Here is a 72089-nt window from a genome sequence, read left to right on the forward strand (position 1 = left end):
TGTAGCCCATGTACTAAATATAATTCAGGCGATAGCTGGGGACAACCTAAGGCACCAAAATCAACACACGAACTTCATTGACACAGATTGGTTCATTTTCCTGGCATCAATCTCCAAATACCTACTACTATCTCTTTTCCTTTTTGGTTGGAGATTGGGTGCTCACACTGCATTTATCTTAGATTTACACAAAGAAATTTTGGAAACGTGTGTGCCTATAGCCCAATTCTGGATATTGCAAATTTGTGATTCATGGGTGGGCCCAGATTTGAATCTTTCTTATCAAACACCATATATTTCTTTGTTTCTTTTTATAGATAATAGTCTTCTTCTGATCATCAAAGTTTCAAATCCTACTACGTCAAGCCATGTTCCCAAAGCTAAACGCTGTGATTTCTGTGAAGTGTCCTCCCACCACCCACCACCCCAATTTGGAAAGACTCTCTTGGTCCTCTGAAATACCACAGTACTTGACAGAGTGTGAACATCTCTTACAGACCATATTTCTATGCAAATGCTCTCTTTTTCTCACTACGCTTTGTTCTAAGGAAAAGCTCTGGTGTGCTTTATCTTCACATTGTCTAAATCCTTTGGCAGTTTGAAGATACTAGATCATTATTTTATAGGACAAATTTAAGCCACAAAAGGCAATGGGTTGTTGACAAAAAATGTCTCAAACTGAGATTAATAATGTGGCATAGACTCAATTCATTTCAGTATACTGAGTAATAAATTAAGTACCCCTGAATTCCCAGTTTTGCTTATATTTCAGCCAGATGTCAACGAGAATGTTAGCTAGTCATCCCTCTCCTTTGAGAGGGCTACCTCATTTGGGTGAGGCAGTCTTCTATCTGTGTGGTCTCCCTCTGCACCTCTTCCCACCCAATTCCTTGAAAATGCAGTAAAAATTAACTATCTTTGCTACTGACTGATTTGGAAACCAAAAAGAGTCAAAAGACTTTACTTGAGGAAACTTAGACTATGTTCAGATAAGTATAGATGATTCCAAATTATGCCATCAGTCCCACCATGAAGTAGATGAAAAGCTGACAAGAGTCAGCAGGTCCACTGTAGGTACCTGGTTTCTGGACACTGATAATTTCCTCTTTCCATTAGAGCTATTGAAACAGTTGCAAGTTCTCAATCCCTGAGTCTTCAGCTTCTCCAGTCACGTGAGAATTAGAGTCCTCCTTGGAGGTAAGGCAATGCTCAGGACAATTGCTTCTTCTTAAACATTCTGAAAATAAAAGAAGTCAGTTATTGCTTCTGCTTATTCACTCTGTTTGTAGTCAGAAACATCTTTTCAACATGACTACCCTCAGATCTCTCCCTCCTGCCTTTGAATAACTGGTAACTTTGGGGAAGATTTTTCTACATTGATTGTGATAATTCAAGGCTTGTGGTGAAATGCACCATTTCCCGTGCAACTCTGTATTTGGAAAAGTTCCAATTTTAGAAACAATAATATTTATAAAATTATTTCCCCACCATCATATCATCTACTACAAGGTAAAATTATGGCATAGGGAAAAAGTTTGCATAAATATCCTACAGGAAGTCTTGGTGGAGGCACGGGGAAAGCTCCATGTCTTAGCAGTTGGGGTCCATCTGATCACCTGCCCCCACAGCTTGGGTGGTGTTGTGTCACTTGATGTACAGGAAAAGCTATTGCCAAGTTAGACTGGAAACTGATCTCGTGGCTTTGTGGTTCCAAAGAATGTTTGCTAATTCAACATGGGAAATTTATGGAATGTTCAAATAAGCTCATTCAAAACGTCTAAGCATAAATATATATTCTCTCTGTATTTTGACATAAAATAAATGAAATGTTCATGCATACACAAAAACACACAAAAATCACCCCTATCTGATTTTTAGTAATTAGCCTCTCCAAACTTATCTTTCCAAAAATACCATCACACTTTAAAAAATCAGAGTTATAGCATGTTATCTGTGCTTTAATAATATTTATTTTAATATAACCTTCAACATTTCACTTGAAGATAGAAAAATACTTCATTTTATTGAGCAAACAAATATTTTGAAGATGACAACAACATCATTTTGACTTCTTGGGAACCAACTTTAAGGATTGCCTCAATTTGTAAATGTTATGAAAATTTAAAAGAGTTGGGTGCAAAATCTTTATAAGAATCTTTTGGGTTCTAGTTACGTAACAAAACAATCTCCAGAAAACAAATAGGTGGAATACTCAGGGCATGTGCACGCTCTCTGGATATCCACAGGTTTTCTAAAACTGCTTCACATAAATTTGCCTCCAAAAAGTAAGCATGATTCAGTGTCAAGAGTTTTTCTCTTGTGGGGATAGCATTGTAGTAAACTGAGTATTTGTTTCCAGCTCTCTAAATTCATTTATTGAAATTCTAATCCCCAAGGTGATGATAGTGGTGTGGCCTTTGGGAAGGTATTTAGGTCACAAGATTGAGTTTTCATGAAAGGGTTTATTCCCGCCCCCTTTTATTGTCTGATTTTTATTAGTGCATGATATTGTGCATGACAATGAGATTTATTATGACATATTTTTACATGCACTTAACATAATTTGATTAATCTCATTCCCCACTACTTCCCTGTGCCTGTCCCCTCTTCCCTGGCTCCCTATCCCCTTCCTCTTCTCTATTCCATTAGTTTGCTTTAAATAAGAGACAGGAGAACCTGCTCTCTCATGGCTCTTTCCATGTGAGGATATGACAAGTTATCTATAAACCCACTAAGAACATGACAATGGTGGGACCCTCACTGACCTTGGGCTTTAAGTTTTCAGAACTGTGGCAAATAAACCTATGTTGCTTAAGCTACCCAGTCTGGACATTCTAAAATAACAACCCATTATTTTCTCTACTATGATCGCCCACCGCCCACGGGGACAATCACAACGCATACGCTCTTCTTGATCACAGGAACCAAAAGGACTTTATTCCACAAGTCTCAGACTTACATTGAGAACATCAGCCTATCAGAGAGTAGACTACCAGGAAAGTCAGCCTATCAAGGAACAGTCTCCAGGCAGATACCAGGATCGCCTCATGTACAACAGCCAACCAGAGTTACTTCCTAAAACTTGTATATGAGTGCAGCTAAGTCTGGCAAGCTGCCAGGCACCATCTTAGAGATCAGGCCATGGTGCGGCTCTGGGGCCCTCAGAGCCCGCCTCTGACACTGTACTACAGTGTTTCATTTTACATTGCTCACTGATGACAATTTGTTATATTTTAAATAATAAATAATTTAATTCAGGCATTAAATAAATGAATTGTGGCATTAACAAATCTCTAGATTCTTCTTCAGTTTTATACTTACCCAGTCTATCTAATTGGGAAGGTTCCTGTGCAACCTACTTCAAAAGAGGAGGGACAAGATGTAGGAAGGTAAGGGAGAGAAAGGTTTAACTTCCCAGGCATACTTTAAACCCGACACTGTTACTGAATGCACAAGGTATCTGAATACTCAATCTCTGCTAGAAATTTCCAACAGCACTTGTCTAGCGTTTCGATGGCTTTTTTCATTGCTGCAACCGAAAGACCTGACAAGAACAATTTTAGAGGAGGAAAAGTTTACTTGTGGCTAATGGTTTCAGAGGTCTCAATTCATATATGACCAAGTCTTTCCTTTGTGCTCAAGGGGAGAATAAGATTATGGTGGAATGGTGTGGTGAAGGAAATTGGCTTAGAACATGACAATTAGGAAGTAGAGAGAGAGAGCTGTTACTCATCAGGGACAAAATATGTATACACTAAAGGCGTGCCCTCAGTGACCCACACCTTACCTGCCTACAGTTACCACCAGGTAATCTCTATCAGGGGATTAAAGCACTGATTAAGTTAAGGCTCCCATAATCCAATCATTTCACATCTGAATGTTCTAGAATTACGTCACACATGAGCTTTGGGGGACAACCTCATATCTAAACCACAACACCTAGGATAGGTAATGTCATTTCCAGATCAACAATGGGCCTTCACTCTGTTTATACATTTGACATCTTACCTTAGCATGTTTCATGCATAGGTAACTCCACTTAGAACTATTATTTCATGGGGTTTATTTTACAATAACACTCACAACATGATCGTTTCACCTCTAAGCTTTCCTGCGTTGTCTCACGTATCAACTTTGGGGAGACAACTCACATTCAAGTCATAACAACAATATTTCTCATTCTTTTCCTAAAAGTAGTAATATCTAGAATGACTTATGTTAATCAATAATCAGTCCTCAAACTGACTTTTTTCAAATTCTGTTTTTATTGTCCTTGATACTTCCTTAATATTTGTTTTTACATTGGCCAATTCCTTTCTTCTGATTTGTTTTAGCCCTTGAAGGTTGGATTAGTCAAATACCTTAATACTCTTTCTCATTTAAATGAGAAATTATACTCCATTCTATATGATGTGTCAAAGTGCATTCTACTGTCATGTATAACTAATTAAAACAAATAAAAAATTTAAAAAAAGAATGCATCTTAAAATACAAATTCACTATAGAATATATTTAGAGGTATGGATTTTCCTTTTAACTCAGTTTGGGCTGTCCCCATAGATCTTGATTATATACATTATATTTTTTAATAAACTTTGAATATCTATTAAACCAACAAATGTTTATTAAATCACAGCTATCTATACAATGTCTATGGTTTTGTACTTGTACTAAAATTGTGAACAAATAAAATGTGATCCCCACATTCTTGGGGTAAACACAATGGGGGAACCACACAACACACAAAAATTTTTATAACTATGAGTTTTGAAAGAAACAACAAACAGAAACAAGAACAATACTGTGTTAGTTTACATCAACTATGTAGTACTTAATTTTAGTCAAGGTCCCTGAAAAAGAATCTGGGAGACAGCATTGCAGTGAATGCTTACAAAGGAGGGGGGCAGTGGTAGGTTCACTGTAGTATTTGTGCATTATTGAATTGCTGTATTTACTGGCTTAACCATTAACTTATTAGAAGATTATAAGTGGGGAGACTTGGGACTGCCAAAGAAATAACTATCACAGAATGTATGGCCTGAGAACTTTGAAAATAGTCAAGGAAAAACAAACTATAATAAATTGTCCAGAAACTTATTCTAAAGCAATCAACAGATTAGGATGAAGTAGATAAATATCTGGAATCTTATCTCACCCCAATTAGAATGGCGATTATCAAGAATACAAGCAACAACAGGTGTTGGCGAGGATGTGTGGAGAAAGGTACACTCATACATTGCTGGTGGGGTTGCAAATTAGTGCAGCTGCTCTGGAAAGCAGTGTGGAGATTCCTTAGAAAACTTGGAATGGAACCACCATTTGACCCAACTATACCACTCCTTGGCCTATACTCAAAGGACTTAAAATCAGCATACTACAGAGATACAGCCACAACAATGTTCATAGCTGCTCAATTCACAAAAGCCAGATTGTGGAACCAACATAGATGCCCTTCAATTGATGAATGGATAAAGAAACTGTGGTATATATATATATATACAATGGAATATTACTCAGCCATAAAGAATGATAAAATTATGGTATTTGGAGGCAAATGGATGAAATTGGAGAATATCATGCTAAGTGAGATAAGCCAATCTCAGAAAACCAAAGGACGAATGATCTCACTGATAAGTGGATGATGACACATAATGGGGGGTGGGAGGGGTTAGTGTTAGGGTTAGAGTTAGGGATAGGGAGCGGGGCAAGAATGGAGGAAGGAAGGACTGTGTAGAGGGAAAAGAGGGGTGGGAGGGGTGGGGGGAAGGGAAAAAAATAACAGAATGAATCAAACAACATTACCCTATATAAATTTATGATTACACAAATGGTATGCCTTTACTCTGTGTACAAACAGAGAAACAACATGTATCCATTTGTTTACAATAAAAAAAAGGCAAAAAAAAAATCTGGAATCTTTTGGTTATGCTGCAATATAAACTACTATATAAAATATAGTAGGGTACCCCCAAAAAACACACAAAACACACACAATATCACTTTCTGAATTCTTTTTGGAAATGGGAATTTTTCAAAACAATTTTCAAACCTACGTAACATCAAGATTACAGAGGACTTTTTATAATGTGTGTTCCTAGGTCCCACTTCTAGGTTTCTGATTCCATAGGTACAATCATTCACACACATACAGGTTTTACCAGTGCCTTTAAGGAAATTCTCAAAGTGTCCCTGAGATTCAGCCAGGCATTGAATAAAGTTCTGCTATTCCTCAGAGCTGCCATTGTTTGGAGCTCCTATATCTTTGACATGTGTTGTCCTCCAGGTAGTAATCCCCCCAAATCAGTTCATACACATAAAGCAAGTGAGTACCTGAGAACACATACCTTTTCTCTTCCTTTCTCTCCATTCAATTGGAATTAAGCATCAATTAGTAGCACAGTAGTTTTAGTGAAGGAATACAGAACGTATACTTTACAGCACAGATGGGAAAGAAAGTGGAATTAATTTCCAGTGAAATTAATTAGCAAAAATCACCACAAATACATGTTGTGTGTGTGCATGTCCACACACGTGTGTGCATGTATGGGAGCAGACCTTAAACCTCGTTGTGGAAAACTTGTTTTCCCATTCATAGGGTGTACTTAGATTGAAAATCCAATTTGAAAGTTTGTACTCATAAAAGAAGTTGGCTTCGTAATTCATTAATCTAAGTTTGAAATCTCAATTGAGCATTGAACTGTGACTTAGAGCAAAGAATTCACTCATGTTTATTTTCATTATAAGACCATCACGTTCTGAATTTTAAACTATGTACTTTTCCCATCAGTTACTGTTTTCATGTATCTCTTCCTTAATCAGCTGTATAGTATTGCCAAGTTCCTATTCAACTCAATATGACTTAAACTCTGTCACAAATTTGTCAAAATTCAAAAAAGAAAAAAAAATGCTCTTACTGTTTGACTGACTTTTAACTCGTATATTCTGTGACTGCAGCAGAGTTTTCAAATACTTTGGAAGACAGCCACTATGCATTACTACTTGAACAGATATATGTGGTATTTTATTTGCTGATGTTTATAAGCAGCTTTTTTTGATACGTTCTCTAAGGCCATACTTAGTAACTAAGTGATTGCCAGATTGGAGTTAGAATAGCATTGATGAAAAAGAAAAGAAAAAGCCAAACGACTTTAACTTGGTTCAAATAAATTCCAATAGAAAAAATCACTTAACAGCCTTTCATTTTATGCTGTCAAAGTGCTTCAAAGATCCTCTTCCCTCAAGAGGACAATCCTAAATTCCTGTAACAAGTTTATGTCTAGGAAGATACACAGGCATAAATATTCATAACAGACTGAAAGAAATATTCTCACTAAATGATCATGACTTCAGAACTAAATTCTGCTATAATTCTTCCAATGAGCAATACTGAGGCTTTACTAAAAGGAAAAAAGGGATTTGCATTTGTGACCAGCAGGATTAGTACAGAATGATTATACATAATTATATATATATGTATATATATATGGTATTTATTATTTATTGGATGTGTTGAATATACATTGGATATATTTTGATATATATATATATATATATATATATATATATATACACATATATATGTGCACCATAATCTAAACCACAGTTGAATGCTAAATGACTTTACACTTATTTAACTGTTCCACATTTAAAAATAAGCATATATAAGGAGTAGGTAAGTAAATAAAATGTAAGTTTAAAATGACATTTTCAAAGTACTTTAAGAATATTTCATTTGCCATATGTATAAAGTCATTTAATTTTTTTTCTTTTTCTTCTCTAATGTCATGTTGGCAAAAAACCCTATGTTGAATTACTTATTTTTGTACTGAGAAGAAATGACATAAGCTTGGGTAAGAGACTCACTTTTGATGTCTAGATGATATATTCTGTTTTTAAATTGTTACATGTTTCATTTACCTTGCTCTAAATATGTTACATATGACAGTAAAAGAATAACTGTTATTTCCTTATTCTCTAAAAAAAATAATTTCTTTTGCTAATATGTACAGCATCCTATTTCTATGTCTGTAACTCTATTTCTGCAGTATTTTGAATGTTGAACAATGTAAATATGTATGTTAAAATTGGATTTAATATGAAAACCTAAAATATTTTTATTTTCCTCTTTATTGGTATGTTGATACAAAAGTTATTTATCAACTGAAATTTCATAATCATTTAGATAGTTAACATGTCATGTTCAAGTGTTTATTTTGTGCGTCTTCATATCCCTGATCAATTGGACTGCCTTTCTTCTTATTATTTACATTTTTCTGATTTTATAAAATTAATTATGCACTTTGCTTTTTCAGTTAGCATTGCTTTCCATCTTACTTTTTAGAAATACATTTTAAATCATGAATATCTTATTTATTTTAATGAATGTAACTTTTCATTTATATATTTGGTCTTATTTTTGAAGAACCCTAGTGAGCAACAAAATGTCCTCATTATATACATTATATACATATATACATTGTATACATTATATATACATTATATACATTATATAAGTTAGAATTTTTAGAATTGCAAACTACACTAACTACTGTTCAATGGATATACCTCCTAGATGTACAAATTTATACTACCATGACATGTTTACGAGTTCCTGTTTTCTCCGATCTCTTCACAGTCTATGATGTTAACAGATAGCAGTAATTTTGCAAAAGGAAGGAGTAAAACAGATAAGTATACTGTAATTACTTAGTACTCTGCCTAGAATATGCTTCATTTAAAAAAATAACAAACAGCAAATGTTAAGTTCTAATGATCAATATGACCTGATTTTAGTGGAAATATGTAATAAACATATATAACAGTAACAAATTACAGAATCTAATCTGATGCACAAGCTAATGACTAGAATCACTTAGAATCACTCTCAGAAGTGAAAGAGGATTATACTTTTATTTTTGATTCTTTGTATTACTTAAATGGATAAATTGATAAATTGAAAACATCAATTATTTTAAGCATTGTCAGTTTTAGATCTTCAGTGACTTTGCCAATACAATTCTAATTTATGAAACAGTATGTCATGTATTTTAACTTACATTTGAATATTTATTAACACTGGCCTTACTCTGGGTAAAAATCATTAACTAACATTTAAAAATAAACATCGAGGGGGCTCTCAAAGGGTCTGGAAGCATCCAACACTCATCACTCTCTACAAAGGTGAAACGAAGCAACAGATAACAGCTTCCTATTGAGGTGAGTGACTATGGAAGAACACTGGAACTCAAAAGGAGGCAAAAATAAACCTTGTATAATCCAGAGACCCAGGACAAAAGCTTAGTAACAAAAACAAAGTGCCCTGTTAACTGTCACTCTGGCTCTGCAGCCCGTGGAGGGCAAGTCTCCCTCTGCAGGGGTCAAGGTGAAAGAGAGAGCCTCAGCAAACTCTATCCGTGTGAACACTGACAATCCTGGTTATTGGACGGCTTCACAATTTTTAGGGCTTGTAGCTTAAATACAAAACAAGCCTGAAATCTTCACAGTATTCTGGCATTTGAAAAGGAATTTGCATCATCTCCTAGCAAACAACAGGGGTGCTGTTGCCAGGGGCCATCTTGAGAAGGGGCCTATTGTCTTCATTTAGACTGTTCTAGGGTTCAGAAACCACTGTGTGTTCCCATCCCTCCAAACCACAGGCATTCCACTGCACTGGCTTAGCTGGTAAGAGCATCATGATCCAAACAGGGTTCAGGAGGCTGACTCTGATTCACATCTGATATGAGCTGTGCCCTGTAAGGAATGGGTGTTGTGACAGAAGGGCAATGTCACCTTTAGCCTGACTAACTGTATCAGTCTGTTTTACATCACTGTGACCAAATTACCTGACGAGTAGGAAAAGTTCGTGGTTTCAGAGATCTCAGTCTATGGATGACCATCCTCATTGCTCTGGATCCAAAGTAAGGCAGAACATGATGACAGGAGATCATGGTGGAGGAACGTTGCTCAGCTCATGAGATCCAGGAGCAAGCAGAAAGAGCACAAGAGAATGAGGAGCCAGGGACAGGTAGAGTCTAAGGGCATGCCCCTAGTGAACTACTTCCTCCAGCCATGTCCCACCAGCTTACACTGACCACCCAACAGTCCATTCAAATTATTAATCCCAAACGAATTAATTCACTGGTGAGGCTATGACTCTCATAAGCTGATCATTTCACCTTTAAACATTCTTGCATTGCCTAAAACATGACCTTTTTAGGGGACAATAAAGATCTAAACAGTAACATTCTACCCCTGATCCCCCTAGACCAACATCCATCTCACAATGTGAAATTCATTCAATCATTCTCCAGAAGTCACATAGTCTTTTTTTTTTTTTTTTTTTTGTGGTACTGGGGATCGAATTCAGGGTCTTGTGCTTGCAAGGCAAGCACTCTACCAGCTGAGCTATCTCCCCAGCCCACATAGTCTTAACATTTCTAACATTGCTCAAAGATTTTAGGTCCAAACTCTCCTTTAAGACTCAAAAGCTAAAATTGCTGGATCTTACAGGAATTTCCTTTTTAATTTTCTGAGGAACTGCTATACTATTTTTATAATTGCATCATCTTCAGTTTTTACCAACAGTGCATAAGGGCTTCAATTTCTCTGCATCCTTGTCAACACTGATTTTGTGTTTTTTCCTTTTTTGATTGTATATACCTAATGGGTATGAAATAACATCTCATAAAGGTTTTTATTTGCATTTCCTTGATGGTAGTGATAATGATGATAAACATTTTTTATGTTTGTTGGCCATTTGTATATCTTCTTTGGAGAACTGTCTATTAAAGTCTTTTGTCCATTAAAAAAAAAAAAAAAACTCAAGATCAACTCTGAGCGGTGAGACATTGTAAAAATCAGAAGTGAGATAACACACAACCAAAATAAAAGGATGCAGAGTAAACATTTATTTCCAAAAGGGAGAATATGGACATAGAAAGAGGTGTGGGACAAAAATGAGACTGAAGGCCAGCTTGTCAATCTTTAGGCCCAGTAGTCCACATGCAGCATCTGCATCACAAGAGACTGGATGTGACATCAAAGGACCTGGGCAGCCTCATGCCCATGTCCTAACTAGCTCCAACCCACTTGATCTCTCTTGGTCTGGCTCTGCTCCCTGCTTGCAGCTTTCTCAGCCAATGGTTCACATTCCTTCCATCTCTAGAATCCTGGGGTGTCCATTGCAGTTTAGGTTTCACTCACAGCTTCACACATCACCCTCTTCTGGGATTCTGATCCTGTTACACTCTGCATTAGTGAGCTTTTAGTCACCGAGAACCAAACACCTGACAAGAACAATTTAGAGGGAAGTTCATTTTGAGCTCATGTTATCAGAGCTCTCAGTTCATGGTCATTCAACTCCGTTGCTCTGGGCACAAGGTGATGCAGAATATCAGGGTGGAAGGGCATGGTGGAGGAAAGTTTCTCAGCTTATGACAGCCAGGAGGTAGAGAGAGGGAGGCCCATGAGGGAAGAGAGAGAGAGAGAGAGAGACAGAGAGACAGAGAGACAGAGAGAGAGACAGAGAGGATGGATGAGGAGTCAAGGACAGGTAGAGTCTAAGGGTAGATCCCCAGTGACCTACTTCCTCCAGTCATGACCACTTGTCTCAGTTACTACCCAGTAGTCCATTCAAATTATTAATCCATCAAATGAATTAATCCACTGATGAGGTTATAGTTCTCATAATCCAATAATTTTAGCTCTGAACATTCCTTCATTGCCTAACACACAAGCTTTCTGGTGAACATTAAGGATCCAAACCACAACAATAACCAAAATACAAAGGGAGAAGCTCTAAGTAAATAAAATTAGAGATGAAAGAGGAGATATTACACCCAATGCCACAAAAATATATTAGGAATTCTTTTGAAAAACTACATACCAACTAATTGGAAAATCTAAAATAAAAATCTAAAAAATCTGCACACACATTATGTACTAGAATTGAACAAAGAGGTTAAAAAAACTTGAACATACTAATAACAGTTAATGAGATTAAATCAGTAATAAAAAGTCTCCCAACAAAGAAAAGCCCAGGTATGGATGGATTCACTGCTGAATTTTGCCAAACTTTTAAATAAGAACTATCACTAAAGATTCTCAAACTACTCCATAGAATTGAAAGGGAGGGAACTCTTCCAAAGTCATTCTATGAGGCCAGAATTACTGTTACCAAAACCTGACAAAGACATAACAAAAGAAGAAAATTATAGACCCAGATTCTTGATGAACACAGATGCAAAATACTAACAAATGTGATTCAACAGAACACCAAAAAATTATAAGCCATAATCAAGTTGTTTTCATTCAGGGAATGAAAAGATGGTTCAACATAAGCAATAAAGAAATGTGTTACATCACATAAACAGAAAGAAGAATAAAATAAACATATTATCATCTCAATAGATGCAGAAAAAACTTTTGATAAAATTCAGCATCTTTTCATGGTAAAATTCCTGTGCAAATTAGATATAGAAGGTCACCACATGTCAACATAATAAAGGTCACATGTGAAAATATTCACAACTAGCATGATACTGAATTGAGAAAATAATAAAACTGCTTAAGATAGGGAATAAGTCCACTCTCCTAATCACTCTTATTCAGTATAGTATTAATCAGAAAATTTAGTCAAGAGAAATAAATAAAGGATGAAGTCAAATTGTCCCTGTTTGCAGATGATATGATTCTTACATAGGAACACAAGGAAATGCCACAAAAAGACTTGGAAGTGATAATGGAATTTAGTTTTAAGATCAGGATACAAAATCAACATTAAAAATGCAACAGCTTTTCTATACACCAATAATAAACTAATTGAGAAAGAAATCATGAAAGTGCTACCATTTACAATAACCACAATACAATAAGATAAAATGGCTAGGATTAAATCAAACTGAGAAGAGACCTCTACGATGAAAATAACAAAACACTGGTGAAATGGATTGAAGGCAAAAAAAATGAAAGACTTTCCATGTTGATGGATTAGAAGAATTAAAATTGTTATAATGCCTGTGCTACCCAATGCAATGTATAGGTTTAATGCAATCACCATCAAAATACCCAACAACATTCTTCACAAAACTAGGGAAAAAAATAAAATAAAACCTTAAAATTAATAAGAAAGCACAAGACACTGAATAGCCAAAGCAATCTTCAATGAAAACAGCAAAGTCGGCGGCATCACAGTGCCTGATTGTAAGACACACTATACAGCCACAGTGATCAAAGTAGCATGGTCGTACTGGCATCAAGGCAGGCTCAGAGAACAGTGGAACAGAACAGAAATCCCAGAAATAAACACATGCACCAGAGCCAATGGATTCTTGACAAAAGGAATAAAAAGATACATGGGGAAATGACAGCCTCTCTAGTACATGGTACTGGGGGAAAAATGGATAACTACATGTAGAGGACTGGAACTTGATATTCTCTATCCAAAAATCAACTACAAATAGATTGAAGACCCTAATGTAAGGCCTGAAACTCAGAAATTACTAGAGGAAAACATAGGCCGTAAACCCTTAAAGATATTGGTACAGGCGATGATTTTCTGAATAAGATCCCAAAATACAGGGAACAAAAGCGAAAGTTGGCTAATGGGATTATGTTAATATAAAAGTTTCTGAAGAGCAAACAAAGAGAGAAAAGAGACATTTAACAGAATGTGAATGATAGAATGATCAAAAATCTTTGCCAGCTAGTCTTCAGACAGATGACTAACATCCAGCATATATAAAAAGTTTAAAAATCTTGACAATAAAAAAATATGAAGTTCTATCAAAGTGTGGAAATGATCTGAGTACACCTTTCTCCTAAGAAGAAATGCATTAATATATTGCTCGATATCATTAGCCATCAGGTAAATACAAATCAAAACTAGAGCAAGATATCATTTCATTCTAGTTAGAATGGTTATTATCAATCATTCAAGCAATCATAAAAATTAGCAAATGTTGGTAAGAATATGGAGAAAAAGAAAGGTTTATACACTTTTGGTGGGGATGTAAATTAGTACAGTTGGTACAAAAAACAGTGTGGAGTCGCCTCAAAAAATTAAAAAGAGTATTACCATAGGACCTAGAAGTCTTGCTTGTAAGTATCTATTAAAAAAAAAAATCAAGTCAGTATATAAAGGGATACCTGCATGCCTATGTTTATTGTCACACTATAAAAGCTAAAATATGGAATCAACTTAGATGTCCATCACAGATGAATGGATGAAGAAAATATGGTACATATATATAATGGAGTATTATTTCTCCACACAGAACAATAAAATCCTGTCATCTGTCACATAACGGACTATAAGGCATCATGTTAAGCACATTTAAAAATCTTGACAATAAAAAAAAATGAAGTCCACAGAAAGGCAAGTACTGTATGTTCTAAGAGCCCACTTAGAACCAAAGAGAAAACAGCTATTCCCACAAACACTGTCACCATTGTCATTGCCACTATTTCTGCATTAACTAGTCCATCATAGCAGTGTGTGTATGTATTCAAAACATGATAATCAGTTTCACTGTTCATATAAGTTTTTCATGTTTAAAAGTTGTTAAAAAGGAGTTTAAATCTCTCTACTATCAATATTAACTACATGCATTATCCTTGCTAATAATTGGTAGTGGTTTTTAAATTCATTTAAACATGCTTTCAGAATTTTAAAGAAGTTTTCACTTTTCTTTAGGTGCTTAAAATATGTACTGTACAGTCCTACTGACGTGTATAATAACACCCATTCACATTACATTTAAGTGAAAAAAAATGAAGAATTTACTAGGAAAAATAAGTTTTCTTGCCTTGACTGAAAGAAATAACTTTTTCAGAGTAGAATGTGCAATAGAAGGAAGAATGGTGTTTGATAGTGAGAAAGAAAGTAGGGAAATAGTGATGTAGAACCTCATCTTATCAAAAAGAAGGGAGTAGGCCTTAAACTTGACATCAAGGGTTTGATATGATATGGAGAGGAAGCCAAAACCACTGATGTGACATTGGGTGATAAAACGTGGGAAAAGGAAATGCTCTTTTCAGTCAGGCAAATAATTTTTGAGTGGCTCATTAAATTGTGTCTCATTCCTGAGAAGAATTCATTACTGCCCTGACCTGTCTGATCTCTCCATTACTATCCCTTGGTAATATTCCACATCACTAGATTTAAAAACATGCATATATCTGCATCTGACACCCTTAAAATTCTCCCCCAAAATTCAGATTCCCATGAAAATGTAAATCAGAAGGAATGAAATGACATAGCTTAGCCAAATACTCATGAAACCTGTTGTCTGGCTTTTGTCAGGGCCCACCCAGATTATTCTTCAATCCTAGGAAGAAGGGAAATTGCTTATTTTCATGGATAGGCAACATTGCAATTTGTGTGCATAATGTCTCTCTCCTTGATTAAGAATTGTTAAATTAATTTGGAAAAACTGATTCTGAAGTTAACCACAGTTAACTTGGCTTCCTGATTGCTCTCAGTGTGAGTGTATATACTGCAAAGTGGTACAATTCCCTTTCATCTGGGTTAATTTATCTTACTATAACACCAGTGTGAATGATTCCCTGCTAACAGCTCAAAAGTGGTGTGAGTTCAAATTTTGTTTGCAGCTGCAATTAATTCAGAGAGAAATATTTATGAGATCTATGTTATAAGTGAAGTTTCTCATATAATATTTGGTTTTTTAAGAAAAGGGATTAGATAAATTTAAGTTGATCTGATAGTTTTCATTTTTATTGAGTCCCTAAAGCTTATGACTCACTACTAATTAAATTTTGTTTTACAGATTGAATTATTTATTCCATTTGAATCCAAATTCTGCTCCCTTTCCCTGCTTTATCCCGTGTGGTATTAAGTTAAATTCTGCTAGAATTTTTTTTCAGTGTTATTTAATCTAGTATAGTTAGGGCACTCATTTGAGAACATTTTTCTATTTATATTAATTAATCCAGTATGTTACAAAATTCTATGTGGCTGTCAATAATATATTTCTGAACACATTTCTTAATATTGTTGGAAATATTAAGCTCTACAATGCTTTTCCTGTGGAAAATGTTTTCTCCTGGGAAGTTTTAATTGCTTTCAGAAATCTTCCAGAGATTAAAAATGTTGCAAACTAAAAACAAATTCTACTCTGATCTGAAATAGTCTTGGTCACTTCATAACTCATATGTGGAAAGAATGTTATTAACTGTACTAAAAAAGTGAAATAGGATGGCAAACAATTTATATTAACATTGTGGGTGAAATGTGTTAGCTGTACTTGGTTTTTTGTCCTATTATTTAGTGCTGGCTTTTCTCTACATTGCCTAGACCAGAAGAACTCAATAGCATCATGATTCTGAATTATCTTGGGATAATAGTGTCAAGCCTACTCATAGAAAATCTAAAGCATATTTTTCAGTATTTCTAAGCTTAGAACTGTTACATAGATACATTTTCCAATTTTCTCCCCTCTGGAATATAAACTCTATGAAGTGTGTAGCAAGAATGTTATTTATTTGTATTTAGTATTCTATCATCAAAACTTATAGTTTGACTATTCTAGGTGCTCAATGAATCATGCTTAAAAAATTAGCATGTGAATGATAAATAAAATGAAGCTGTTTCTCTTTCCTACTCTGTTCTAGATACCTGTTTAGGACAGTGTTTGCGTTTCTATTCATTTCAATGAAGCACAGTGACTTATTTCTAGAAAACTTTCCTTAATCGTTGCATGATTAATTGTTTCTAACAACTGGATCATCATTTAAATAATACAATTTTGAGTATCATTCTGACATTCCTTAGTGGTTGTGAGGAGGAAAAAGAAAAAGAGTATCAAATTTGGTAGTGTCTTTAAAAATCCTTTTGGTAGTGAAATATTTCAAGTAATCATATGCTGTTCTCCTATCAGAACTGAATCCCAAACTGTTTTTTTGTTCTTTTTTTAATATGAACTCCATTCATAGACTCTATGGAAGAGGTAAACACATAAGGTGCTATATTAAAAGACTCATTATTGAAAACTTTGCCAGTGGAATTTTTACCAGGGATTCAAGTGCTCCTCATGTGTGTATGATGGCTAAAAGATGTGGGTTTCACCAGTGTCCAGTGTTTGGACTTTACTTTCTGTACTTTCTACTACCAGTGTTGGATAGTGATTACTTCGGCCCAGAATAAAATAAAATTCAGATACCTTGACAAAGGAGAGGAAGGTTAAAGGATGCCCACAGGTCTGCCTCTTCAATTCAAGACAGGGGACAATTTTAAAGGGACCAAAACCACTTCTAAACACGTACTTAGAACCAGGATTGGAAATGTGTGACAATATCCCACTAAATTGCCTACTCAGTTTACTATGGTGCATGGAACAGCTGAGCTAAGGAAGGAACTCACCCTGACTCTTTCCAGGCCCACTTTCAGGCTCCCCAGAGGGAACAGAGGGCATAGATATCTCACTGACCAATGTGATCTTTTGACTATCCCAGAAGGAGTTTGGCAATAATGGTAGGGTGAAGAGGAGAGGTCAGCTGAGATCTGACACTTGTAGAGGTGGAGGAGAGGTAACCAAGAATGTGTGCCAGGGAGTGGCAAAGAGCAGTCCTACATGTGGAATGAAGTTGTAAGCCCTCACTGCATGCTGCACTTTCTCACTGAACTTGACTTAAAAAACACAAACATATATAAAGTCATTTAAAAATTATGTGCTCAGTTGTAAACTTCAGACCACCAGCTCTGGTTACATGTCCATGAATCTGACTGTACCTACCACCCTTAAGGATCAGAGTCTTCTATATTCCATTTGGGGAGGTCCAAGGATATCCTTTAACCTTTCAAAGAAAAAAACGTAACTACTCTGGTTAACTTATATGCAACATTGGTGCACACCATATCAACTTGATTCATGCCTATCCCTACTTGAGAGTCATACATACCTTTCCTTTACCGGTATTCAATTATCCAAGCAATGACAATATCAAAACAGATGCTCATACTTACTGTAGTGCAAATTTACCTTAAACAAATGAAAATGTATTTGATTTTTTTTTCCCAAAGAGAAAGCTTTGGTACTATCATAACCTACATTCAAATCTGAAAAGTCTTGAATTTTTTGTTACTGTCAAAAGCCTACCTACTACATTCCTTAGTTTACCCCTTAGTTTATACCCCTATAAACTAAGGAATGTAGTATAGTGTTAAAACTAAGGAATATAGAATAGTATTAGTCACTTTAAATATCTCTCTTTGTCACTGGTGGATTGGCAATCTTATGTTCTTTGGTAATCAGAATTAATTATTTCAGATATAAGAGTGAGAATGTAGGGTGACTCATACCAAAGCTTGGGCTAATTTCGATGTCTTCTTCTTTCTCTAGATACCAAAGAAAATTTGGAGACTCTGAATTAGTTAGGGAAAACAAACAAGTTATCATTCCTACATGTTCTTTATGCTACTCTCTAATTCAAGAAGTTTATTGAAGATAGTGTCAGGTTTCCATTTCATCTTTCTGTCATAATAAAGAAATCAGTGAAACTGAAATAGGGAAAAGGCAGAAAAGAAATAGACAAAAGCAGGGTTTTTTTTTTCTTTTTTTTAAGATCAATGAAATTGACCTGCCTTAAGCAAAACTGAGGAAGAAAAAAAAGGGAGAGAAAAGATACACATTACCAATATAAGAAATGAAGCAAAGGACATCATTAGAAAACACACAGATATTGAAAGGATAACCAGGGAAAACTGAAAATCTTTATACACAAAACTTCAGTGACTTAGACAAAATGCATCACTTGCTTGAAAAACACAAACTACTAAAATCACCCAACACAAAAGATGACATTTGATCAACCTTAATAACACTTAAGAAAATACAATTCAATCTTAAAAATGACAAAAAAATTACTTTATCTCTCATCATGTTGATGGAAGCCCACTATGCTTCATATGTTGATTCAGAGCTGAGAATACACCAAGACTGCTATTTTTTTTAATATATGAGTGGTTGCAATAAAATTGTTGTTATTGTTGTTTTTATTTTATTGTGGTACTGGGGAATGAACCCAGGGGTACTTTTCTCCAACCACATCCCAGCCCGTTTTTATTATTTAATTAAGACAATTTCTTGCCCAGCCTGACCTAGTACTTGTGATCTTCCTGCCTCAATCCTCAGTTGCTGGAATTACAGGCATGAACCACCACAACAAGCATAAAAGTATTTTTCAGTGCTAGATTTTTTGTGAAAATATAAAATTTACAATTAATTTTGCTGATTAAAGAACTTTGAAGATTGCAAATGAACTTTGCAAACAGTTCGTGCACTTTCAAATTGAGTCTTAGGGAATCCAAATGAAAATGAACAATGGAAAGATTTTGAATTCATGACATTTAAACCTTCTGATATGCTTTATGTAACATATCTTCTACATGGTTGCTTTAGATTAAGATGTGTCAATTATTCTTGCAAGTTGAATTAACTCATTTAAAGTAATAAAACATTCTTTCTTACTTCAGAAAATTGAACCTGCATGACTACTGGAAGGAAATGAAATTTATAATCACCTTTTCAAAATAAACTGGAGATATATTGATATTTTAATGTAGAAATATTTCTGAATGCAGAAATAAGCATTGAGGTAGCAAAATAACTCACTTGAAATACCTGGGCCAATAAAAGTAACCACATATCTATAAAAACTAGCAAATAAGCAAACAACTGCTGATGGTTAAAATAAGGACCACCTGTGGCATCTCTTCAAGGAAAAGTCCTTAAAGGTAACCTAGCAGATGTGTCATGGCACAAATTATAGATTTTGGCATGAGAACCAGTCTTGTTTATTTTCTATTGCTGTAACCAAAAACCATAGACGGAAGAACTTATAAAGAAAAAAATGTGCATTTAGTTCATGTTTCTAGAAGTCAAAGGATGTTGTTCTGACATCTGCTTGGCATCTGCTGAGGGCTTTCCTGTTGAGGCCTTACAAGATAGAGGGCATCACATAGATAGAGATAGCATGCTGGTTAGGGGTTCTCTTCCTGTCCTTAAAAAGCCACTAATTCAGTCATGGTTGCTTCACCTTTATGAGCTCATGTATTCCTAGGTACCTCAAAAGGCCCCACCTCTAATACCAATACCCCAGGACTTTAGGGATTATGTTTCCAATATATGAAATTTGGGGGATACATTCAAACTCAAACCCCACTCCTACAGATGTCGATGCTATAGCTTTGTAGAGCTTGTTTAATTCCTCTACATGCTGATGTCTTATCTCCAAGTTTCTTAAAAGGTACCTCCCTGACTTCTTAGGAGACAAAATAAGTTAATGCATTTATAGCACTTAGCAGTCAGTATCTGGTTTTGGGGAGATTCCCAGAAAGAGAACAATAACCAACAGAAGGTACCATGAAGTTGTAAGTGTGAGGAGAATTGGGACGGTCCCTGGTTTCAGAGAAATCAGTCTGCCTTCTTTCTCAATTGACTGTCTGTCACAGAGACTAGCCATTTTGTTTTTAAGTCATCACTAGAAACATTTATGTTGCTAACTATGAAACAGGATTCCTGTGGGAACATATTCCAGGTTTAGAAAAAAGGGAAGAGGTCTATGTTAAGAGAAAGGTGGAAAATAGTCCCTGAAGCTCAGCATTAAAGCCCTAACGGCATACTCCCCTGCCTTTGAGGCCACATAGAATTAACTCCAGTTACACACGTACTGCAGTTACTCTTACTCATTAAATGTAAGGTTGTCATTTGTCACCACCTGCTACACTCTTTACTATAGAGATAGTTAAGGGGGATCACTTGGAAAGTACAAAAAGTTGTTTTCTTTTTATAAGTGTTCTCCATGAATAAAACACTTAGAGTCCTGGAATCCTTTCCCTCCTGCCAATTAGTGCCAACTCCAGTCAGAACCACCTACACCCAGAATCATTAGCCTGCTATGCATAACATGTTGCCATTAGCCATCAAAAAGATCAAGCCTCTGAAAAACTGATTCCAGGGCTTACCTTCAGAGCCAGTTATTGAAACTTGGATGTAAACCAAACCCCAAATATGCCAGCTATGGATTCTGCTTTCTTTACCAAGAATGTATCATCTTGATCTAATAATGTTCCAAAGGGATTCTGGGGTGAAACTCAGAGGCAGGAAAATATTATTTTATCCCAAAATAAACAAATAGATTTGACACTAGAGAGAAATGTTGTAAATCTAATCCTTTCTCAAGGAAGAAGTACAAGTTGAGAGAATATGAATTGGTATTCATTCTGATTCTGCTGTTTAACCAGAGAGTGACACAGTGACTTATTTTAGCTCCTGCTTTCCCAAACTAATTTCAGAGTTATTATAAAAGGAAGGTTCATACCACTATCATTGTGCAGTAATTTATCAGTTCTCCTTGTAACACAATTTGTCTGGACTCTACACATTTGAGATATGAAAATATTAATGATCTATACAAATAAGCATAACCTCGGTGGTAACTACAGAGAGCAATGACTATTCTTACTTCTAGAGATCTTTTAACTTTTTTCCATTTGAGATGGTGTACCAAAATCTCAGAAAATCTGTGACATTTTGAACTGAGAAGTTAATTCTGTGCATTATTGGAAATAAGGAGTCAAGAGTTGGGGGTTGGCTCAAAGCAAAACTATTTTTGAGGACTAAAATAAATTGTTTTGCTAGAAGAAGAGAAAGTAAAAAAGAAAATGAGACTAAAAACTGGACCTGGCCAATAAACAAATGCTAGTTGGAAACTACCAATTGAGTTTAAGGATTTGGAAAGAAATTTAAGCAATGGCAGCTAAATTTGGAAGCTCAACTAAAATATTTTACTAAACTACTCCAAATTCATGAATGTCAAAATTATTTATTTATGTCTATTTATATGCAAAATAAAAATTAAACTTATTTTAGTAAAACTTTAAGGATTATATGTCTAATATTTTATGATTAATATTGTTTCAATTAAAAAATCAGTAAGTGAAAATAGGTCTTATTTATTTAATACATTTACTTATTTAATAGGTCTTAAAATACTTATTTTCAGGAAGACTTCACATATATGTTACTTTGTAGTTGAAAGATATAGATATAAAAAATAAACAATAAAAATATTTCAAAATGCTTCAGAATGGCTTTTTTCTTGAACCTTCTGATGAGCAAATTGGATGGGAAGTGGAGAGAAGGAAGCTCCTGATTTCCATCTTGTAAGAAGCTTTTTGGTGACAAATAAAATTCTCTCCTACCTCACTGAAGAGGAATTATTATGTGCTTGGATATGGTCCAGTTTCTGCTCAGAAAGTGTTTTGAAAGCTCAGCAACTGGGGTCTGAAAATTGTACCCTCTTCAGATGAGGCAGATACAGGTTTAAGGAACTGATGTGTTATTTTGATTCTTCATGATTTATTTTCTTGCATATATTCTTGAGTGTGTGAAGTTTTGGGAGTTGTTTCCCCAATTATTTTCACAAGTCCTAGATAGTCTTGATTCTGCTGAATATCCCAGGATCTGCCAAATATTGTTCGGTGCGTTCCAGATCCTGACTGCAAAAAGTAAAACAAGGCTTTCTTCAGAAGCAAAGATTAATAGAGAGCTGTGAAATTGGTTAGAAAGTAAAGCTGAATAGCTCTCCAGTGAAATGCATGTACTTTAAATACCACCACCAATTATTAGTCACTGATCTTGATAGTTTAAGTCTGAAAACATTGAGGTCTTAACATGTCCAAATCGGTAATTGCATGATGAGCAATGATCTGAGATCTCTTTCTGTTAGTGCTGAACTCTTTTGTCTTAATTTGAAAGAGATAGTCATGAACTACTAAATAAAAAAGTGAAGCACCCTAAGGACTTTATTATTTTATGAATTTGTTCCTTGAGAAGTGCCTGTGTAAATGTAAGTGGCCAGGGAACAAAGGAACATTGTATCTAAGAGCTCTGTTGTTACAGGCTTTGGAATTTGAGCAGTCCTTTAAAGGTTTTCAACCACTCTGGGTATTGACCTGGATTTGGCACATTCGTTTTTTATCATCTGTTTTCTTTGTTGGTGCTGATGGTATTATTTTTAGGAGCCCTAACTTGGAACCTGGAACGAAAAAGATGGGAACTGTTATGACTAATAATGAATGAATTTTTGATGGGTGGAAACAGAGTTGGAAAGAGCTACAATGTGACTTTTTTACCCCATCTCTTTGCTTTTAGAATAGGGTGTAAAATGGTAACATGTTAAAATGTCTTTTAATTTCATATACAAATAATCAAAGGAGATACGGTTTTGTTCACAGACGACACTTATGTGAAAGGGGTGGTTACTCTGGTGTGTTGGGAGTTTCCAGATCAATGTCTCTGAAGGAAATAGAGAAGTGATGAAGATGAACGATTCCAGGAGTCCTGACTCAACACTACACAGTTCATCAGAACTCCTTCTGTCAGCCTCACACCACCACCCAGTCATAATTCAAATATTTATTAAATTTAGAATATAGTTTACTGGATTACTCTGAAAATTTTCTAGTTTTCTAAGTTATTTTAGAAAATGGCACTTGACGGAGAAATATGACTATAATTGCAAAAAGTGATTTATAAATTTGTTGTTTTCACACATAGGTTTAATTCTTCCGAGCTTTAAAATTGCTTTGCTTTTATATTCAGCAAACATATGGAAAAATGTTAACTGCTTGCAAGATAGTTGTTAACAATACAAAGATGAGCAATCTGTTTTATTTAAGTGATTTTAGTACCTGTCTTCCCATAATTTTCCCCTCAGAGATATGATACAAAACCTAGACACAAGGATATAATTATAATGGTTCCACGTAAATTCTTGTTTTTCCTGCTTTAACATACTGGAATTCAAGAAGCAGAATGAATGAAATAGAGAAAATCTAGGGGAAAGACATAGAAGGAGTTCCAAACAGAGCTAAGGCTGTAATTACACAGTGATATATTACACACATACACACACACACACACACACACACACACACATGCACACAAACCCCAAATATATTCTAATCCAGTGAAAGAATGAATGGCGAATCACATCAATCTAAACATTAACATTATCTGAGTTCCTTCTGGCACTTACTACTCACTAGTACAATAACCTTGATCATATATATATTTTTTTCTTGAGTTCTGTATTATTCGGATATAAAGTGAGAGGTTAGAAAATGCATGACTCTTTGTACTTTTGCTGGCTATGGAAATTGATTCCTCTAGTAATGCCCATCAGCACATGTCCAACATGCTACTGGGAAATGATTAGGCTCCATAGATTAGACTATAGAATGAACTCTATCTGGGATTTGGGGGAGAAATGTTTTTTCACAAATGCATAGAAATTTAAGAGCAGTAAGTAATGTGATATAAAACATTAAAAAAGAACTAGTTAATGCTTTCTCATCAATTGAAGGAGTGTTCATTTCAGAACTTCAACAATTGCAATGAACTTACTGTATCTTTGTTCCATGATTAAAAGTTACACACACTATCAGAACCTAAGAATCATAACATTGTGAATTTGGTGGGTGCATCAGTTTGTGTTGAAAATAAAAATCTAATATTTTCTACAGGACCATAGGTAAAGAATTGTATAGAAGTTTTAGAATGACTTAGATATATTGAAATTTCATTTGTATTTCTTTTTGGGGAGGGTACCGGAGATTGAACTCAGGGGTACTCGACCACTGAACCATATTACCAGCCCTATTTTGTATTTTATGTAGAGAGACAGGGTCTCACTGAGTTGCTCAGTGCCTCATTTTTTGCTGAGGCTGCCTTTGAACTCGTGATTCCCCTGCCTCAGACTCCCAATCAGCTGATATTAAAAGTGTGCACCACCAGGCCCGGCTTCATTTGTATTTTTTTAAGGCATAATGACTTGCTTTCAACTTCTTATGTCACATTAAAGTCCTTCATTTAAAAAAACAAATCAGCTTCTGCTACCATCCCTTAAGGACTTGCCACTGTGACCTGAAGAGGGTCCACAAGATCTCCTCTTTACAATCAGGGATAGACAATTTAATTTAAGAAAAAAATATTCGAAGTATTTATCTGAACAAGAATGCTTGTTCATGTTTCTTGGTGGGCTGGAACTGCCATAACTAAACATCAGAGATCGAATGGCTCAAAGAACATTAATTTTCTTGTATTCTGGAGGAGGGAATTCCAAGATCAAGGACTTCTTGGTGTGGGCATTCTTCCTGATTTACAGGTTCTGCTCTCTGGTGTCTCCTCTAAAAACACTAATCCTGTTAGATCAGATCCTTGACCTTATGACCTCTTTTCACTTGAATTACTTCCTACTTCAAACGTAGTGACATTGGGATAAGGCCTTCAGGATACGGATTTCAGTAGGGACACAATTCAGTCCCTAGCACTTCACCCCTGGGCCCCCCAAATTCATGACCTTATCAACATATGAAATAATTCATTCCTCTCCAATAGCCTCCAAAGTCAACTTGTTCCAACCTCAACCGTGAAGGCTGAAGTCTTCAGGCCCACACGTCATCTCTGGATGGTTCCTCACCTTCCAGGCCCACCTGCATGGCAGTATCAGCCCCAGCCCTGCCGTGTGGCCTGGTCCCTTCACACCTCCCAGCTTGTCTTCTAGGGTCCCGCATCCTGAAACTGAAATTGCCCCTTGTGTCTGAGGTGGTTGCGGCAGCACGGGTGACCCCCGACTGCTTTAACTTTGATTCCTCCCTTTTCTTGAACAGCTCACTTTCAGAGTTGAACGGTTTTCTTTTCCCACTCCATTCAATGAAAGAAGTTCAACAGCCTTGCTTCATCCCACCCTGCTTTCTCTACCCCCTCAGTCCAAACTAGCAGTGTCACTGCTGATAAAAACCCATGACTAATCCTGGTCTCCGGTCCTGAGGTGGTTTGACTACTGATTAGATCCATGTGCTTTACCCATGATCTAAAGATCATTTATTCATTGGTGCCCTATAATCATGCATAACACTGGAATCCATTGCTCCATATTTACACATGCACATAGCATAAGCTGATCAATTTCTTTCATCAGTACGTCCCCTTTCAGTTTCTTCCTCTCTCCCCCTATTCCTCTTCCTCTGCTCTACTGGTATCCCTTTTATTTTTATGAGAACCTCCCCTGCTTTTTTTTTCCTTTTTTTAAGTGTCCATTTGTGGAGAAAATATATGACCATTGATTTTTGGAATCTGAATTATTTAGCTTAACATAATGGTATCCAAATTCCTATAAATGACATAATCTGCTCTTCTTTATGACTGAGTAAAACTCCATGTTGTATATATACCACATTTTCTGACTGTTCATATGTTGACAGACACCTAGACTGCTTTCATAAATTGACTATTATAAACTCCATTATTATGAACATGGGTATACATGTATGCTATAATGTACTGATTTTAATTATTTTTGTTAATACCAAGAAATAAAATAGCTGGCTCATATGGTGGTTCCATTCCTAGTCCTTTGAGAATTCTCCATATTAATTTTAGTAGTAGTTGTACTAATTTACAATCCCATCATAGTTTGTAAGGGATCATTTTTCCCTACATTTTTTCCAGGATTGATTATTTTCTGTATTCTTGATGACTGTCCTTTTAAATGGAATGAGATGAAATTTCAGTGTGTTTTTTTCTTTTATTTGCATTTTTATGATTGTTAAAGATATTGTATATTTTTTCAAACATAATTTATATTTCTTCATTTGAAAAGTGTCTTTTTAGTTTATTTGTCCACCTATTGATTGGATCCTATTTTTGTGGTAAGATTTCTGAGTTCTTTATATATTCTGGATATTAATCCTCTCTTGAAAGAGGCAACAATTTTCTCCCATTAAGTAAGTTTTGTCTCTTTGTTTCCTTTGCTTTGCAGAAGCTTTACAATTTGATTTCATTCCTTTAAAAAAATTCTTGATATTATTTCCTGAGCTTCAGTTGTCCTATTGAGGAAGACATTTCCTGTGCCTATATGTTGGAGGGCTGCCCCTATATTTTATTCTAGAAATTGCAGCTTCTGGTCTAATTCCTTGATCTTTTGATTCATTTTAAGTTGACTTTTGTGCAGGGTGAAAGAGAGAGAGATCAGTTTCATTCTTCTACTATGGATTTCCAGGTTTTCAAGCACCATTCATTAAAAAGGTTGTCTTTTGATTATTGTGAATTCAGTTCCTATAAACATGAATGTGGCTGTCACTGTAGTATGCTGATTTTAAGTCCTTTGGGTTTAAACCAAGGAGTGTGAGAACTGGGTCAAACAGTGCTTCCATTCCAAGTCTTCTGAGGAATCTCCATACTGCTTTCCATAGGGGTTGTACCAATTTGCAGTCCCACCAGCAATGTATGAGTATACCTTTTCCCCACGTCCTTAACAACATTTATTGTTGCTTGTATTCTTCATAATTGCTATTCTGACTGGAGTGAGATGAAATCTTAGAGTAGTTTTGATTTGTATTTCTCTAATTTCTAGAGATGAATGTTTTTTCATATACTTGTTGATTGATTGTATTTCTTCTTTTGTGAAGTGTCTGTTCAGTTCCTTAGCCCATGTATTGATGTTTTTTGGTGTTACGTTTTTTGAGTTCTTTATATATCCTGGAGCCAAACAATGGAATCAACCTTGATGCCCTTCAACAGATGAATGGATAAAGAAAATGTATATATACACAATGGAGTATTACTCAGCCTTAAAGAAGAATGAAATTATGGCATTTGCAGTTAAATGGATGGAGCTGGATAATATCATGTTAAGTGAAATAAGCCAATTCCAAAAAAACAAAGGTTGAATGTTTTCTCTGATATGCAGATGCTAATTTACAATAAGAGGGGGCACCTAGGGAAAATAGAGGTACTTTGGATTTGGCAGAGGGAGTGAAGGGAGGGGAGGGAGTGTGGGAGTATAAAGGATAGTGGAATGAATCAGAAATTATTACCCTATATACATATATCATTAAATGACAGAACGAGAAGTTATACTCCATTTATGTCTTATGTGTCAAAATGCATTCTACTGTAACATATAACTATTTAGAACGAATTTTTAAAAATTTTTAAAAGGCCATCTTTTCTCCAATGTATGTTTTTGGTGCCTTGGTCAAAGATTGCATGACTCTCTGTACGTTTGTCTGTGTTTCTTTGCCTAGCATGTTCTCTTTATCAAATCTCTATTCAAACACACATTTGGAGTTCCTTTCAGAATAAGCTCTGTCTTTCATACTAAAATACTCTAGACCTGGTGGCTGAACTAACATAAAATTCTTTTCTCACATTTGGGCACCTTGGAAAGTACAAAATCAACATGCCTGTTGATTCAGCTTCTGATGCGCACTCTTTTCTTGGTTTGCAGTTGCTGCCGTCTCAGAAACAGAGAGAGGAGAACACTCTAGTGTCTTCTCATTTCTTTTATTATAAGGACACTAATTTTATCAGGTCAGGCTCCACACTTATGTCCTCTTCTAATCTCAATTGATTTCTTACTCCAGATTTAGTTACATTTGGAGTTAGGACTTCAACTTATACATTTTTAGGAGGTACGGTTTGTTTCACAGCATTGTGCTCTCTTATTTGGACATCTCAATGTAACTTTTGAGCTTTGGTGTGATATCTAAGGCTGTTGTGATCACTACCTATCACTTGGGGCAATGGGTTACTCAGTCTCACTAGAGCGACTTATGATATGAAATCTCAAGGCCGTTTGCCTGAGGATAAGAGAAGTAAACAATCACCTTTGACCCCCACCCACCAAGGCAGTGCATTAACTGTCCTACAGTCTCACTTCGAATAAGGGCTCATGCTGAGTGGGCCCCTGGCTGGTTCCCATGGTCCTTGCACATGACAGTTCCAAAGAAGCTTAAGGCAAGGAGTGAGCTTCACAGAGAGATGCTATCTGGATGTGCCTGTGCAAAGCTGGTTGCAACCTTTTAGAACTATCAGCCTAGTAGTGGCTGATGTAAGAATTGAATCTAAGAGGCTGAACTGGTGACAAAAATATGTTAGTTCAGGCTGTTACAGATTTAAATGGCGCAAATCTTATACACTCCTTTCCTTAAAAGAAAGGAATCTGTGTCCCTTCTCCTTGAATCTGGGAAAACCTATAATGGAATATTAGAGAAAGAAGGCTGTGACAGTTTTAAGAGACTATCAGCTTCTAGTAGGTTTGTCCTTTAAAATATGGCTAGTTTTGGAAACCAGGTATTAGAATGAGAAGTTCAAGTGATGTGGAGAAATCTACTGTAGACAAATTTGGTCAGTAGTTTTAGCCTAACCCTCAGCCAAATCTCTCATCCACCACAAGCCCAGGGACTGTGCCATCTTAGACACCGATCTCAGCTCCAGTTGTTATCTGATACAGGAGAGAATCCAGGTGAAAACAGCCACCGGAGACCTCTGAACCCACAGGACTGGGAGACAGAAAGATAAATCAGTGCCACAAGTCACAGGATTAAGGCACCACGTTGATATGATTAGGTAATGTTATTTAATATTTAACATATAAGACTCATTTGAAAAGTGTCATTTTACTGATTAAATTTTTTACATGGTTGCATTGTTTTCAAAGACATATCAGCATATTTGGCTTTCTTTTTTGATGTTTTGTATGTTTATATATGCTTTGATATACATACATATTGTAAAATTGTTAGCATAATGAAATTAACACATCTATAACCTCACATAGTTGTCTGAGATCTCCATTTGCTTCTTACCTCATGTATGGTTAATCTAGTTCAAAAGATAAAACCTCATGACAGTATATTCTTGATTGAAGAAGTACAGATTAGCAAGCTGGGGAGTCATGGAAGAACACAAGTCATAACTATTCAATTTCTGTTTCTAACAAATTGAACTTTTGTTCTTAAATTTTCCAAAGATTTGAACTATTGCCTTTGTAAATTCCTAGTGTTCATCGGCAATTGACAATCATTCCTGAGGATTACTGATTGTTCAGATAGGCTATTAGATTTGCCACATTTTCTCTTCCCTGAAGAAGCTAGAGAACACCCCTTTTGCAAACCAGCTTTATTTAAGCTACTCATAACATAACCAGTTTTGTTAGTGACATTAATAATAAGATGAATTGCAGAAATATTTTTTAAATTTTCTGTTATGTAACTCATTATTACTACTTTCAGTTATATTTAAATTATGTGGGTAAGGATGGAGAATATGATCTGAAAAATGACCTAGTACATTAAAAGGAAATTAAAATCACCAATTAGTATTGTTCTCCAAACTGAGTCAAAAAAATATTTTTTTGACTTTATATTATCTTTCTGAAAAAGCTTCTGACAGCTGGAGTTTTATACATAAAAGTATTCCTCTGTTTGGTTAAATGTTTGCATTTTGTTATGGCATTACCACATTTTTGTTTAAATTTCAGGCAGGCACCTCAGGGAGATTGCATCATTTACATATGATATTATTCTTCATGATATAATCTATAGGATATATAATGATAGATATAATGATATAATCTATAAACATCATCTTCATATCCAAGTGATTCACAAAATTATGTCTCTTTTATGAGTCACAGAAATGGGAATATAGCTTATATTAAAATAAAAAGTGTCACGTTGCAGGAAACACATTATTATGACATTAGCTAACTGTGGTTCATGGAAGTTAGTACCACTAATTTCCTATTAGAGTTTATCTTTTCTGACATCCATACGCATGGTCATTCTTCTATTCAGGATTTCACTGGTGAACTACAGAATCCACTCCAATCGTACATGTGCATACAAGTGCGTGCACACACACACACACATACACACACACACACAAATACTTAAGGTATTGACCATATAAAACACATGATCTCTTAGCTCCCTGAGTTCCAGATCCTGTAGACATTGACTGACCAAAGGAGCTCTACTGCTCTAAAGCCAGAGGTCCTTTCCTGACCTCCCTCTCTCCAAAACTTTAGAGGGCCCCAGAAATTAACTCCTCAGAGTATTAATGTCTACTGCAGCAAACCTCTATTAGAGAGCAGACATCTGTTTTTGGAGAAGGTGTATTAACTGTAAACCAGAACCTAATACTGATAGATAAAATCAACATTATAAAATAATTATGTGATAAGGTTACTGGATTATGCAGACCATACTGTCCAATAATGCTATAGTTATAATGAATGTCTCATGTTTCAAAAATTACTTTGCTGCTGCATATTCACCACTGGAAAAAGAAAAGAAAAATGATGACCACATTTAAGAAAAGAAAGTAGGTATGTTTGGATCTTGGCCTAACTGAAATGCATGATCATAGTGAAAACAGCCTTTTTGCAAAGTTAAAACTATATGTGCTTGAGAAAAATATTTTTGCTCATTATAATACCTGGGTACATCATGTTATAATTAAGATTGTGTCACTCTTTCCATTATAAATCACTATTTTAAAGACCCATAAAACAGCTGTAAAAATGAGCTCCAGGCTCAATTTGGCATGTAAAATATTAACCCAAGAGAACTTATTTTTTTAATTTTTATTTTATTTTTTTACAAAACTGTATTTTAGGCCCCTTTTTAAAATGAGGCAAAATTTAAAGTAGATTTTTTTTTCAAGTACCTTTTTGGCACTTCATAAATCAAAACTGGTCTTGCTTGTTAAAAAACAAATCTTCCAAGTACTTGGTGAATTGGGAGAGGTAATCACTTTGAGTGCTTCAAATGGCTCTTCTAAAAGAGCCTTAAATATTTAAAATATTACATGGGATCACTAAATATCTGAAGAGTTTTATAAGCCTCCTACTAGAAAATCTTTTGCTTCTTTCCTTTCCAGGTGGTATTAAAGACTCCGGAGAAGCCAAAGTACAGTGTAAAGTACTTTGCTATTAGAAGTATGATTCACTGTTTCAGAAATTCAGATTCCATGACAGCTTCATCTGGCAAGTGAAGCCAGCTATTTGTGGAGTCTTGTCTACCTTTGCCTACCAGGCATGCACAGAGCTCGACCTGGATGATACACACTTGGCTAAATCCATCCTAAAAACTTCAACCAAATGAACCTGGTTATCTCATTATTTGAAGAGAAGAATTTACAATATTCTCATCATCATTACAAAGAAAATACTTCATCACTAATGAACATACCCTAAATGTTAATCAAGTGTCCATTTGGTCCAGTAAGATTCAACTACAGAAGCAAATGAAAACCTCACACATAAAGATCACACAGAAAAAGGAGCCAAAGGTTAAGAGATTCTGTGTCCAGGCGTTCTCAAAGGTACAGGGATTTATTTCATTTCAAGTGAAAGTCTAATTGACTCTCAAGGCAAGAAAACTGATTTTTCACTAGACTCTTACCTGCGGGGATATCTTTCTTTCAAATCCGAAGAGAATGTAGACAGTTGGATGGTATTAGATATCACAATCATCTTCATTTAAAGATAAACTTGATGATCAGTTCTGTGTTTGAACTCATTATCATCTGTGGTCATTAACAGAATTCCTTTTTTAAAATGAGTCACATTTTCAGGTCCAGCAATTGAATTATCCCTCTTTATTGTGTTCTTTGTAAGTGAAAAATGCTAGGCTAAATATTTTCATTTATATTATCTCTCGTAATTCTGCCAACAACTCTGCGTGTTAGTATTTATTGGCCCCGAATACAGCATTAGTATAAACCGTTGCCCAGTTATATTATTCCACCCCTTTAGGACCAATCAGATCAGAAATGGTACCTTCTGCAAGTACCAGTTAGGAAGAGTGTATGTGTTTTATAACATGGCAACATATCAGCAAGAACCCTCCTTTTTGAAGGTGGGGGGTCTATGTCCTCTATTCTTAAGTCCAGCAAGTCTGTGTGACAACTCTCGCCACTAAAGTACAGCAGAGTTGACACTTCATGACTTCCAAGGCTTCATGGTTAAAACCCATTCGGCTTCCCTTTTAATCACTGTAACACTGGTGGGGTCATTATGTCAAAAACGCAAATACCCTGAGACTGCCAAGGCAAAAGGGACCCCACTTAGGAAAACCACACATGGATGCTCTGGTTAAAGGTTCCAGCTGAGCTCAACCTTCAAAGTGTCTCAGCCCAGACAGGTAAGTGAGTGAAAAAGCTCCTGATCATCCCAGCCTCCAGCTATGTTTTATATTTGGGCATTTGGGTCTTTCTTGAGGACCCCAATCATTATGGAGCAGAGAATATCATTATTGGATTGCATTGTTTGTATTTCTGATAGACACAATCTGTAAGCATGTTACAATTATCAGTAGATGAATAAAGATAATGTGATATGATACATATATACACATATATGTCAGCATACATATACATACATATATACACACAATGCAATATTTTTTCAGTCACAATGAAATACTATCATTTGCATTAATGGGTGAAACGGGAGGTTATTATATTAAGTGAAATAAGTCTGAAACAGAAATGTAAGTACCTTGTGATTTCCCCTACAGATCAAATCTTGAACAAGGCACACTGGCACAGACTAAAATGCTGGTTACCAGGGCATGGGAAAGGTAGGTACAGGAGAAGGTGGTTGAAAAGATGTTGGTCAACACAAAATTTCAGTTATGTAGGAGGAATAAGTTCAGGAGATCTATTGTACAAGATAGTGAACATAGCAACACCATCTTGTATACCAGCAAATTAAGAAAGTGCAATTTAACTGTTCTCCCTACAAATTACTTATAGGCATATGAGGTAACATACATGTCAATTAAATCAATATGGTCATTCCATACTGGATACACATATCAAAATATATTGTTCTATGCCATAAATAGATACAGTTATTATTTGTTAATTAAAAAGTTAAATGTAAGCAAAGGATTGTTCCTAAAGACTTTAGAGATTAGAGACAGATACTGCCACACCCTTGCTACCAGTTATTAAGGGAAAAACTTTTAAGACTCTAATCTGACTCAAAGACAAATGCACAACCTAATTTGGAATATCTGCTCTGTGAGCTCTTCAAAATTATTGTTCTTCAACATTGATAGGGCTCAAATCACAATTATACATGACAGGTTCTCTAGAGGCTCTATTCTGTTACTTTCTGTCATGCATCCAGAAAACTTCCTAAATCTTAATCTATTGGGTGCAAAAACTCAGAGATATAAGGTTAATGCTGCAATTAAATACCTAACTAGAATTAGATACCCTATTCAAACAGGAGTGGAAGCTTTCATGTATTTTAACAAAATCTTATAGCTGTTTTTTAAGCCAACAGTATGAACCACTTTTAAATTTACAGCCTGTTCATCAGGAAAATTAAGGTTTTAATGTGGAGATGATAGCTGAAACTATAGGTATGTGAGGTTTCTAATGTAAAACTGATTGACAATTCTTAGATTAATCATTCTTAGTTACTGATTGCTTTAGCATTTAAATCTAATATAATGAGAACAGATAAAAATCACTTTGTCTATGCCAATGCATTTTAAAATAAAGACATAACAACCAATAAGTTTTTGATATGAAATTACAAGTTAACCAGCTTTTGTGAATTTGATCAGGCAGTCCTGCATATAATTTTGGATTCCTCTAAGTCAGGTAAACTTAGGTGAACTAGTTGGCATGCTGAAACCTCATGTCCTTCACACTGGTTGATTTTATTCGTGTTCATTGGGTGCTCACTTTGTGCCAGTCATTGTGAATGGTTCACAGGACACAGCAATTAGCCAAAGTCAGACATTGTGCTGTCATGGAGCTACAGTCCATCAAGGTAAGTAGAACTTCATTAGTAATTCCAAAAATGAAATTGCAACTTCAGTAAGTGAAGTAAAATTAACAACATGTAATTGAGAATACTGAAACAGTTTAATGAATTAATTTTTTCCTTTCTTGGAAAACTGACGTTGGAACCATAATTTAAAGGCTAAGGAATATTAACTGTGGAATGAGGAATAGAGAACTATGTTTTCAAACTTCAGATGACAGCAAAGTGTGTGCTCATTTAAGGCTAGAATCTTGGGCAGGAATCTGAACATAGATGGAGTTGTTAAGAACTCCAGCTTTTATCCTGACAGTCATGGACAGCCTTTGAAAGAATGTTACAGTTTTTCATATCACCAGATTATTTCTTTAAAAGATCAATAACTCAGATTGAACCACTTTGGAAAGCAGCAAGTCCTCAAAAGACTAGGAGTGGAACCACAATATACCTAGCTATATCACAACTTGGTATTTACCCCAAAGAACTAAAATCAGCATACGAAGGTAATACAGACATGCCAATGTTTATTCCAGCAAAATTCACAATATCTAAGATACGGAAATAGCCTAGGTGCCCGTCAACCGATACGTGGATAAAGACAATGTGTATATATATTTACAGTGGAGATTCACTCAGGCAGAAGAATGATCAGTTATGTCATTTGCTGGTAAATGGATAAAACTAGAAAACATCACGCTGAGTAAAAACGTCAGAAAGTCTTCTCTCATATGTGGGAGAGAGACAGAGGGGAATGGGGAGAGAGACGGGGGGTGGGGAGTGAAAGAGGAAGAGAGAGGGGAGAAGGAATCTCTCAAAAAGAGAAGGGAGACAGTGTACAGGAAGAGGATCTAGACAGAAGGATGGGAGGGCTTGTGCAATACCTAGGAATTAAATCTACCAAACTGTGTCTATGAACAAATATACCACAGTAAATCTCACTTTTATTTATAAATTTAATTCACTAAATAAAATAATAATAATAACAATAATAAAATGGACAGTAGAATAGAGCAAGTGAATCAGGGATTGAGAAGGGGAAGGAAGGTACCTGGAAATGAGATTGATGAGATTATATGTGCATTACAAATACAGCTTAGTGAATTCCACTATTATGTGTAATTATAATACACCAATAAAATATATACTGTTTGAAATTTAAAAAAGTTCATTTAGGTTGCATGGAGAGAACATACAGAAAAATTGAAAGAATAGGTAACAAGAAGACACTTAATAGGATGTTGTCCAGGCAGAAGAAGACACTTAATAGGATGTTGTCCAGGCAGAAGATGGTTGTGGATGAGAATGTAAAAGGATCTTGATTCTGATCCTCATTCCATAATAATTGTTCTTTTAAAAGCTTCCAGTATCAGTCCTATAAATGAAAATGATTAAACCGTTTGTGTCTTCTTAAGCTATCATTAGAATGTTAATAAATGCAAATTAAACTACCTAGTGTTTAGATACGTGTGACTGAAGTCCAAGTCTTGGTTGGTTTGTTTTGCTATTGAGAATACTGTGGAGTGGATAATTTATAAAGACCATAGTTTGATTTCCTTTGAGTTGTGGGAAGCACAGGGTCACATCCTATGAAGGTCTTCATGCTGCATCATCCCGTGGCAGAAGGTGGAAAAGAAAATAAACAAAAGAGCAGGAGAGCAAGAGGGGGTCAAATCCCCTGTTAAACCAACCTACTCATGTGGTAAAGACAGGAATCCATTGGTGAAGATAAAACCCACATGACCCATTACTTTTTTTTTTTTTAATTTACATAGGGTAATGTTGTTTGATTCATTCTGCCATTTTTCCCTTCCCCCCCCTCCCCTCCCACCCTTCCCCTCCATCTATACAGTCCTTCCTTCCTCCATTCCTGCCCCCCTCCCTAAACCCAACTCCAACCCCAACACTAACCCTTCCCACCCCCCATTATGTGTCATCATCCACTTATTAGCGATATCATTCTTCCTTTGGTTTTTTGAGATTGGCTAATCTCACTTAGCATGATATTCTCCAGTTTCATCCATTTGCCTGCAAATGCCATAATTTTATCATTCTTTATGACTGAGTAATATTCCATTGTATATATATACCACAGTTTCTTTATCCATTCATCAATTGAAGGACATCTAGGTTGGTTCCACAATCTGGCTATTGTGAACTGAGCAGCTATGAACATTGATGTGGCTGTAACTCTGTAATATGCTGATTTTAAGTCCTTTGGGTATAGGCCAAGGAGTGGGATAGCTGGGTCAAATGGTGTTTCCATTCCAAGTTTTCTAAGGAATCTCCACACTGCTTTCCAGAGTGGCTGCACTAATTTGCAGCCCCACCAGCAATGTAAGAGTGTGCCTTTCTCCCCACATCCTCGCCAACACCTGTTGTTGCTTGTATTCTTGATAATTGCCATTCTAATTGGGGTGAGATGGAATCTTAAGGTGGTTTTGATTTGCATTTCTCTTATTACTAGAGATGTTGAACATTTTTCCATATGTTTGTTGATTGCTTGTATATCTTCTTCTGTGAAGTGTCTATTCATTTCCTTAGCCCATTTGTCAGTTGGATTATTTACATTCTTGGTGTAGAGTTTTTTGAGTTCTTTATAGATTCTGGAGATTAGCGCTCTATCTGAAGTATGATTGGCAAAGATTTTCTCCCACTCTGTAGGCTCTTTCTTCGCATTGCTGATAGTTTCCTTTGCTGAGAGAAAGCTTTTTAGTTTGAATCTATCCCAGTTATTAATTCTTGCTTTTATTTCTTGTGCTATGGGAGTCCTGTTGAGGAAGTCTGGTCCTAAGCCGACATGTTGAAGCTCTGGACCTACTTTTTCTTCTATAAGATGCAAGGTCTCTGGTCTGATTCCGAGATCCTTAATCCATTTTGAGTTTAGTTTTGTGCATGGTGAGAGATATGGGTTTAGTTTCATTCTGTTGCATATGGATTTCCAATTCTCCCAGCACCATTTGTTGAAGAGGCTATCTTTTCTCCATTGCATATTTTTGGCCCCTTTGTCTAGTATGAGAAAATTGTATTTATTTGGGTTTGTGTTCGTGTCCTCTATTCTGTACCATTGATCCACCTTTCTATTTTGGTACCAATACCATGCCGTTTTTGTTACTATTGCTTTGTAGTAGAGTTGAAGATCTGGTATTGCGATACCCCCTGCTTCACTCTTTCTGCCAAGGATTGCTTTAGCTATTCTGGGTTTTTTATTCTTCCAGATGAATTTCATAATTGCTTGCTCTATTTCTGTAAGGTACATCATTGGGATTTTAATTGGAATTGCATTGAATCTGTATAGCACTTTTGGTAGTATGGCCATTTTGACAATATTAATTCTTCCTATCCAGGAACATGGGAGATCTTTCCATCTTCTAAGGTTTTCTTGAATTTCTTTCTTTAGTGTTCTGTAGTTCTCATTGTAGAGGTCTTTCACCTCTTTTGTGAGATTGATTCCCAAATACTTTATTTTTTTCGAAGCTATTGTGAATGGGGTAGTTTTCCTAATTTCTCTTTCTGAAGATTCATCGCTTATGTATAAAAATGCCTTAGATTTATGTGCATTGATCTTATATCCCGCTACTTTACTGAATTCACTTATGAGACCCATTACTTTTTAAAGGTCCCACCTTTCAACACTGTGGTGTTGGGGATTGATTTTCTAACACATGAATTTTGGGGTACATTAAAACCACAGCAATGCATAAATCAATGAATTACAAAGAAAGCATTTAAAATAGTGTAAACAACCTGTAGCTCATTCAAAGGTTGACACAATTTTATCAGACAGAAGAGGTCAATGAGCACAAGATCATTAAATGACACAACTAAAATGGACCTTAGCCATAGTGTGTACACAGTAAGACAGGGTTTTGATTTTGATTATTTGTTTACTGTGTAATTCCTAAGATTCATTCTGGAATTTCATGGACTTTTACCTTGATGCACATTAAGAAAAATGTATCTCCAGTGACTGCTACTTCATTTCTGTCCCCTGTTAAAAGTAAGAGGGATAATTTCATGCCACATGTTGCCAGTTTATGAGCAGTCAGAAAGGAATACTTGATGTATACTGTTTTGGGCACAGAACAGAGATAAATGAGTCAGCCATGTCCATTTCAGCACATGGTAAATCTATCATGTCTACCTCATGCCACAAGAGAATGTAAGAAGCTCTACTGTCGTAGTCTAACTACCAGAAGACCTGACAGAAAATGTAAAAGCAAACTTGGGAAATACAGCACACCCAATCTGTCTCTGGCACGACACGATGTTTTCAATTAGGAAGAGATAACATACGGCTCAAGAGGTCTTTGAGGGTGATATCACTCTGTCCGTGCCCTGCCAACATTTCTCATGTTATGAACTTAAGGATCAAGTAATTGCACTAGACAAGCAAACCAAATGTTGGGCTAACCAAGGCAAGTGAATCAGGTTTAGATTTTCCTAATTAGGATTTAATATGCTTCTCCAGAAAATAAACTAAAAAGGAATCTGGACTTACAGTATCCATGTCCAAGACACTAAGAAAACACCAGCACATAACTTTAAAGATATGAAAGAGAATAAGCAATGAATTATGATAGTGAAATTTATTGCAGCTAAATATAAAGCCATCAGATATGTTTTCTTTCTTTCTAGGAGGACAAATTGTATTACTGGCAATATCAGTAATCCCTAAAGAAAGGGATAAATGCAGTTTATACTCTGTCTTCATACAAAACAGTAGAAACACATAGATTTAAGTATATTACTCTTCCAAGTTGTATTTTTAGGAAAAATATGTACATTTGGGCAGACATATGTATATATGAAGGGCCATGGTCTCCCACTCTCTGAAACTCTGTCCTGACCTCCATGTTGGCTTTAATTTTCCTCTCCATTGTAAGGATGTTCTTGCACTTCAAATTTTGATATCTCTTTAAAATATTAAGGAAAGAATGAAATGAGGTAAAGCGACCATTGAGTATGCTTCAACTTTTTGGCCACCTAGAAATGAACCTAGTTAACCTCAGGTACAGACTTAAATAGTATCTGTGCACTCACATGCATACATGCAGCACATGCACAAACACGGTTGTGGTTTAGATATTAGGTGTCCCCCAAAAGTTCCTCTATGAGACAATGCAAGAAAGCTTAGAGGAGAAATGATCAGGTTATGAGAAACTTGACTCAATCAGTGAATTAATACCCTGATGAGATTAACTGAGTGGTAATTGAAGGTGGGTAGGGTGTGGCTGGAGGAGGTGGTCATTAGGGGCATGACTTTGGGCTTTGTATTTGTATCTAACAAGTGGAGTCCCTCTCTCTTTGCTTCAGATCATCACGTGAGCTGCTTCCCTCTGCCACATTCTTCTACAATGTTGTTCTACCACACCTCAGGCCCCAAGTAATGGAGCTGCTGTCTACACACTGAGACCTCTAAGACCGTGAGCCCTCAAGTAACCTTGCCTCCACTAAAGTTGTTCTTGTGGGGTGTTTTAGTCACAGCAGCAAAAAAAAGGTGCCTAAAACACACATGCACACACACACCTTCCCTTTAATGAGAATAGTAGAGAACTCTTAATTTTGATTTTTGCTATTCATACAAGGTGGGTTCTGGTTTGATTAACCCAGAGTCTGTCCAGTATGCTGGTTAAAACTAGGCTATATTTGAATCCCAGTACTGTCTTTTATTACCTATTTTATCTTGGATAAGTTAAACTTCCCAAATTTAAAGCATGGACTAGTACCCTATCTCTTTCGAATGGATCAGGATTAATTAAATGATATTTATTTGTAATATTTAAAACAGTGCATAGCTCATTACCAGCATTATGTATTATTTTAATTTTAAAAATGGCATTACCTAAGACAACTATAATGTATTGTGATGATTAATTTTATGTGTCAATTTGGCTAAATAAAGGTGCCCAATTATGTCATCAACTATCAATGTAGATGTTGCTGTGAAGGTAGTTTTAAAGATGGTGGTTCATATGTAAATTAGTAGACTTTGGGAAAATAAGATTACCCTGGTAATGTGGGTGGGCTTCAGTCATCAGTTAAAGCCTTAAGTGTATACACTGAGGTCTCTGAAGGAATTCTGCCTGAGATTATGACATAAAAGCCCTGTCTGAATTTCCATCATTCCTTACCTTCCCTTATTCGGTCTCAGGACTTTGTTATCAACTCTTACATGAATTCCAGCCTACTGGCTTGTCTACAGATTTTGGTTTTGACTACTTCCATGATGGTATAAGCTAGTTCTTTAAACTTTCTGTCCCTATGTCTCTCTCTCTCTCTAAACACACACACTTGCAATGTTTATATTATATAGAAATCATTTTCCAAACACAAATACACATGTAAAAGTGTGTGTATATACATACAAGTGTATTAATTTTTCCAATTGACCAAATTTATTTGCTCAATAAAAATTTATTGAAGGTCTACTATGTACTACAGAAACTATTTTTTTTATGCTGAAGTTTCAAGGTAGATGAACGTTCCACTGCCACAGAGCTTTGAGTAGAAAATCTTTCTTGTTTAAAAGTGTATTTCTAGAACCAGTATATTTTTTTCTTTTTTTTTATTATTGTAAACAAATGGGATACATGTTGATTCTCTGTTTGTACATGGAGTCAAGGCATACCATTTGTGTAATCATACGTTTACATAGGGCAATGATGTTTGATTCATTATTTTCTTTTCCCTTCCCCCGCACCCTCCCACCCCTCTTTTCCCTCTATACAGTCCTTCTTTCCTTCATTCTTCCAACACTCCTTATCCCTAACCCTAAACCTAACCCTAAACCTAATGCTAACCCCTCCCACCCCCCATTATATGTCCTCATCCGCTTATCAGAGAGATCATTCGTCCTTTAGTTTTTTGAGATTGGCTTATCTCACTTAGCATGATATTCTCCAATTTCATCCATTTGCCTGCAAATGCCATCATTTTATCATTCTTCATTTCAGAGTAATATTCCATTGTATATATATGCCACAGTTTCTTTATCCATTCATCAACTGAAGGGCATCTAGGTTGGTTCCACAATCTGGCTATGGTGAATTGAGCAGCAATGAACATTGATGTGGCTGTATCTCTGTAGTATGCTGATTTTAAGTCCTTTGGGTATAGGCCAAGGAGTGGGATAGCTGGGTCAAATGGTGTTTCCATTCCAAGCTTTCTGAGGAATCTCCATACTGCTTTCCAGAGTGGCTACACTAATTTGCAACCCCACCAACAATGGATGAGTGTTCCTTTTTCCCCACATCCTCGCCAACACCTATTGTTGCTTGTGTTCTTGATAATCGCCATTCTAATTGGGGTGAGATGAAATCTTAGGGTAGTTTTGATTTGCATTTCCCTTATTACTAGAGATGTTGAACATTTTTTGATATATCTGTTGATTGCTTGTACATCTTCTTCTGTGAAGTGTCTGTTCATTTCCTTAGCCCATTTGTTGATTGGATTATTTGTATTCTTGGTGTAGAGTTTTTTGAGTTCTGTATAGATTCTGGAAATTAGCGCTCTATCTGAAGTATGAGTGGCAAAGATATTCTCCCACTCTGTAGGCTCTTTCTTCACATTACTGATACTTTCCTTTGCTGAGAGAAAGCTTTTTAGTTTAAATCTATCCCAGTTGTTGATTCGTGCTTTTATTTCTTGTGCTATGGGAGTCCTGTTAAGGAAGTCTGATCCTAAGTCAACAAGGTGAAGATTTGGACCTACTTTTTCTTCTATAAGATGCAGGGTCTCTGGTCTGATTCCAAGGTCCTAGATCCATTTTGAGTTGAGTTTTGTGTAGGGTGAGATAGGGGTTTAATTTCATTCTGTTGCATATGGATTTCCAGTTTTCCCAGCACCATTTGTTGAAGAGGCTATCTTTTCTCCATTGCATATTTTTGGAACCTTTGTCTAGTATGAGAAAATTGTATTTATTTGGGTTTGTGTCCATGTCCTCTATTCTGTACCATTGATCTACCTGTCTATTTTGGTACCAATACCATGCCGTTTTTGTTACTATAGCTTTGTAGTAGAGTTGAAGATCTGGTATTGTGATACCCCCTGCTTCGCTCTTGCTACTGAGGATTGCTTTAGCTATTCTGGGTTTTTTATTCTTCCAGATGAATTTCATAATTACTTGCTCTATTTCTGCAAGGTACATCATTGGGATTTTAATTGGAATTGCATTGAATCTGTATAGCACTTTAGGTAGTATGGCCATTTTGACAATATTAATTCTGTCTATCCAGGAACATGGGAGATCTTTCCATCTTCTAAGGTTTTCTTGAATTTCTTTCTTTAGTGTTCTGTAGTTCTCATTGTAGAGGTCTTTCACCTCTTTTGTGAGATTGATTCCCAAGTATTTTATTTTTTTCGATGCTATTGTGAATGGGGTAGTTTTCCTAATTTCTCTTTCTGAAGATTCATCACTTATGTATAAAAATACATTGGATTTATGAGCATTGATCTTGTAACCTGCTACTTTACTGAATTCACTTATGAGTTCTAAAAGTTTTCTGGTGGAATTTCCAGGTTCTCTAAATATATAATCATGTCATCAGCGATAGTTTTTCTTCTTTTCCAATTCGTATTCCTTTAATTTCTTTGGTTTGTCTAATTGCTCTGGCTAGAGTCTCAAGGACGATGTTGAATAGAAGTGGTGAAAGAGGGCATTCCTGCCTTGTTCCAATTTTTAGGGAGAACGCTTTCAGTTTTTCACCATTTAGAATGATATTGGCCATGGGCTTAGCGTAGATGGCCTTTATAATGTTAAGGAATGTTCCCACTACCCCAATTTTTTCTAGTGTTTTGAGCATGAAGGGGTGCTGTATTTTATCGAATGCGTTTTCTGCATCTATTGAAATAATCATGTGATTCTTTACTTTAAGTCTGTTGATATGGTGAATGACATTTATTGATTTCTGAATGTTGAACAAACCTTGCATCCCTGGGATAAAACCCACTTGATCGTGGTGCACTATCTTTTTAATATATATTTGTATGCGATTTGCTAAAATTTTGTTGAGAATTTTTGCGTCGATGTTCATTAAGGATATTGGTCTGAAATTTTCTTTCCTCGATGTGTCTCTGTCTGGTTTAAGTATCAGGGTGACATTGGCTTCATAGAACGAGTTTGGGAGGGTTCCCTCCTCTTCTATTTCATGGAATACTTGGAGGAGTATTGGAATGAGCTCTTCTTTAAAGGTTTTGTAGAACTCGGCTGAGAATCCATAGAAGAGGTCATCAAAAACCTACCAACATAGAACCAGTATATTGAATTAGGTGTGGGATATGTGCACTGTTTATTTATTTAACTCATATTTATTTAAAGTTAACCACTTAGATTAGTCAACTTGTCATTATTACAACAAAACACCCAAGATAATCTACTTATGCAGAAAAGAGATTTATTTAGCTCATAGTTTTGGATGCTCAAGAGCGTGTGCCTGTACTGACTCAGTTCTGGTGAAGTCTCTTTAGGGTATATTACTTCATGGTAGATGGTATTGGTAGGAATCTGTGTGGGAGCAAGAGATTACATCTTGATTGAGGAAGCCAGAAATAACATGGATTGGGCCAGTCTGAGGTTTTTACAACCTTTTCCAAGAGCTACCAAGAGGTTACAAAGAACGAACCAACCAACCAACAAATGAATGAATTCTCTCTCTCTCTCTCTCTCTCTCTCTCTCTCTCTCTCTCTGTTGATTTCTTATTTTACTCAGGTAAATATGGATTATTTTACTGTAGATTGAGAACTCTACATAGTCTAGTTCTCTGCTGTCACACTGATACCAATATTTAACTTCTTTTTCCTGGCAGACGTTCCTCCTTCTTAATACATCCTCCCTGGGCCCCAAGACCTTTGTACTTGGCTCTTCTATTTACCAAGAGCAATCTATATTTTTCACCTCCTTACTTGGTTAATATCTAAATTCAAATAGAATTTTTTTCCAAAAAGGCCTACTTTGTCGACCTTATCTGAATAAGAACCTCCTATTTTTCTATTCCTCATTGACATGCTTTGCCCTCTTAACTCTTATCATACCCTGCAACCTATCCACCAAATTGTCCTCATTCAGTGTCTGTCTTTCCTACCTGTAATGTAAACACCATAAAAGGAAGGAGGTTCTCTGTTTTTTTCATTACTGAATCTCTGACTCTTAGAACTCTGCATGGTGCAGTATAGAATTGAGAAATAGATGTTAAGTAAACAGTTGAACTAATTAATACCGACCAACTGAACACCTTAGGAGATCTCAGAAGAGGGATTCTATGAAAATAAGCAATAAATATATATGATTTTATTTCTTTCCTACTTTTTCATGATGGTGCTTGAGGATGCAATGCTTGGAATCTCTTTAATCTTCTTGAAGCAGAAGAAGAGGTATTACGAACAACACAAGTAAAGGAAAGTAAAAAATTCAATGATTTAGGCATGTGGTGGTAGTGGTACAGCTAACCACATGCAACTTCATTTCTTGATTTATTAACATATCTTTCTTATTGCAATATGATGCTACTTGAAGGTCAAATCATGTACAACCACAAGAATGGGATCCTAATTAGAATAAGTTATACCCCGTGTATGCGTGTCAAAATACACTCTACTATCATGTATATCTAAAAAGAACAAATAAAAAAATGAAAATACTAGTATTCATGAGGTAAACAAGAGTGCTCCACAAATCCATCCTTATTACAAAGAAAATTACAATAGTGAAAATCAGAGAAACAAAAACAGACACAATAAACAACAGCAACAAAAGAAATGCAGTGAGATTGTGCATCCATTTGTGAAGAAAAGCAATATAGGTGACCTGTGAGAGATTATTAAAAATTTGACAATGAGATTAAAACAGCATAAAAAATATAAGCTCAGTCTGGTGGAATAAAATAGGACAGCGTGTCTAGATTCTAAACTGACTGTTATTCACTAGCTCTTTGACGTACTAAGCTTCTTAACTCAGCAGGACCTCAGGTGCCTGTAACTTGGGAATAGTCCTTGCTATTAGTACTACATTAATAATAAGAAAGTAATAAAACGACAACATGTTCAGCAGCATGAATGAACCTTGAAAACATCAAGCAGAATAAAAGATGCCATGTTCAATAGTCAACATATTGTATGTTTCCACTTATGCAAAATGAGAGATTGCATAAATTGAGAGAATTTGACAGAAAATAAACTAGTATTACCCTGTGTCAGGGGGAGGCTGAGTGGAAAGTATAGAAATAAATAAATAAATAAATAAATAAATGTGCTCTACAACTAAAATAAATAAATATTGATCAATTAAAAAAAAAAAAAAAAACCTGCTCTCCTTGATAAAATCACAGCCTCTGGGTTAGGAGTCCCCTGTGTTTCTCCTTTGCTAACGAAGCAACATAAAAATTCTTTTTCTTTGTCTTGGTTATTGGATTGGCATCAGGGATGAGGAGTGAGAGCTGAGCTTTTGGTAATAGGGCCTCACACTAAGTTGCTGAGGCTGTCTTTGAACTTTGGATCCTCCTGTTTCAGCCTTGAAAGTCCCTAGGATTATAGACCCAGCCAAGAAAGAAGACCCAGTTCTCAGGTGCAGAGGTGGTAAATTTCGCCATCCAAAGATGAGTGGGCAGCTACAAGCAGCCACTTCCCTTCCTTCCCTTTGCGCAACTTGCTACCTGTGTGACCTCAGTCCTCAGCATCCTCTTCAGGAAATTCTGGGAATTCACCTTCACTCCCTGCTTTCCCTTTTGAAGAGGAATGTGCAGTGCTTGGGGATCAACCCAAGGCCTCGCACGTGCTAGGTGAAGTGTCTACCACTGAGCCACAGCCCAACCCCTTCCTCCTTAAAATAAATAAATAAAATAATAATAGCACTTGCTTCAGAGTGGTTCTGGGAAGATGATGTGTAACAATGAGTGTAAAGTACTTGCTTGGAATTATCATTGGGATGTTAGATTTTCCATGTTAATATGGGGACCTGTAATTAATTTGATAGGCAGGTAGAAGCCACTCTAATTTTTTTATTTTTTTTAACAGACAGGCATTACATAAAAGCATCACAGATTCAGAGCTACCAGTGTTCTCTCCTCCCTTCCTGTCCAGGAAAGCTAAACAGCAGTCTATTGAAACAAACCATCTTCCATAAAGATAATATTTGAAAATAAAAAATGGTTTTATTTACTTTGAGCATATACAATTCTCAAAAGGAAAGAGCTTTGAGAGGAAGGAATGATCTAGGAGAGGTTATTTGTAAATTATTTACAAGTAAAAGGAAATTATTACAACTGTTAAAGTTCATTGTGTTTATAAACTTTGTTTTCATCTTTCATTAATATACTCATCTATAATCATATTTATAATAAAACTAAATGATCCTTAAAATTGGAATGTCAAAATAAATATATAATTTGCTGAAGGTGTTTAAGAACATTTTATAGCAATTTATTCTCTACTCTGGGATAGTAACTCTAACTTTATGCAGTATAAATATTTTTGTCAGTTGAAATAGCAAGCAGACTCATTTCTCCCTGAAATTATTTTCTGCTTTGACATTTTCAGACTTTCTCTAAACTCCACAGATATATTGTCTGGATCAAATTGTCAGAAATCTATTGGTTCAATGACTTTTCTAAACCTGGAAAAGATAAAATTGACATGAAAAAATATTTAGTAGTCCCAGTCCATGTAATGACCGCCAGCTTCAAGTAACTCATCTGCCTTTCAGAACCAGTTTCTACAAAAATAAAATTGAATGCAATGCTTTATCATCTTGAATTTGCTTTAACCAAGTCTTTGGTAATTGAAGAAGTAGGCATCTATAACTTTTTTGGGGTTCATTTATAATCCTTTGAACAATTTACCCTTTTATATGTGTATATGTGTGTGTGTGTGTATATACATATTCGTACATATATTAACGGTTTAAATATGTATATATGTATATACATGTATATACACATACGTAATAGTAAATTATATATACATATATAACGTACATATATAATGTACGTTATATATACAAATTACCATTTAATGTGTATGTGTGGCTATATAATAGTAAATTGATATATAATGATAGAGGGAGACTACAGTTCAGTCCAAATTTTCACCTGCATCCAAATTGCAGAAGTTTGATCCTATGGAATGTGTATTTTTTCTCTTTTCTATGGTTTGAATAATTTTATAACTTGATCATACTAAACATCTTTTATAACTTCTGATTAAATACATGTGGTTTACCTATAAAAGAGTAATTTCAAAATAATTCCAGGGAAATATCAACATCCTTTATAAACACTGAGAACAATCACAGAAAGACCTTATAGTACCTTATGGAACTAGCCATTCCTTCCACTTGTAAATAGCTGGAGGATTGAGACAATACCACGTGGCCACCACCATCACCTGGTGCTGTTGTTGGCAGATGGCCATTTAGCTGCTAACTGGGGAATCTAACTGGGGGTGAAGTGAAGTGGAATTCCATATGGAGTCTACATTTCTTTTGCATCAGCAAATATATTCACTGAGGACATAGCAGTCATTACAAAGCTGGTCAGACTCTCACAGGACAAAAATTGGAGGGGTGTTTGTGGTATGATTTTTATTTACTAAAAAAATATGAGAAAAAATCAGGCTTATTCATTTAATAATGATTTGGAAAATTTCTTCACTGAAAAGGTCTGAGAATTTTAAATAATAGCTATTTAAATTCTTCGTTTATCAAATCTTTACCTCTGTGCTTACTTTTTTGCCTCATTCAACATTAGCTTCCACTCAGGCAGATTCCTAGAGACATGTGCATCAATTAAAGAGTTTATAACATCTGTTAGGGAAATATTTTACCCAGAATTCTACCCAGATTCATCCAGCTAATTATTTTCTAGATTCTCTCACATCTCACTCTCAAGAATTATTGGTTTAGTAAATGTCTATAACAGAAGGAAGGACAGTGTGTTTTGATCCTCAAAAGTTTTAAGGCATAAAATTTGAGAATAATAGTTCTAAAGTCCTTACCTGCCATCCTATTTTCCTATCTTTATTTTTTTTTAATGCCAACTTATTTTGGGCAAAATATTACCATTATGTATCTATTTCTTATCATTTTTTAAATTTTTCCTTCATCTGAAAGCCCAGAGGAAACTGCAAACAGATCATCATATTTTTAAATGTAAACACATAATTTCCATTCATTCTCAGTCCTATTAAGTTCCACACTACTTAATATGTTGCCTGTTCCCTCTGTTTTTCATCTATTTTCTCTGACCTTCTTCTAGTGTTTTTTTGCATACACATGTTTAAAATCACCAGAGAGTCATTTTTCTTTGTTTCTTTTTTTTTCCCCACTAGAGTACAATGTGACAGCATTTTTTAAAAAAGACTATAATGAATACAATTAGAAAAAAAGGCAGAATACATTATACACTTTAAAATTATTATTTTCTGAAAGGTGTGTACACCTTTTTGTGTGTTTTTGTGAGTGGTATACAGTCTGAATTGTTGGTATATGTACTGGATCAGGATATAAAATGGATTTTGAATGGGAGATCCTGGTTTAAAAGATGAAAAATTTACTGCTGTACTAAAAATCAGCTACTAAATATCCGAATTTTACGCTTCTATTTTCATGTGGGAAACTGAATGGGCTTCATAATGTTAGCTATTCTTTTTACAGAAATGATGCATATGTCTTTCTTTTTCAAAAGTTTACCTCTGATCTATCCAGATCTGGTCTTTATTAACATCTGTCTTGTCAAAACAATATTTCCCCAAAATCTGACCTATTTTTGCTACCGTCCTGAGATTTTACAAGTCAATAATGTTTTCATGGTTAATTGTTTGCCATTTTGTTCCCTGGGACATCCTCTTAGAATGAAACCCTGCACTGATTCGACAAGATTTCCATCATGCCAAATACATCCATTTCTGATCTTTGGAGCTGCATAACCCATGCGTCCTGTGCAGCTCTTAAGCACAGAATTGACATGCAGTGAAGTGGTTAGAAATATGCAAACACCACCAGTCTCCTTAGCTTCAAAATCAGCCCTCGACCTTAACATATATGGACCATGGAAAGATAATTGGCTTTTTATTTTTAGGCCTCATTTTCTTCACCTGCTAAAAACAAACAAACAAACAAACAAACAAACAAAAACCCCAAAACTCCATGGACTTGATAAATAAATAAGTAGATGGAGTGTTGCAGCTAGTAGGCAGCAAAAGCTTAGGAGACCATAACTATTTAGTATAATTTATTGCAATAATATTCTTTTCCTTGAGGGAGCCATCCAACACACTTTTGCAGTAAGAGAGGACTGCATTGTGATGGCACAAGTTTCCCATGTTAAATATTTGCCAAGAAAACATCTGGAGATGAGCTTAAATCTCAACAAGAGAAGCTGGAGAACAAGAGGGAGCAAAAATCCACTATTCCATATAAATATAAAAAGCATCCAGTAACAAAATGCAGGATAAGCACCAATATAAAAGCAAAATAATGATTATGGCCTAAGGAGGATAAAAGGAAGAAAGGAAGGAAGGAAGGAAGGAAGGAAGGAAGGAAGGAAGGAAGGAAGGAAGGAAGGAAGGGATGGATGGAGGGAAGATGAGAATATTGATAGAACCATTATACTTGTGGCTTTGAATATTTAAAGTGCTTTACAAAATAGATTTAGAGTATTTCAAAATGAAAAAGCCTACTTTAAAATTATGAAGTTCATATAATTGAAAAGTGAATGAACTGATGTTTATTTCTTGAGTTGGAGTAAAATGAAAGTTTCAATATGATGGTTTTATATAACAAATATTACTTGGATGACAATAAATATTCAGGCACTATAAAGAAAATTGTGTGGTACTGAATCGTAAACATATCATTGAAATAGAGAAAATAGCTCTGTAATTGATACCAGCAAAATAAACTTCAAAGGGGGAGAAATTGTACTTCCATAAAAGATGTGGTGAAACTGATTAGCTGTGGGGTATTTTAGAGGTTTCCTTTCTAACAAACAAACTGCAGGAAGAACTAAAAATTCAGAATAAAATTGCAAGTCATTGTTTTGATTTTTAAAAATGTGTTTAAGTATTTGCTTGATCTTAAGAAATGGGGTATTATTTTTTTAAAAATATGAAAAGATTGAGTTAATCAAAATCTGAGAAAAGACTGAGAATTGTCTGCATAAAATGTCTAACTTCTTAAAGTATTTTAGAAAACCACAACATTCATTCACCTAATGCTTAAAGATACAAAGAACACTTATATTATACATTGTCAATAAAGAATAATTGGTCCATCTGCTTTGGAAAATATTTTGATATTATTTACTAACATTTAAAGAGACATTTACTAACATTTAAAGAGACATTTACTAACATTTAAGAGGTTCTTGGAACCTGGCAACTTTATCAAATAGTTCCAACGAAATTATGGGCTGACATGTACTGAGTTATTAACACAATTTTTCACAACAATTCCATTCCTATCAGCATGATATGAGCATGTGAGTATCATCAGTATACAATGTTGAAGGAAGTCAAATAACCTGGAAATGTGAACCTTTGTGATTTCAAGTAGATAAAGTTTATTGCAGCATGTACTAACATTTTGGGTTGGAAATCAGGATGGTATGTGAGGATAAAGAGGTAGGAATTATAGGAGGGTCAGGATACAGGATCTTTAAAGTGCTGACAAAGTTCTGGTCCTTAACCTGGTAGTTCCCCAGTTATTAGTTTTCTGGTCATTCATGGAGTTAGACTTTTGACTGTGTTCAGTTTGGTAAGTAATTGGTATGACCAGGAAGTCATGCTGCTCAGAGAAAAAACTATCCTATGAGGAATGCAGTTAGCTGATGGTCTTTTAGATCTGCCATAGCTTGCCTGAGGTGGCCCTTGGCCAATGGCTGTCTAGGCATAGAACAGTAGCAGATTGGCCTCTTCTGTCCCACGGAGGTTTCCTCAGTGGGCAATCTTTGCTCTTGGGTTCCCTAGAGGCCTGTGGAAGACTTCCTCAGAACAGCTGTACAATTTAATGCTCTTGATGCGTAATTATTTTTTTCTTTCTGTCTTCTCTCACAGGTCTCAGGTGTACATCACAGTCTGGTCTTCTTTCATTACTCTTACATCTGTCCTTGTATCATCCCAAAATTCCACCTACAATAAACCTCTTGCACCTTTAATTTGATCCTTTTTTTTATTGTAAACAAATGGGATACATGTTGTTTCTCTGTTTGTACGTGGAGTCAAGGCATACCATTTGTATAATCATACGTTTACATAGGGTAATGTTGTTTGATTCATTCTGTTATTTTTTCCCCTTCCCCCCACCCCTCCCACCCCTCTTTTCCCTCTATACAGTCCTTCTTTCCTTCATTCTTACCACCCTCCTTAACCCTAACCCTAAACCTAACCCTAACCCTAACACTAACACCTCCCACTCCCCATTATATGTCCTCATGCGTTTATCAGCGAGATCATTCGTCCTTTAGTTTTTTGAGATTGGCTTATCTCACTTAGCATGATATTCTCCAATTTCATCCATTTGCCTGCAAATGCCATAATTTTATCATTCTTTATGGCTGAGTAATATTCCATTGTATATATATATGCCACAGTTTCTTTATCCATTCATCAATTGAAGGACATCTAGGTTAGTTCCACAATCCGGCTATTGTGAATTGAGCAGCAATGAACATTGATGTGGCTGTATCTCTGTAGTATGCTGATTTGATCTTGGAGTCTCCTTCCTGGAAAACCTGTGGGAAGCAAAAGTGATAAGAAGAAAACTTACAGCTGTTAAGATATTTTTGCAACTGAATAACTCACCTTCCCGTTTGCAAGGAGGACTCAGTCTTGTGCAGGATGTGACTTAGTCCCGGGAAGAAGATTGCTTAGTTCCTTAAAATTTGATGAAATGTTAATTTGAGAAAATGATCCTTGAGGTAGGGAATACCTTACTGCTTCAATGATCAGTCAATTCAAAGATGTGAAGGACCACAGTGCACTGACACCCTGCCAAGTGATAATGAGGGACTGATAGTATGAAATTTTGGTTGGATAAGAAGAATGGGTCCTGATGATCTTTTGAACAGCCTGGTGACTATAGTTAATAATAACATATTGTTTGTTTTAAAATAGCGAATACGAAGGCTTTTAAATGTTCTCACTGTGAAGAAATGAAACATTGTAATTAATGAGAATATCGATAACCCTGAATTGGACATTCTACAATGCCTGTGTGCATCAAGACGTCACATTGTTGCTTGAGAATATGTACAATAATTATATGTCAATTAAAAAATCACTTAAAGAAGAACTAAGATCCAGAGGACTTTTGGTGGTGAACAAAGAGCTTTACCCCAAAGTGTGGTGAATAAATACACCAGAGGGTGAACCCCTCATTAACAGAACTATAGGATTCCCAAAAGTGCTGCATTACCAGACAAGGCAGATCATTTGTGCCAAGGAGAGAAACTGATGGGAAAACTCTCAGGTTCTGAGATGTGGGGTAGCAAAAGCAGGGAGAGACTTCCCAACATGGCCATACCAGAGACCTCCCTGAAATCTCGGAACCTGCAGAAGAGGTCTCTGTGCCTTCAGCCCTTAAACCTGTGAGACATTCAGAATTCAGCCCTTAATATTGTAGGGTAGTCAGCCATAAGTAGGCAAGCAGGGAACGACAATGAAGGGCCACAAAAGCCACAGGTAGCCTTATCTGACAGTTAAGCACCTGGGAGATAGGACTTTGGTATGTCAAAACCTTCCTCTGCCATAATTACATCCCCATAAGAAAAATTATTGTTTCAAGGTCACATCACAACCACCAGGTGACCCGCACGCTCCCTTATTGAAAAGCAGTCACAACCCCCAACCACCTTGGCAACTAAAACATCAAGATCCTCACAAAGAAAACTTGCTGGGGGCTCCTCAAGTGTAATAAACCATGAACAGGTTAAAGGAGAGGGAAATTCAGGCAAAAACAGGGACTCAATTGCCTCTGTGAGCATGACACCACCTCTTTGAGGTGGTCCCTGCAGCTCCTATGGTGTCCGTCAAAAGTCAGAACGTAGACTTGGGTGGGACTCTGGAAACTCCCCAAGGACTTCCAGTAAAACTAGAGGGCAGGAGAGGGGTGCCATTCCTCTCTTCTCTGAAAGGATCCACTCTCTTTCTGAAAGTGTCCCTTTTCCCCTTTCCATGTCCCTTTTAATAAACTCATGACTGTTACTCTGAGCAACGTATCTGAAATATTTTTGGCGTCATTGCAAGAATCTGGTTGAAGGGGGTCCCCAGACTGGCTCTGTTTCATGGCAGGCCTCTTCCCTGCAACAACATCAACTAAAATCTTTGTGTTAATTATATATATATACACACATATACACATAAAGAGTGAGGGAGAAAGAGAGAGAGAGAGGGAGAGAGAACCTGTTTGGTTAGAACAGTAGAATAGCAGGTAGGAGATACTTTTGAGCAGGCAGGGGATTCAAATTTATCTACTATGTCATTTAAAGGAATACTGCTGATGTGATACCGGCAGACTCACATGACAAGATGCAACTTTTGCCTTAGGTTATAAGATGCAGTAGAAACATAAGAACAGAGAAGATAGAGACTATTCTGAGGGATGTTAATAGTTGACTTTGGCCTTGAAAATTGCCTATGATATCAATCGTCTACTATTAAAGATTCTTTAAAACTTAAATCTCAAGATAACTAGTGAGCAAAGGTGAAATTTCAATGTACACTGAAGAGTTGAATCACCTATCATAACAAATATTAAAGGAGGAGCTAACTACACAGTGTGGGAAAGTAGATCTACAAGGTGACAAGTCACGGAGCAGGAGAGTGGTAGCCTTGTGTCACTTGTAGTATGTAATCATGTGCATCATGCCAAAGATAACCAAGAAAAGCAGTAACTCTTTAGTTGTTCTCCCAGTCAGTAAATGGAAAACACGTTATTATGTGTACCTTCATCCTTATTATATCCCCTTAGAAAAAAAATACACCTTTTTTTAAAAAAATAATACATACAACTCAAAAATTCTGGTGTTTAAATTAGATGCCACTATGGTTTAAACATGACTTGAGCGTGACTCTCATGTGTTCATGTATTGGAAGACAGGGCTTCAGTGTGGTAGTGTTGAGAAGTAATGTGGAAGCTTTCAGGGGTGGGAACTAGGCTGGGTGAGTAGCGCACACCTATAAACCTAGTGACTCAGGAGGCTGAGGAAGGAGGATCACAAATTCAAACCTAGCCTCAGCAACTAGGCCCTAGTGGCTTAGCAAGATCTTGTCTCAAAAAAAAAAAAAAAAAAAAAAAAAAAAAAAAAAATTATAAAGGACTGGGGATGTGGTTCAGTGTTTAAGTGCCCCTGGGTGCAATCCCTGGTATAAATAAATAAATAAATAAAGTGCAAGGTGTGACAGAGTGCTGCCCCAGGAAAGGATCAATGTAAACTTGTGAGACCCTGGTTAGTTCTCATGAGGAGGATGTTATAAAAAGTTCTGCCTGAAGAGACCCCAGTCTCTGGATTCCTATTTCAACATGGTGGACCTCTTGCCCAACAGCACCTGTCATGATACCATCTGCCGTTTGGTCCTCCCCAGAAGCCAAATCCTTGGCCCACCTGATCTTGAACTTTAGGCCTCCAAAATAATCCTCTTTTCTTCATGTATTACCATTTGGCACAGCAGTGGAAAACAGACTTGGCTGACGAAGCAGCTGCCCAGTTAGTCACAGGTGGGAACCTGTAGTTCACAGAGCTAGGCTTTGGGATAACAGTTGGCCTCTAGTGTTCTAACCTTGGTGCCTGAGTTTCAAGTATCTTGGGCTTCTGGTTCATGACGCATGAAGCGTTATCTACAAAGAAAGCACCCAGGGTCCTTTGCTGTTTCTCACTTTCCAATCAGCCGTCTGTAGTTTCAGCACGTCATTTAGCACAAGCTCAGCATGGCTCTTCTGCCTATTCCTTGGGTAGCTGTCACATGGTAACACTGAAGTACAAACAGCATGGTCAAATTGACTGTGAGTTACTTGTCAGAGCATTTTCAGGGAGGGACAAAATGTAAAATGTGGATTTTTTTTTTATTTTAAGAAAGTAAATAAAAATGTTTTGTTTTATAGTGTGTTATCCCATCTATCCATGCTAGGAAAACAGATTCCTGAAAGAGAAACAAGTTTCTTTGGGGAATTGCCTTAGTCTATTTCGTTTTATTATGGCAGAATAACACACACAAGATAATTGATAAATAGAAGAAATGTATTTCTCAGTTTGGGAGGCTTGGAAATTCAAGACTGAGGGCATTTTTGCTGTATCTTAAAATGGCAAAAGGCATTAGGTGGTAAGAGACCTAGAGAGGGCAAGGTTGGGTCATTCCTTGTCTTCCTATGAAGCCACTACTCTTATTGTAGGGTCCCCAACTTTTGGTCACCTAACACTAATTGTATCCCAAAGGCCATCATCAACAAATATTTGGCCGGGTGTGTGGTGTATGTGTGTAATCCCAGCAGCTCAAGAAGCTAAGGCAGGAATATCCCAAGTTCAGGGCCAGCCTCAGAAATTTAGTGAGGCCCTGTCTCAAAATTAAAAATAAAAAGGATTGGGAGTGCCCTGGGTTCAATTCCTAGTAGTATATATATATATATATTAACACACACACACACACACACACACACATATGAATTTGGAGAGTGCTATAATTTTAGTCTTGAATTTTTCCCAAAGGTCTATGGTCCATGGGTTGACTTAGTCCCCAGAGAAGTGCTATTTTGGGATGCTGTGGACATTAAGGAGAAGGGACTTCTGGGTATGCCCCCAAAGGGAATATTTTTATTATTATTTTTTCATACATATATATATATAAGGTAATAATGTCTGTCTCCTTCTACCATTCTTCCCATCCCCACTGCCCCACCCCTCCCCTCACTCCTCTCTGCATAATTCAAAGTTTCTTCATCCTTCCCTACCCATCCCCCACTATGGATCAGCATCTTCTTATCAGGGAAAACATTTGGCCTTTGGTTCCCAAAGGGAATTCTAAGGGAACCAATCCCTTTTCTCTCTTTCCTACTTTCTGGTCATGAAGTATGGACATGAGGTAAGCAATTTGCTCTGTCACATATTCTCCACCATTGCCATTCAATATGCCCACCATAGTTCTACTGGATCTTGTACTGTTACCTGAAAAATGTAGCTTTCTCTTATATCTTGTGTCTCGTTTTACTCTCTCCCTCTTTCCCAATATCTTTCTCTCTCTCCATCCTTTTCTTTCCCTCTGTCTCTCTTTCTTTCCCGGTGACAAATTGAGATCTAATCTATAGTTTGGGATTGAACATTGGGCCTCACACAAACCAGGAAAGTGCTCTACCAATGGGCTATATTTCTAGCCCCAACCTTTTCTCTTTAGAAACCTTTACTCTTTAGTTTGTTGATTTATGTATTTTGTTATAGTAACAGAAAGCTCCCAAACACAAGCATTAAGTTTGCCTGTGTTTATTAAGGCACTATAATAGGCATATTACAAGATAGAATGCTAAATGAATTTGTCTTTGATTTTAGGGCACCAAGTAACAAACTTTAAAAATAAAAGTAAAGCCTGGATCTCTGATTCCATATATAGAAATGACTCAGCTTCAGCTACTATTATCTCCAAGTTATAAATGAGGAAAAATATTATTTAGTCACATTTTTATTTCTTTTTATTCATAGCTGACAGCACTCTTACTTATTAAAAAAATTATCCTAAGTAAATGCTATTCACCACATTAGTAAACCTAATGGAGGAACTCCAGATGTTATCTCAGTAGATATAGAAAAAAATAATTAAAAATTCTAATGTATAATCTTTATATATGCAATGTGTGACTCAAGATAAACATTAAATCTGATAAAGTGCATTACCTTGAAACCTGAAGCAAACATTGCAACTAATGGAGGCATTTCAGGGCATAAGGTATGAAATTAAAAAGTGGATTTAGACAAAACACACATAATGTAAAACTGATTATGCCAAATGACAATGTTGACTTAAAAAACTGAATGAATGCTAAAGGAGCAGTTATAGTCTCTCCAAATTTCTCTGAAGTCTCAAAGTCATGAGAATATTGGAGATTCACCAGTATTCTATAGGGATGTACAATATTAACATGTAGTACCTGATAATCTATAGCTTACCCACAACCTTCTCTCATCCTGCAAATTGGCAATCTAAATCTAAAAGATGCATTAACATATTTTCTTGATTCTTCTTATGGTCATGATTGGAGATTTCCTGGAGCTTCCTGAAATGGCAGGAAGTTGCTTACATTCCCAGTGTCTGTGAGAGCAAGCAGAACCACCCTGCAATGCTTCCAGGGGGCATTCCCTCACTCTGATGAGTACATGTCAATCCAATGAGCTATGAAGCAAACACTCTCTTACTTGGGCTTTCTCTGGACCAAGCAATGATGTGGAACATAGCTTGCCTTAATTGGTCTTCATGTGAATCCACCAAGAAGGGAGGCGAGCTGCCTCCATCTGAGGGAATATTTCCAGAAGGCATGTAAAGGTGGGTAGGAAACACTACCAGATAGATCATCTTAGGGAATTATAGTGTGTGAATGCTTGAGGGAGAAAATATGAAGACTCTAACAACAGACCTTGGTAAAGAGACTAGTTGGATAAATACCACACTCAGGGACATTGACAATGAAGGAGAATCTACAAACAATGCCACTTAGGCCACCTAGATATAAAGAATTGTGTCCCCTCTCTCTAAAGAAATATTCTCTTGTTTTATCAATTCAGGAAGATCCCAGATATCAAAAGAAGAGAAATAAATTACAAAATAAAATGACAGATAGACAAAATCCAGAATTTTAACCCATCCTTCACTAATTTCCCCCAGCTATGGATTAGGTCTCAACTTGTCAAAGGAGAAGAGGTGTCTCCAAAGAAGGGACTGAGGTGAGGTGTTCCCCGAGAGAAGGTGGAACTCCACTCAGAATGAGCAAGATTCTTGTATACGGGATGGAAAGGAATTTCACCATGTGTCAGTTAGTCAGTGTTTTGTTTTGTTTTCTCTCTCTCTCTCTCTCTCTCTCTCTCTCTCTGTTTTTAGTAAAGTAGATACATATTAAAGGGAGAATGGGGACAATCTTAAGTGATTCCTTTGGGGGTAAAGAAAGGACATTCAAGGGAGAATGTGCAGCACCTCAAGAATGAGTGACGCATTTTGGAGGGGTTCCCAGATCTTTTATAGGAAACATGGTGAAGAGTGGGTGTGGGATGGTCTGTCCACGGATCTCAAGAAGGGTTCTGGTGGGCTGGTCAATCTCTGGATCCTTGAGATGATCTTCATTGCCTGGTCAATAAATAACAGTGAAAAGTTCTCTAAATTATAGATTCCTCAAAATACTCTATGTCTTTTTGCTTAATCTATTTATTGGGAAGTTAACTAACAGTGCACAGGTAAATTTACAGATTTCCTAGGACTTTGAGAAGTAACAGGCTTGGAAGAGAGACTGACAGATGGAGTGACATGTCTGGAAATATATGTGGAACTTCTGACTTCCTTTATGTCTCCTTTCAACCTGGAAAAGTTTTAAGAAATTCCAGAGGATTTTTTAGAGATTTTAAACATTATAACATGTTAGTCCTTTTGGTATGAAAACATATCATGCTTGATTTACAAATAATGAAATTTGAATCTTAATTTCCTATAGTTATAAGCAGTATGAAAAATAAAACATCATATATATATCTTTATTTACATATATAAAAAACTGTAGCAAGTGTGGACTTCAGGATCACTATGATTAAATAAACAAGCTGATGAGGCTGTGTTATAGGACTCAAAAGCACATGTGCTCTTCCCAGAGTAAAGAAGACAAAGACAGGAAGAAGACAAGGGAAGAAGGGAGAGTAGCAGGTGTCCATAGATTGATATTTTGATTATCCTGATTGAATGCATATGGATGACACAGCCAGATTTGTGATATAAAACCAGGTTTTCTTCTGGTTTCTGGGCAAAAGATGGTCACTCAACAGAAATTAAAAACATAGCATGATAATTATCATAATAAAGAACTTGAATCTTCAATCCTAGCTCTGAATTTTAGCCATCTGGTTAAATAGAAAATAAGAACAGGAATATTATTTTTTTCTGTTGGAGTTTATTTTGGGTATTCTCTGTGCTTTGCTGCCCATGCAGAGTCCATTTCTCAGTTATTGGCTCTGATTGAACGGAGCTTGTGGTGGTATGTGGTAGCTGCAGAGATCTCTTAGTGGAAGAAATGGGCATTGACTGGATAACAACACAGCATATTGACTGAGACAATGATTTTGTAACAATTTACTCCCACTCATTTTTAGTGACTTTTCAAATTTATGAACTGAAATGTTTACATGTTGATATCAACACTTTCCTGGCTGTTTTTCATCCTGGGGTATTTGCAAAATTCCCACTTTCAAATGCATAAGAGATAAAGGACTCTCCAGCAGGACATCTGACACTGTTTTATAAACTATGACCTCACTCAGTCTCTGCCAATTTGTTTTTCTTTCAAACTTTTAAATTTAGGACAACTATGTTGTGGTATTTAAGCCTCTCTGTGGCATGGCATTTCTCCAATAGAAAAAAAAAAAATGCAATGCAAGCAAATCTTCCACCACACACTCCATAAAGCACCTGCCCTGCCTGTAAAGCAGGCAGTCACCAGTGAGGGATAAGCAATATTCTGTCACTGATTAATATGGGGAATTAATATCCAAAGATGAGTGAATATATTCCTTGATAACTGGCAATATTCAATCACTCATGAATGCTGCATTTTTATTGTTCTTTAATAATGAAAAATAAATAATACTCAACAGAATTACAAATCTTGTTTCACTTTGGGAAAAGTAGGGTTTGCTACATTTTTAATTACTTGAAAGAATAAATCACCAATTGGACTGAACAATATATCTTTGGTTTCTCTGAATAATTTTGTTTCCTCATTCTCTGTGTTAGCATCACATTTAGAAATTGTTCATTAAAGTCATGGATAATGATGTCATTCATCTCCTGTCTGATTCAGCTTTAATAATTAGTGTGCATTATGCTTATTAAAGAGCCTTCCACTTCCATCATCAATTACTGTTGTAGTTTCAGTCTTGTCCTATTGGAGAGAGAGAGAGGGAGAGAGAGAGAGAGAGAGAGAGAGAGAGAGACCCTAAAATCCTTTGATCATTCTCCAACAGTCATCAAATTACTTCATACTTGGCTATATCCACCTCTTACAGGATGTGTCACACGTTCAAATCTATCATATAAGGTTTTATCTGAAAATGTGTATTCCAAATATAGCAGCAGGTTACCAGGGGATCTTAAATGTCATAGTGTTTCAAAATGTGACTCATATTTGGCTAGCAATTTTTAGAATTCAAGATTAGAAATTCATCAGCATACCCTAATAAGCTCATTATATTAGGTCATCAAGAGAGTAAGTAAAAGGGTTTTTGTTTGTAAAAAATAAAGGGACAGAAAAGATGTCTGGTTTTTAACTAGATAAAACTTTTCAAATGCTCAAGATACCACTTTCATTGGTGTAAAAATAAAAGTATTGCATTCTATTTTCCTATTTTAGTATACATAAAGATGCAGATTTATAAGTCAATTTATCTTTTTTCTTCTTACTTATTATCATTATAACCACAAAATATGTTACACTTTGCGTGTCAATTCTACATTAAAAGATTATTTTTTTCAAAATTGAGTTTACTTACAACTGTTAATTACTATATGAGAACAATTCTTAATGATTTTGCTAAAATCTATTCTTTGCCATTTTGTTTCTCAATTGGACTTGATAGTTCTTTATTTTTAAAATCTTAGTTATTGTGTTAGTCGTATACAAGATGCAATGTATGTCCAACTTAGAATAGTGATGTTGTTGTATACTTGAGAGGCTTTATGTTAAGTGGAGGGTGTTTAAGGATATTAATGGAAAGAGAAGTATTTGTTTCTTTGGCCTAATTTGCTTATGATATTCATATCAAAATTCCTTGGCCTTCCTGGGGAAATGCAATGTATTTATAAGCTGCCTTCTTTAGGACAAAGTAAAACCCAGAACTCTTGCCATGTTCCTAATCTAAAGAAAACCTGCTGATAAGCCAAATTATGCTGAAATATCTGCTATTTTTGGATCTTAGCATATTTGCCAAACGTGTGACTTGCCTTAACTGTGTATATTCTGTAGCCAAATGTCAACAAGTACAGTTTCATTATACTGAAAACCCTGGCTTTAAGCCTCATTTTGCTGTTGAACACATATTTCATAAAAAAACTTATGTAACTCCAGTGTCAAGTAGACTTAGTTACAATAATAACGAATGTCACTAAATACAAAATTGACCTTTGACCTAAAGCCATGTCTTATCTGACACTAATATTAGATATCAGTGAGAAAAATATCCCACTTCAAATGATATGAAGGTAGAGAAATGTGCAAAGCCTAAAGACTTTTCCCTTTTTCTCAAGCTTGGAGTTAAGACTCAATACATGTACGATGGAAAGATTTTAGAAATACACTAAAAATCCCTAAGACTTAAGTGGAGGTCCCATTGCGAATACAAAATAACACAAGTTCTTGTCCAAAAATTAATTCCATTGTTTTTGATATACAATATCAAGCACCATCTTGGAGTGAGAGCAATTATGAAGATGTAGCATGTGTCTTACTATCCTGATTAGCTGAAGATAACATGCTGAAACACTATTGTACTCATCGTTTAAAACTGCATACAAAATTCATCTTGTTTTCTATGTTCATGAACAGAGATCTCATCTTTATAACAAACTGATTTAATATTTGAAATCCATATTAACTTTCTCTATACCAAGAATTTTTCAGCCCATTGACAAGGATGGTTATAAATGAACCTTTTCTTAATTCCTATAACATTTTAGCTTACTATTGTATTGAGAAAGGGAGGAGATTAGGCTGTCTATATTCTTAATAGATTTCGCCCATCAGAAAGTCAAGAACCACTTAATGTTCCATTCTGTTCTGGTTCCCTTCTATCCCGGTGTTCTTCTATCCTTATCTTTCTTTTTGTAGTTGCTTTGTTCTAGGTTAGCATTTTAAAGAGCAAAATTAAAGTTTTAGTTTTAGTTGTTTTTGCCCCACGATGTAATTTAATGGCAATCTGGGTAAATCTTAAAACATCATTTCTAATAGAGCAACAGCCTAATAAACTTGTATGAAATTTGTTAAATATGTCTGAAGTATGCAACTTGTTTCTAAAACTATTTTCTAATTTTATTACACAGATAGGAGAAAATTGCTATTCTAACAACTACACTGATCTCAAACGTTTCTAGTCCCAAAAAAAAAAAAAAAAAAAAAGATATAATTAACACAGGGAAGGTTTTTTTTTTAAATTAATTTCTTTAAAATGAATTGTTCTTTCACCCCCATTTTAATTGTGACATAAGTGACTTAAAATTTGCTAATGTTTAGGTAAATACGAAATTCATAGAAAAAGAGGAATTTTGAATATAATTTATATGATTCACCGAATATATTTACTAACAAAAAATTTTAATTGGAATTATTTCTTTGCCATTTCACTGTTGATTTTGAGGTCTTTAATCTACAAACATAGAAAAAATTTTCCAAGTGTTCTAACTGAATTCTCTAGGTAACTATAGTTAATAAATATTCTCCTAAACTTTATAATGTTATTACTTAGGTTTATTAGTACTTATATTCTCAAAAAGATAAAGTATTAAAATACCATCAATTTGGGGTTAATATTTTGACTTTTTATTTTAACATAACATATTAACTAAACCAGTACAATGAAGTTGAGTATGAAGTCCAATATCACTTTCACTCAGTTTCTGCTTCTGCATAGCTTACATAATCACAAAACAATTGTTAAAGGAAGAACTTTGGTACATTATAGCAACTAAATTATAGATTTATTTGAATTTGAATTAATGTCTTTTTTTTTTTCTTGGTTTCAATCTAGTATACCATATTGTCATTATTTGCATGTCTCATATGGCTCTTTGAATCTGTGACAGTCCCTCAGTCTTTCCTTGTTTTTCATGACCTTGGCACTTTTGATTAGTGTTGATCAGCTATTTAATTTGCGCCAGCCTGGTGTTTACTCATGACTATCCTGGTTATGAACTGCTGAGAAGGATACTCTGGAGATAATGTCTCTCTGTACCTGTGTTGTGTTAGTGAATATCTATCAATATATATTACTGGTGATGTTAATCCCAATTACTTGTGTAAATTGGTATCTGACAGGGCTCTACAATGAAAATCACTGTATATTCTTTCACATTTTCTAAGTATGGGCATGGAGAAGGGAAGGTCATTCATATCTATGCAGGTATCTTGCTTAGACAAAAATGTTTTCCCACCAATTTCATTCTCCACGAAGTAATCTTGTCTGCACTGTTTTAGCGGTGATTTTCTATTTCCATAATTTCTTCTACTGTTTTTAGTTTTAGAACTATTTTACAAGGAAAAGGAGTTTCTTCTCCTTTTTATTTATTTATTACATTTCAAAATATCAGCATAAAATCATGCATGATGGCTTTATCTTTGAAGTATATTTTATGGTGGCTCCATTGTTCATTCCAGCCACAGAATTCTGTGAAGTTGGCTTTTTGGTTTGATCCTATACTCTTTCAACATGCTTCCTTCTTTTTGGACTTTTTGTTTTATGGGTTTATTCCTCTGCTTTAAGAATGTCCTTCACTCACAGCACCACAAAATGCTTCAGACCCCCACTATATATTTTCATCACCCAATCCCACAACCACCTATGACTCTAAGTAGTTTTCATTCCTTATGTTGGAAAATGATACTTAGAAGTGATAAGCTAGTGCCAAGTGTACTCATTACTAATGGTGTGCCATTGCTTTGAGTGGCTCCCCTTGGATAAAAAATAGCAAATATAAGTATGTGCACTAATCAATTGTTCATATCTATTTATTATCTATCATCTTTATATTTGCATACTCTATACCCATATGCATGCTTGTACACAATCTGTTTCAACACCACAAGATTTATTCAATTTTCCTCCTTATTTATGATTTCTTGAAAAACCTGATTATCATAATTTACAGCATATTTCCTTATTTTCAACATTAACATTGAAATAGAGTAATTTAAGAATTGATAGTCCATTACCAATTAAAATAAAATGATTTTGCATAGTTTGTTTTGTTTTTAGTCTTATGCTATTCAGTCAAACACAAAGTTGCTAGGAACAGCCACTTTCTTTCCCATAGCCTTCTGTGAGATAATGTAATTCTTTTCCACTACAATTAGATTCATTTGGGATGATCTGCTTCTATTTTTCTCCCATGTACTGTTTGATATTTTTTAAAACATAAAATAACTACTCTTTGTGGCCTAGAGTTTTCTATTTTTCTCCCATGTACTTATTGATATTTTTTAACATATAAAATAACTACTCTTTGTGGTCTAGAGTTTTATTTGATTTGACAAATGCATGCAAACATTTTCATACAAGTAATGTTTTATCACCTCTGAAAAGTAGAAAGCCCGGTAGGCCATTTTCAGAATATAGTATTTGGCCTTAATTGGATCTAATTGTAGCCATTTTAATTATAGCCCTTTCCTTTGCCTATCCCAACTTAAAAATTAGTTAATCACATAGCAAACCCAACTCCTCCAATCAGGGCAAGGGGAAGCTCTGTGTTAGGGACAGCTCGCCCAGGTAGGCATTTTTTTTTTTTATTGTAAATAAATGGGGTACATGTTGTTTCTCTGTTTGTACATGGCGTAAAGGCATCCATTTGTGTAATCATAAATTTACATAGGGTAATGGTGTTTGATTCATTCTGTAATTTTTTCCCTTCCCCTCCACCCCTCCCACCCCTCCCACCCCTTTTTTCCCTCTATACAGTCCTTCCTTCCTCTATTCTTACCCGCCTCCTAATCCTAACCCTAACCCTAACACTAACCCCTCCCACCCCCCATTATGTGTCATCATCCACTTATCAGAGAGATCATTTGACCTTTGTTTTTTTGAGATTGGCTTATCTCACTTAGCATTATATTCTCCAATTGCATCCATTTGCCTGTAAATGACATAATTTTATCATTCTTTATGGCTGAGTAATATTCCATTGTATATATATACCACAGTTTTTTTATCCATTCATCAATTGAAGGACATCTAGGTTAGTTCCACAATCTGGCTATTGTGAACTGAGCAGTTGTGAACATTGATGTGGTTGTATCTCTGTGGACTTCTACATCTGCAGAAGAATAATTATTTTGCATTGTGACCCACATTCAAGCATGGGTTCTGATGTCTCATAGCACATTGATATTTATAACATCACCCCAAAATGTCTTGTGATTCCTATTTATAGTCAATTCTTCCCAACATTTCCCAAGCTTTTAAACCAGGGTTGATCTAATTGGGGACTATTTTCTCTTTTCTAGAGTTTAATGTATGTGAAATCATGAGATTTATAGTTGTTTAGGTCTGGCTATTTTTTCCATTTAGCAAAATGCATTTAATTGTCATGCATGTTATAGCACAAATCAAGTATTTTTGTTGTTGTTTATTATGACTACTATTTTCTTTGCCAGGGATTTTTTTAATAAAGAAATTTCAAGTTTCAAATTTTAATAGGTTGAATTTGATCTCCCTTTTTTAAGTGAAAAACTTCTCCTGTGTTCCAAATTTGAAAGTATGTGGCATTCATTTATTTTCTTTCAAATTTGTGTCAAGAGAAGTTTCATTGTTCCCTTTCATAGTTCATCTAAGGTGCTGTTAGCAGAGTTTTACAAGTTAACTGTTGTTTAGAAGTGAATAGATTGTGGTCACAATTACTTGCCAAGGTATCCCTTGAGAACGTTACATTGACACCCAGAAATTATACAGAAATGTGAGAATCAAAAGACAGGTAAGAGCTTGATCACTTGTAGAAATGAAGAGAAGTTAACAAAGAGTCCACAGTGTTCAGAGCTGAGTTCGAACTGTAACTCTAATGCCCATCATCCACGTGACCTCTGGTCTCAACTCCTCACTTATAAAATGCGATAACAAGTCCTACATCACATGGGGTATTTTGAACATTAAATAAATATGGATTTTAAAGTGCTTATGAAAGTACTTTTACTAGTAAGTGTGTAATTAATGTTAAAGATATGTATATATCTATTTACCTATTTCTTAAAAAAAATCCCCTCCTCTGAAATACATATTTCAGTCTGAGTAATTTAAAACTAACTAATAAATTCCTGAGTGCCAGAGTAGATATCTACTGAACAGGGAGGAAGAGTGAGGAAAGGACGATTCTATTTGATATTCTTAATGTTGTGACCTATAAAGACTCTCTAATCTATGATTCATGTACAATTTTTCATTTGTATCTAATAATTTCAAAAAATGAGGTTATAAAAGGATCCCCTGAACACCCAGTGTTTGTGTTTATAAATGACAGCTTTGTTAACTAGTCGTGGTTAAGTCTGTAGAAGTATGTAAAATATATACAGAGAGGATGAATCCATTTGTACTCTAATTTCAAAATATTTCTATTTTTGACATTCAAAGTTGATCTTCACCTCTATGACAACCTTTTTCCTAGCCACACAAGTCTACAATGACAAAATAAAAACTAATATATGGCTGTAACTTGTGAAATTTTTGAAACATTTTCACATTCATAGTCTTGATATTTTAACACACATGAACACAAACACATTCACACAGAGAAATCTTGTGAGGTAGACATGGGTGATCTTTCCATTTTATGTATCTCTGGGCTCACATTTACCTCCTTAGAGGTTATCCTGTCTTTATTACCTCACCCTTTCCATTCCAATTTCTTGCTACTGCTGAATAGTCACCATCAAGCACCCATGGATCAATCTACTTAAAACTTATTAAAAGGATAGTGAACCATGATAAAGTTGGGTTCATCCCAGGGATGCACGGTTGGTTCATCATATGGAAATCAATAAATGTAACACATCACATCAACAGATTTAAAGTCAAGAATCAAATGATCATCTCAATTGATGCCAAAAAAGCATTTGACAAAATACAGCACCCTTTCATGTTCAAAACACTAGAAACACTAGGGATAGTAGGAACATACTTCAACATTGTAAAAGCTATCTATGTGAAACCCAAGGCCAACATCATTTTAAAAGGAGAAAAATTGAAAGCATTCTCTTTAAAAACTGGAACAAGACAAGGATGTCCTCTATCATCACTTCTTTTTAACATAGTCCTGGAAATGCTAGCCAGAGCAAATAGACAAATGAAAGAAGTTAAAGGGATACAAATAAGAAAAGAAGAACTCAGACTATCACTATTTGCTGATGACTTGATTCTATATTTAGAAGATCCAAAAAATTCCATGAGAAACATTCTAGAACTAATGAATGAAATCAGCAAAGTAGCAGGATATAAAATTAACATCTATAAATCAAATGCATTCCTACACATCAGTGATGAATCCACTGAAAGAGAAATTAAGAAAACTACCCCATTCACAATAGCCTCAAAAAAATAAAATACTTTGGAATCAACCTAACAAGAGAGGTGAAAGACCTCTACAATGAAAAATATAGAACACTAAAGATTGAAATAGAAGAAGACCTTACAAGATGCAAAGATATCCCATGCTCTATGATAGGCAGAATTAATATTGTCAAAATGGCCAGACTACCAAAATATTATACAGATTTAATGCAATTCCTATTAAAATCTCAGTGATATTCTTCATGGAACTAGAAAAAGCAATCATGAAATTCATTTGGAAAAATGAAAGATCCAGCAAAGTCAAAGCAATCCTTAGTAAGCAGGAGGCCTCACAATCCCAGACACAGTAACAAATACTGCCAGGTATTGTCACCAAAATAGACAGGTAGGACAATGGTACAGAATAGAAGACCCAAAGATAAACTCACATGAATACAGTTTTCTCATACTATTCAAAGGCACCATTGGAGAAAAGATAGCCTCTTCAATAAATGGTGCTGGGGAAACTAGAAATCCATAGGTAACAAATTAAATTTAACCCCTATCTCTCACCCCGCACAAAAATCAACTTGAAGTGGATCAAAGACTTAGGCACTAGAACAGAGACACTGATCGTAAAAGAAGAAAAAGTCGACCCAAATCTTCACCTTGTCAGTTTAGGAGCTGTCTTCCTTAACAGGACTTGGGGAGCACAAGAAGTAAAATCAAGAATCAATAAATGGGATGCATCCAAACTAAAAAGTGTCTTCTCAGAAAAGAAAGTAATCAGTGATGTGAAGAGTATGCCTACAGAATGGGAAGAAAATCTTTACCACATGCATCTGCTGTGGAGCATTAATCTGCAGAACATATAAAGAACTCAAAAAACTCAACACCAATTAAACAAATAATCCAACACTTCACAGAAGAAGATATACAATCAATCAACAAATACATGAAAAATGTGCAACACCTCCAGCAATTAAAGAAATGTAAATAAATCAAAACTATTCTAAGATTTCATCTCATTCTGATCAGAATGGCAATTACCCAAAAAAAAAAAAAAAAAACCATAAATTTGGGCCAGGATGTGGGGGGAAAGTTATACTCGTACATTGCTGGTGGGACTACAAATTGGTACAACCCTTGTGGAAAGTAGTATGGAGATTCCTCAGAAAACTTCGAATGGAACCACCATTTGACCCAGTTATCTCACTCCTTGGTTTATACCTAAGGGACTTAAAATCAGAGATGCAGCCACATCAATGTTTATAGCAGCTCATTTCACAATAACCAAACTATGGAATCAACCTAGCTGCCCTTCAACAGATGAATGGACAAAGAAATGTGGTACATATACACAAAGAAATATTACTCAGCCTTAAAGAAGAATGAAATTATGGCATTTGTAGTTAAGTGGACGAAGTTGGAGAATATCATGCTAGGTGTAATAAAGCCAACCCCCAAAAACCAAAGGCCAAATGTTTTCTCTGATATGGGGATGTTAATTCACAATAATGGGGAGGGCTAGGGAAAAATAGACATATTTTGGATTAGGCCGAAGGGAGTGAAGGGAGGGAGGGAAAATGGTGGTAGAAAGAATACTGGAATGAATCAGATATTATTACCCTACATACATATGTGATTACATGACAGATGTGATGTTACATGTACAAGCAGAAGAATGAGAAGTTATACTCCATTTATGCATGATATGTCAAAATGCATTCTACTGTCATGTGTAACTAATTAGAACAACTTTTTTAGAAAAAGAAAAAAAAACTTAAATGACTTCTGTAAACTATTCTAGGTACCAAGAATAGTACATAAAAGATAATGAATCAAGAAAACAAATACATCAGATATAAGTAGTATCTTTACTTTTAGGAGGAGGTACCCTTAGAGATAAATGCCAAAATTACATATGATATGAACTGTTTTAGAACGATAAAGAGGTCATTCTAGAAGACAGCAGAGAGATATCTAAGTCAGAGGTGGCAGACCAGGAAAACCTGCTGGATGAAGAAATGCCTGAACTGATCACTGGATGATGAGGAAAAAAGTAAGTTGACATTAAAGAAGACAGGGCATTTTATTTGCAAGGAAAAAGAACTGTAAAAGTACAATTCCAAGAAACAGATTGGGACTGTACGGTGGTTTGGATCTCTGAAGAGAGGGATGTTTGCTGAGTGGAGTGAAATGATGTTAGATAGTGAAAAGGTCAAGTCGTGAAGACTCTAATGATAAATACCAGAACTTTAACCTAGAATCATAGGAATAAAGTGGATGGACTTTAAATCTCCAAGTAACATGCAAGCAAATTTAGAAATGTCACTCTGACAATAATGAAGAGGGTGGATTAGTTATGGGTTGCAGGAAAGAGTGAGGTCAAGCTTCCAGATGAAAGGATATTTTATAATTTAAGATACAAATAAATGCATTTGGTGAAACAATTTTTATGAGAGGTGAATGAAATGAGTGTAGCTAGAAATGCAGAAGTCAGAGGCAAGGATTAAAATTATCAGTCCTGGAAAGCACTGAATTGTCAGGTGTGGGCTTGTAGGCAAATGGACTTCTCATGCATGCAAACATAAATGTAAAAGAAAGGGCAATTCAAAAGTAAATATAGCTCTGCTTATATTGACTTGTCTGTGTTCAGAAGTAGATATTTAGGAGACATTTGAGTACAAATGAAGTGCTTAACAATGGATTTGAGAGATGGATATGGAATATCAGCATTCATTAACATATACATGAATGTGAAGCAAAAGGTTTGCATGAATCTCTAGAAAATGGATATAGAAAAGATAGAGGACAATAGAGGACATATAAGGAACAAAAATAAAGAAGACCATACAGGAAACATGGATTAGAAAGAAAAAGACATTACACGTTTAAATCAGAAAGAGCCATATCTATTATCATTGTATTTATAATAGTAAATCACTGAAGCACTTACAGAGAGCTTTTGTGTTGACCAATTACTCATGTTTTGGACTGATCACCCCTGAAAATTCAAATGTCAAAGTCCTAACCCCCCAGTGCCTCAGAACGTGACTGCCTTTGGAGAAACAGTGTTAAAGGGAACGGAGGTTGAATGCGACTATTGGGAGGGCCTGAGTTCAGTCTGATTGGGATCCCTAGAAGACAAGAACATTTAGACCCACAAAAAGACACGTGCACGAACAAAGGAAAGAACCATGTGTATAGACAGGGACACCTTGAGAAGGCTCCCATCTGCAAGCCCAGGAGAGAGGCCTCAGGAGAAAACAACATGCTGACTTCTTGACCCCAGACTTGCAGCCTCCAGAATCATGAGAAAATGAATCTCTGTTGTTTAAAGAACCCAGTATTGGGCATTTTGTCATGGCAATACTAGCAAACCAATTTCAACTTAGAAGAAAGACTTTTTACCAAAGGATGGGGTCCAAATGAAGAAATAATGAATATGGTATAGTTATAATCTGTTAGGGAGCAGAGAAATTAGAGAAATAGATTTTTAAAGAACTAGGTTTGGCAGGTTGGTTTGTCTTGTTTAAGACTGGAGACAGGTGAACACATTGCTGAACTAAGTAGAAAGAATAGAGATGAGCTGATGTTTTTTTTCTTTCTTTTTGGCCCAAGGGTCTAAGCAAACTCAAAAGGAGGATAATGACTCATGCATGGGATTTTAAAATTTCTTTTTCATTTTTTGAAGCAACACACTAGTAAGTACCAGTCACACAGCACTAGAAAGGGCAAGGCTATTATGAAAAATGACAAATAGGTGCAGTAGCTTTTGCAAAAGCAGGGAGACAGCAGGGTACATGCCTATAATACCAGCGGCTCTGGAGGCTGAGTCAGGAGGATGGAGAGTTCAAAGCCAGCCTCAGCAAGGGCAAGGCACCAAATAATCCATTGAGACCCTGTGTCTAAGAACAAAATAAACCTGGGGATGTGGCTCGGTGGTCTAGTACCCCTGAGTTCAATACCTGGTACCA

The sequence above is a fragment of the Sciurus carolinensis genome, chromosome 9 (assembly GCF_902686445.1).
Source record: "Sciurus carolinensis chromosome 9, mSciCar1.2, whole genome shotgun sequence".
NCBI lineage: Eukaryota > Metazoa > Chordata > Mammalia > Rodentia > Sciuridae > Sciurus > Sciurus carolinensis.